This window comes from Thamnophis sirtalis, unplaced genomic scaffold, assembly GCF_051295495.1.
Source record: "Thamnophis sirtalis isolate CommonGarterSnake01/CBP01778 unplaced genomic scaffold, rThaSir2_p1.2 scaffold_14, whole genome shotgun sequence".
NCBI classification, from domain to species: domain Eukaryota; kingdom Metazoa; phylum Chordata; class Lepidosauria; order Squamata; family Natricidae; genus Thamnophis; species Thamnophis sirtalis.
The window spans coordinates 1,626,478-1,695,948 of record NW_028261394.1 but is presented as its reverse complement, the minus strand read 5'-3'; the positions used below and the strand labels follow the sequence as shown (position 1 = coordinate 1,695,948).

General features: G+C 47.7%; 1 protein-coding gene across 1 annotated transcript; it reads right to left on the bottom strand.

Moving 5' to 3' along the window:
* Window positions 1-16,332: 16,332 nt before the first annotated feature.
* Window positions 16,333-60,645, bottom strand: PEMT (phosphatidylethanolamine N-methyltransferase). Its single transcript, XM_087728611.1, has 6 exons — window positions 60,516-60,645; window positions 57,385-57,492; window positions 46,523-46,638; window positions 40,539-40,684; window positions 32,078-32,189; window positions 16,333-16,836 (listed from the first exon to the last, which is right to left on the bottom strand). The coding sequence occupies exons 1-6, from the start codon at window positions 60,567-60,569 to the stop codon at window positions 16,788-16,790; spliced, it is 585 nt and encodes a 194-aa protein (XP_087584737.1). The 5' UTR covers window positions 60,570-60,645; the 3' UTR covers window positions 16,333-16,787.
* Between the last annotated feature and the right edge of the window lie 8,826 nt (window positions 60,646-69,471).

Genomic DNA, 69,471 nt, shown 5'->3' with positions numbered 1-69,471 from the left:
ATTGCATCGTTAATAATTAAGGGGTGAAATGAGCTTCCTCAAGGCCCCAAATTAGCTTCTCTTGGAAGGAGACAAAATACGGACTTTTCAGACCAGAGGAAGAAGGACAAGCAAGGTTCGGCTTGTTCGGAGACCAAGGGATGCGGTGTGCGCATTCGGTAGTGACGAAGACCTCCAGGCTGCAAGGGATGAAGCTCCTTGGGGTCCCACTGGCCGGTTCCACCACAAATCCGCGAAGCCCTTCTGCGCGGAGACATAAGCGCGAAGACTTATTCGCGCCGTTCTAAGCGCTAAGGAAAAACACGACCCTATCGCGATGACATAATCGCGGAGTGCAAAATCGCGCATTCCCAAGCACTCGCTACCCTAACCCTAACCCTAACCCTAACCCTAAACCTAACCCTAAACCTAACCCTAAACCTAACCCTAAAACAAACCCCTAAACCTAATCCTAACGCTTACCTTAAATGAAGTCGGCTTTCTGCCGCGGCGCCGTTTTAAAGCGCCCTTATGTTGCCGCGCTGTTGTCGCGGCGGTGATGACGCGCGGTGATGACGTCGCAGCTTTAGCGCCGCGATTTTATCGCTGCGATTTTGACCAGCGCGGTTTTGTCGTGCCACGCCACTGGCCAGGGGCCCAGAGGAGTCCCTCCCTCCCTTTTGACTGTGTTCCTAGCCTCCCCCCCCCTCCAACATGTCTCCCTCATGTTCATCCTTCTCTCCTCTGCTTGGTTACACAGGCGACGCAATCAATGTTCCAGCCTGATCCTCGGTTGAAATTATCACCCCCTGGTTAGCTGGCAGCGACGCTGGTTCTTCGGAACACGGTGTTTAGAAAGAGGAGCCCGCTGTGTTTCAAGATCCTGGGTGGGGGGAGAGAGAGAAAAGCAGGGCTGGTTTTTGTTCCCTCTGGTGGTGCAGACTGAAGCATTAGCATGTTGTGTGCAGCTGTACCCAGAAAGCGAGTGCCATTCTGACACCTCGGACTGGCTTTAAAAGAGGGCAGGATTAGGAGGCAAATGTCAGCCGTAACCAGAGACAGTCTGCACTCTGCACACCTTGCTGTGAAATATAGGCCACTGGAGAACAGGGAGCCCAGCTGTTGCGCTCCAAAACACCAAAGCAGATGTTCTGGTCTCAACATTGGCTTGGCTTCAAGAAGAGATCGGACAACCATTTGTTCGGAATCATACTGGGTCACCTGAGCTAATGGACTAGAAGACCTCCAAGCCCTCCTCTTATTCTGTGTTCGATGTCCCAAGCTTTTTCCCTTCCAACATGAAAATCCTGATTTGTGAACATACCTGGGGAATTGTGCGTTGTGGTGTCCTCTAAGACCACATGATGACTTGGCTGAAAATTATTCAGCCTATTTCACACCTCAGGGTAACCCTCAGGGTGCTTAAGCCATCATGGTTTATGGCACAACCAACTTATAGCAATAGCAATAGCAGTTAGACTTATATACCACTTCATAGGGCTTTCAGCCCCCTCTAAGCGGTTTACAGAGTCAGCATATCGCCCCCACAGTCTGGGTCCTCATTTTACCCACCTCGGAAGGATGGAAGGCTGAGTCAACCTTGAGCCAGTGAGATTAGAACCGCCGAACTGCAGATAGCTGAAGTTCAGAGAGCTGAATTAGCCTGCAGTGCAGCATTTAACCACTCCGGACCTCGGCTCTTTTTCTGCTGGTCACCCAATGTACCAAGACACCAGCAATGTTTACAAATGGCCGCCCTAAGGCCAGAGAAACCACATTATCTGACTGATTCATGGATCCAAGCATTAAAGATGACAACAGGAGTTGAGATTTTGCGAATGTGTGCAGGTTTGGCTCCCCGCAAGAGGGATTGTAAACCCCAACACAACTCTGTTTAAGAGCAAAGTTTTTATTTTGGTTTTAAAAGCAAACGGTAGCTCCTTCGAATCATTCCCAGCCTAAGAGAAGGAAGTTCATGCTTTGTAATAAATGGTTCTTTGTTTAGCAAGTGAGTTAAGCCAAATGGTTTGCTACCTTTCTAAAGAGCGGCTTCAACGGTTAGGTGGGTAGCATATAAGTTTAATGAATAAATTAGGATTTTTTTTCTTTTTTTAAAAAAGCACCAAGTTGGGTTTTGTTGCAAAGGAAGATCTAATCTGCCCAAAATTTGGCAAGAAAACTACCAATCTCAGAGAGCATCAAAGACCCCATAGCCATCCTCCTCCTTCTCTCCACTCCCTTCTAACACTGATGATGTTGCCTAGTTGGGCCATGAAACATCCGCAAGAAAACCACCAAGTTGAGAGAGCATTAAGGACCCTACAGTCCTCCTCCTCCTCCTTTTCCCCTCCTCCTCCTATCCTTTTCCTCTTCCCCCTCCTCCTCACTCTTCCTCTTCTCCTTCTCCATCCACAAACCCACTCCATTCTAGCACTGATGATGTTCCCTAGTTGGGTCATGAAACGTCTGCAAAAAAACCACCAAGCTCAGAGAGCATTAAAGACCCTACAGTCCTCCTCCTCCTCCTTTTCCCCTTCTCCTCCTATCCTTTTCCTCTCCTCTCCTCCTATTCCTCCTTTTCCTCCTCCTCCTCTCCTTCTCCATCTACAAACCCACTCCTTTCTAGCACTGATGATGTTCCCTAGTTGGGTCATGAAATGTCTGCAAGAAAACCACCAAGTTCAGAGAGCATTAAGGACCCCACAGTCACACTCCCACTCCTCCTCCTCCTCCTCCTCCTCCTCCTCCTCCTCCTCCTCCTCCTCCTCCTCCTCCCCAAGTCCCTCTTCCTTCTAGCACTGATGATGTTACCTAGTTGGGTCATGAAACGTCCGGAAGAAAAACCCCCAAGTTCAAAGAGCACCAAGGAGCCCTCATTTCAACCCTGAACTATACAAACCTTCTCCTTAATTGAAACCGAATCACGAATTTTAGCCTAGGGAGCGAATCCATCGTTAACTGATTCAAATCGGAAACCGTTTCCCCTTCTTCCGTGGGCATTCCGCTGTTTGTTTATTTCCTGTGAGCTGGATCGCTGCCTCTCTCCCCACGTGGATCCGTTTATTTGCTTGGCGTGAGAAATGTTTGCTCGCCCTGAACCGAAACGAACATCTGGGGGGTGGGGGGGGTGGGAAGGACTCCGAAGGGCGAGCATTTCCAGGTAACTCTTAGTTCATGTGGAAAAGCAAACACGGACCCAGGTTCAGAAAGAGCCAGGCAAATATTAACGCTGATTGGACCAGATGGAGAGATGGAGGGGGGAAAGGAAAAAAAGAGAGAGAGAGAAATTGCAGGCCTTTCGGCCAATGGCAGAAATGTTTTGCAACGTCTCCCAAACAGGAAGAAAACACTGATGGGAGTTATTAGCAAAACACTTATATCGCTATCACAGGCAGGAAGCAGCGTAGAGGGGGAACAGATCCTGCATTCTGCAAACAAAGGGTGTGATTGCCTCTCTGGGAGCAATTGCAGCTCCCTTATTTAATGGTTTGTTTGTTTGTCAAACATGTGCAAGATAAGACGGGTAGGTATGAACCTAAACTTCCGATTGGTCTCCGGACACGCTTCAAGGTGCTAGTCGTTACTTTTAAAGCCCTTCATGGTTTAGGACCTGTGTCAGCCTCTGCTTTGCTGTTGCTTCGGCTGCCATGAAACGGGGAGGGAGGGCATGGTATTTGGGAGGGGTTACTCATTGTGCTGGAGGAAGGTTCTGGAGCTCAGCCGCCTGTTGGACTACGCATGCGTAGGAGATTCCCGCCAGGACTAACGGCACCGACATTCCATCTTCGTGATGCCTTTTGAAGTTATCTCACACCTGACACTTGGGAGAATTATGATTGGACTGTAACTGTGATGCCAAGGGGTAGAGAATGGGCTATTCTATATATCAATCGCTTTCGCGCCTAAATAATCAGACTTCGCTTCGCAATGCCTTTAATCATTTATAATTAGTAAAAGTACACTTGATTTCTACTCATGGAGTCTCGTGGTCTTCTTTCCTAATTATCTAATGGAGAGGATCTGACAACCTGGCTACCTGAGAGACCGCCTCCTGCCACTTACCTCCCAACGACCAACAAGATCGCACAGGTTGGGCCTCCTCCGGGTGCCGTCAACCGGACAATGCCGGCTGGCGGCCCCCCGGTGGGAGGGCCTTCTCTGTTGCTGCGCCGGCCCTGTGGAACGATCTACCTGCAGAGATCCGGACCCTTCCCACTCTCCCGGCCTTCCGTAAAGCCGCCAAGACCTGGCTGTTCCGGCAGGCCTGGGGCTGTTGATTGCTATCCAGCCCTGCTTAGATGGAACGGGCGATGTGAATTTTAATACTGTATTTTCTATTTTTTATTTCTATTTTTTAATTTTAAATGTTTCTTGTCTGTTGTGAGCCGCCCAGAGTCCCTATGGGAGTGGGCGGCATACAAATCCTAATAAACTTGAAACAAGAACAAAGGAAGTAAATTCAGATCAATGGGGACAGTTGGACAGGGACGGAAGGCATGTAGGTGCATTTATGCACATCCTCTTTACGGACCTCTTAAGAATGGGGTGAGGTCCATGGTAGACAGTTTAAGGTTGAAGCTATGGGGGGGGGTTTGAGGATGTAACAACGGAGTCAGGTGGAGCATTCCGGGCGTTGACCCCTCTGTGGCTGAAGTCGTATTTTCTGCAATCGAGTTTGGGGAGATGGAGTTTGTATCGATTGCTTGCGCGTGTGTTATTGCGGTGGAAGCTGAAGTGGTCGTTGACAGTAGGACGTTGTAGCAGACAATTTTGTGTACTACGCTTAGGTCAAACCGCAGACGGAGCCTCGTCAGGAGACACCAAGAGGACGTGAAGGGGAGCAGCGTGGATCTGGCCCCTGACTCTTCTCCAAATTTGGGGGGGGGGTATACATCCCCACCCCCCACCCAGGAGTGGCTTTACAGATTCAGTAAAGCTGCAGTACAGCTAATCCTCGCACTCACAACCGTTCCTTGAGTGACTATTTGAAACAAGGTGCTGGGAAAAGAAAGTGACTTGAGACTGGTCCTCAGACTTACGACCGTTGCAGCATCCCCAGGGTCACCTGACCAAAACCCAGACTCTTGGCAACACTTGGCTTCATATTTATGATGTTTGCAGCATCCCCGTGTGTGTGTGTGTCTGTGTGTGTGTGAGAGAGAGAGAGAGAGAGAGAAGAAGAAGAAGGAGAAGGAGGAGGATGAGGAGAAGGAGAAGAAGAAGAAGAAAAAGAAGAAGAAGGAGAAGGATGAGAAGGAGAAGAAGGAGAAGGAGAAGAGGGAAGGAGGGAGAGAGAGAGAGAGAAGAAGAAGAAAAAGAAGAAGAAGGAGAAGGATGGGGAGAAGGAGGAGAAGGAGGAGAAGGAGAAGGAGAAGAGGGAGGGAGGGAGAGAGAGAGAGAGAGAAAAGAAGAAGAAGAAGAAGAAGAAGAAAGAAGAAAGAAGAAGGAGAAGGAGAAGGAGAGGGAAGGAGAGAGAGAGGAGATCCCATTTTGCGACCTCCTCACAAGCGAAGCCAACGGAGGAAACAGACTCGCTTAATGACCGTGTTTCTAGTTCCACGACTGCAGGGATTCACTGAACAAATATGGCAAAAAAAGTCATAAAACGGGGGGGGGGACTCACTTAACATATTTCCCACTTAGCAATAAATATTTGGGGGCTCAATAGGACTCCCTGTATTTACAATAGTTTTTGCCTCCCGTGGCTTTGGCCACCCGCGCGGAGGGCCTTGTCCCCAGAATCTTCCTTTGGGCCCCAGCTGCGTTCTTCCAGCCCCCCCAGTTCACCATCTCGCATTTCCCCCAAGCCCACCGTTCTTGTGAAGGAGCCAGCCAGCCCTGGTTCAGTGCCTGCAGCTGGGGATGAATCAGGGGGAAACCAGCCTTTTCCACCTGCCGATTAGCCAAGGCAAGTTGGATCTGACACACCGACTATCCAGGCCCCCAATTAATCTGCCCCCCCACCATGCAGAAATTCAAACACAACCATCTCTTTAAATCAACAACAAACAGGGCTCAAAGCAGCTTTGCCTGGGGGGCTTTTAAGCCTGCTGCTCTTCCCTCCCGCCGAGCCTTCATTCATAAATGTCATCGAGCTGCTTAATTAAGTCCCTGGAGAATTTTATGTTGCTACACACACACACACACTCTTTCTCTCTCCCCCCCACTTTTTTTAAAGGATTATTTGCAGGGGACGCACCTGCGTTGAGGAGACCACAGAGAGGAGGACAACTGGGACATCCAGAAGTTGGGGCGCAGAGGCAGAAATGTGGGCAAAGCTGTAAGATAGTTCAATGGAAAGGGGGCACCCCCTGCATTGGGTAGAGCTCATACCACCCTGTTGTGACTCAGCAGAAGTTTGACTCAGCAGAAGTTTGCTGTGAGTTGAGTCGGGATGCAGGAATAACAATGCAGCTGGGGCTCGTTAGTGTGGTCTTCTGGAGATAAAAGGACTGATGGTGCCACGCCCTAATTGCAGAGGTCAACGTTCATTCGTGGTTCATCGTGCATCGGTCGTGGTTTGTTTGTGAGAGGCACTTGGATAAGTGATTTGCTTTCTGTAACCCTGATTCAAAGAGACACTTGGAGAAGTGCTTTGCTTTCTTTCTGTAAACCTGGTGTTGCCGTAAGAGATCTTTGTTTTTGCATTCTGTTATCTTCTTGCCCGAGACTTTATTTATGTTTAATTTTGGGCTCGCAGTCAGCAGAAGCCAGGACTGATAAAGTTATTTCCTTTTAAGTCTGTCTGCCTGTCGTCTTTGAACGAGCGAAGAAGGGGGGCACAGAACACCACCCCTATTCGGTTCAGCCGGCAAGCTGATTGCAAATGATGCTTTGCAGGCAGGGCCAGGGGTTCGGTTTATTTATTTATTTAGTTTGTCATTCATGTACAAGATTACAGGAATAAGAATAAACAGGAATCAGAACGCAGGAAATGGGTGCAAATCAATGGGGACAGTCGGACAGGGACGGAAGGCACACTGGTGCGCTTATGCAGGCCCCCTTTACGGACCTCTTAGGAATGGGGTGAGGTCCACGGTGGACAGTTTAGGGTTGAAGCTATGGGGGGGGGGGTTGAGGATGTAACAACGGAGTCGGGTAGAGCATTCCGGGCGTTGACCCCTCTGTTGCTGAAGTCGTATTTTCTGCAATCGAGTTTGGAGCAGTTTCCCTTGAGTTTCCACCTATTATGTGCTCATGTATTATTACGGTTGAAGCTGAAGCAGTCGTTGACAGGTAAGACATTGTAGCAGATAATTTTGTGTACTACACTTAGGTTTCTAGTCCTCAGCATCCTAGTTGGAATCCCAGAACCTGGGATATTTGCATTTCCGAGTTCCTGGGGGGGGGGTCGCAATTGTTACCTGCCTTCCCTCTTGTTTTGGTTTGTGTGTGTGTAAAAAGAAACCTCCCACAAACATTGCAGCTGCCTTCAGGCTAATTCTCCTCCTTTATTTACCTACAACGAACTGGCGGAAAATGACACTGGCATTGTCTGCTGCCAACAGTTGGCAATGCCATCTTGGGGAGTTTCTGGAAGCTGTTAAAAAGGGGGGGCAATAAATCTTGTGGGTTTTGTCCTGCTTTAGGTGAGGAAGTGCTTCCCACGTTTGATCTGAATCTCCTGCCAGGCCAAATTAATAGCAATAGCAGTTAGACTTATATACCGCTTCATAGGGCTTTCAGCCCTCTCTAAGCGGTTTACAGAGTCAGCATATATTGCCCCCAACAACAATCCGGGTCCTCATTTTACCCAGATAGATAGATAGATAGATGATAGATAGAGATAGGATAGATAGATAGATAGAAATAGATAGATGATAGATGATAGATAGATAGATAGATGATAGATGATAGATAGATAGATAGATAGATAGATAGAAAGATAGATGATAGATAGATAGATAGATAGATAGATGATAGATAGATAGATGATAGATAGATAGATAGATAGATAGATAGAAAGATAGATAGATGATAGATAGATAGATAGATGATAGATAGATAGATAGATAGATGATAGATGATAGATAGATAGATAGATAGAAAGATAGATAGATGATAGATAGATAGATAGATAGATAGATAGATAGATAGATAGAAAGATAGATGATAGATAGATAGATAGATAGATAGATAGATAGAAAGATAGATAGATAGAAAGATAGATAGATGATAGATAGATAGATAGATGATAGATAGATAGATAGATGATAGATAGATAGATAGATAGATGATAGATAGATAGATAGATAGATAGATAGATAGAAAGATAGATAGATGATAGATAGATAGATGATAGATAGATAGATAGATAGATGATAGATAGATAGATAGATAGATAGATAGATAGATAGATAGATAGATAGAAAGATAGATAGATGATAGATAGATAGATGATAGATAGATGATAGATAGATAGATAGATAGATGATAGATAGATAGATAGATAGATAGATAGATAGATAGATAGATAGACAGACAGACAGACAGACAGAGATATAGAGATAGATAGATAGATAGATAGCAATAGCAGTTAGACTTCTATACCGCTTCATAGGGCTTTCAGCCCTCTCTAAGTGGTTTACAGAGTCAGCATATCGCCCCCAACAACAATCCGGGTCCTCATTTTACCCACCTCGGAAGGATGGAAGGCTGAGTCAACCCTGAGCCGGTGAGATTTGAACAGCCAAACTGCAGAACTGCAGTCAGCTGAAGTAGCCTGCAGTGCTGCATTTAACCACTGCGCCACCTCGGCTCTTTAAAGTTCCCCAAGATTATTTTGTTAGAAGTGAAGGGAAAGTACAAGTCAGGTGATCACTTAAAAAAAAAAAGCCATTAATAAGTTCAGCGTTGGACTTTTTGAAGGAAGAACGAACAAGCGTTGTTGGAAATCATGTCAAAACACTCTCACACTTTGAAGGAAATAACGCTGGCGGAATCAATGTTCTTTCCCTGGGCTGAATCCAATTATGAGAAATGGGACTTTACAAACCAGCCATCGACGGACACATATGACATTCATAACATCTGCAGACGATGGAAGAGAGACAACCAAGCAGCCAAAAGGGGGACAGAAAGACCCCAGCATCTCCCCACTACCCATATCAGCAAAGATTAACTCTAAGGGTAGCATCAGACCAGTGGTGGGTTTCAAAAATTGTTCGAACCTACTCTGTGGGTGTGGCCTCCTTTGTGGGAGTGGCTTGCCACCCATGTGGCCGGATGGGAGTGGCTTGTCGCCCATGTGACCGGATATGAAGATGCCGACGACACTTGTCAGAACCACCTTAAATCACCTGACACACAGCACTGACATGCATAAGAATAGGATGTCAACTTGTTTTTTTAAAAGGTATCTTTGGTTTGCGTTAAAACAACTTCAACACACGCAATGTTCTGATTGCACCACAAACGCAGTAGTCATCCTTACCTTTCACAGAGGCACTGAGTTTTAGAAATAGGAGCATGATAGTGCAGAATAATCATATCCAAGGATCAGACCAATCACCCACATCAAGGAACTGCCAAACACGCCAACAGCAAACAGCTCAACCAAAGAATCACTAAGATCATTGGCCCCAACATTGACAGGGGAAGCCACCAGAATATAAACCGACAGCAAACATCCCTCCTTACAAGCACTGATTAAAGGAACATCTGCATGGAAACCAAGCGTGCTCAGAGAGCACCAAACCAGACTTTCATTTGCACAAACGCAACTTAGTAGGCGTGAAGACGTGTATTCACGAGACTTTGCTAGCAACGAATCTGGCAGTTGAGTTTCTTTGTGGGCAAAACATCACACTGTGGGTTTTGAGGTCTCCTAAGAATAGTCAGGGGACGCAGTGGCTCAGTGGCTAAGACGCTGAGCTTGTCAAATGAAAGGTCGGGAGTTTGACAGTTCGAATCCCCAGCGCCGCGTAACGGAGTGAGCTCCCGTGACTTGTCCCAGCTTCTGCCAACCTAGCAGTTCGAAAGCACGTTAAAAATGCAAGTAGAAAAATAGGAACCACCTTTGGTGGGAAGGGAACAACATTCTATGCGCCTTCAGCTTTGAGTCATGCCGGCCACATGACCACGGAGACGTCTTTGGACAGCGCTGGCTCTTCGGCTTTGAAAGCAGATGAGCACCGCCCCCTAGAGTCAGGAACGACTAGCACATATGTGCGAGGGGAACCTTTACCTTTAAGAATAGTCAAGAGAAGACAAGCAAGGATATAGTCTTTCTGGATATTCTTCCAGTTACACAAAGAAAGAGGAACTAAGATTTGCAGGGAGAAAGTATTATTGGAATGGTGAAACTACACAAACCATCCTTCCTTTCAGGCAGGGCAGCCCAGCGGATGTTGACGTTTTCTCTGCTCAAAGGGTTACGTTCTCTTCCGAGGAGCACAAAGCTTAAGTGCTGACGCTCTCAAGGGAAGACGGAGCAAGGATTTTCAGCAAGGATCAGGTCTGCCCAAGAATAATGAAGCTGAAACTAGTCTGGACTGCTTCAGTTGGTAGAGCAATTATCAACCAATTTTTTTTTTTTTTAGCACCTAGGCAACATTTAGAAAACTTCAGACAAGTTTCTATCCTCTTCTGGTTATGCACTCCACGAACAGCTTGACATTGATGTTAATTAGAGAGATCGGCCCCCTTCATAGTTTTTTTTTAAAGCATCATTATGGCCATTCCCTCGCACCTTCTAATGTTTATCCTGCCCTCGTCCAAAGGACCATCAGCGAGGTCTGCATTGAATCATAGCTGCTGCATGCAAAACAATTGACTGAGTCGTGTTGTTCTCACAATATACTTCTCCCTGATAACTTAACTGAGTTTATTCAATTAGCCCAATTTTCTGGGTTCACACACAGCCCCCCCTTCACCGAATTAGCCCATTTCCTGAGTTCACACAGTACAATTCAGCAAAGGAGCCAGATTTCTAGGACATTTCTGTCCTAATCTCCCGTAAAATAGTTCATCTTGTGCTTTACACAATGCCTGTTGGCATCTCCAATTCTTAGAAACAGATTCTGGTCTGTGCAGAGGCAACGGCCGCCACAATTCCATCATGTTAATATGCCCTATTTGCTCAATTTTAGGCTTCGGCATATCTAAACTCGAGCATTAAAACTGGCACAGCCGATAGGACAATGGGGTGATATAACCAATAAAGCACTTCTGCCATCCATGTTTAGAAGAAAAGATGGCATTATTTGGAAACTAATTAGAACAACTGCTGCTATGTTTTTGTTTTTCCTAGAAAAAGGAGGAAAAACCTGTTCCTTTTGCTTCTGGAAATTGTTCTCTAGACAGAAACTCTCAAGGAACAAGGTACTTTTCAGGACAATGGGATTGGCTGGTGCAGATCAGCCGACCAGAGCCCCAGGTGACTCACAGGAAGGTGATTCTGCTCAACTTACCTGTCTTGGGCTTATGAAATGGAGAGAGAAGGGGAGGAGTCCACTTTGCCCATCCTTTTAGATCAGGGTTCTTGGCCACTTTTAACACGTGGACTTCAACTCCCAGAATTCCCCAGTAAGTCTTATAGTGGCCAACAGCCCAGGTTCAGACAAGACACTTGAGCTGCACCATGTTTTGATGGAGATAAGAGGTAGGGTGGGCAAGAGCCGAGGTGGCGCAGTGGTTAGGGTGCAGTACTGCAGCCCACTTCAGCTGACTGTTATCTGCAGTTCAGCGGTTCTAATCTCACCGGCTCAAGGTTGACTCAGCCTTCCATCCTTCCGAGGTGGGTGAAATGAGGACCCAGACTGTGGAGGCGATATATGCTGACTCTGTAAACCGCTTAGAGAGGGCTGAAAGCCCCATGAAGCGGTATAGAAGTCTAACTGCTATTGCTATGCTAGCAAGGGAACAGATTAACAGAGTCGGAAGGGACCTTCTAGGTCATCTAGTCCAACCCCCAGCCCAAGCAGGAGACCCTTCACCATTTCTGACAGACGGCAGTTCAGGCTCTTCTTGAAAGCCTCCAGGGATGAAGCTCCCACAACTTCCAAAGGCAACGTCTGTTCCATGGGTTGATTGTTCTCACTGACAGAAAAATTCCTCCTTATTTCCAGGTTGAATCTCTCCTTGTTCAGTTTCCACCCATTCTTCCTTGTCTGGCTTTTGGGTGCTTTGGAGAATAGCTTGACCCCCCTCCTCTCTGTGACAGCCCCTCAAATATTGGAAGATGCTCTCCTGTCTCCCCTGATCCTTCTCTTCATTAGACTAGCCAGGCCCAGTTCTTGCAACCGTTCATCGTATGTTTCAGCCTCCAGGCCTTTGATCATCTTAGATAGATTCAGATTAACAGAGTTGGAAGGGACCTTGTAGGTCATCTAGTCTAACCCCCTGCCCAAGCAGGAGACCCTGCACCATTTCTGACAGATGGCAGTTCAGGCTCTTCTTGAAAGCCTCCAGGGATGAAGCTCCCACAACTTCCAAAGGCAACTTCTGTTCCATGGGTTGATTGTTTCTCCCTGTCAGAAAATTTCTCCTTATTTTCAGGTTGAATCTCTCCTGGATCAGTTTCTATCCATTCTTCCTTGTCTGGCGTTCAGGGGCTTTGGAAAATAGGTTGTCCCCTCCACTCTGTGGAAGCCCCACTCAGATATTGGAAGATGCTATAATGTCTCCTCTGGTCCTTCGCTTCCTTAGACTAGCCATGCCCAGTTCCCGTTAACTATTCTTCATTATGTTTTAGTCTCCAGTCCCCTAATCATCCTGGCTGCTCTTCTCTGCACTAAGGGTTCTCAACATCTTTTTTTTTTATAGTGTGGTGACCAAAACTGGATGCAGAATTCTGAAACCAACTGTCAGCCTCTGCTTTGCTGCTGCTTCGGCTGCCATTGAAACGGGGAGGGGGGGGCATGGTATTTGGGAGGGGATTACTAATTGTGCTGGAGGAAGATTCTGGAGTTTTGCTGCCTGTCTTACTGCGCATGCGGAGGAGGTTTCCCGCCAGGACTAACGGCACCGACATTCCATCTTGGTGATGCCTTTCGAAGTTATCTTGCACCTGACACTTGGGAGAATTATGATTGGACTGTGACTGGGATGCCAAGGGGTGGGGAATGGGTTATTCTATATATCATTTGCTTTCGCGCCTAAATAATCAGTCTTCGCTTTGCTACGCTTCTGATCATTTATAATTAGTAAAAGTACACTTGATTTCTATCAATGGAGTCTCGTGGTTTTCTTTCCTAATTATTCAATGGAGGAGTGCTGACACTGAGCTTCCTGCAGTTGAGCCAAAATAGGATTTCTTTGTGGTTTAAGGTTGAGCATAACGTTGTAGGACTAAGAATTATTCTCCATTCCAAACAGATTTAGGGACGACTTTCATTTATAAAACAGAGTTTATAGAGCTTCCCTGTTTTGTAATATTAGTGGGTTGGCATTTATATCTGACATGGACAATATATTTTGTTCTGGGCAATAGGCTGCCTTTTGCCTGTGGCTGGTTTACTAGTGGCAGGAGGAAAATGGAAAGAGATGCTATTTGCATTTAAATGGGGGAACAAAAAACGACCCGATTCCTCTCCATTCGTGCATAAAATACAGTAGAATTTGGGATCATCTTTTGGAGAGTATCAAGTCCTCTCTGAAATTTTAGGGGCGCCAAATTTCACACTGCCAGTTTACAAGCCAGAGACAGAGGGGGGGAAAAATTAGGTTAGATTGTACAATTGGTGGCTGCAGAGTCCAAGGACGAATGTTTAAAAACGGAGAAGCCATTCTTGCAAACAAAATGTGAATCATGCTTCTTTTAAAGCTGGGGCAGAGAGAGTATAAAACAAGAAAAAAAAATAGAGATAAAACTGGGACTGTCTTTGTAAACAGTTCAAGAAAGACAACAGGTTTTGTTTCCTTCCAGAAAATTCCTCTTCATGATAAAAGAACAAATTTAAACCCGTTACTGTAACTCAGATTGACAGTCTGGTAACCGTTGCCTGAATAATGCAGCGTATTCCTGCTCGTTCGGTTGTTATGGGTACAGCATACACGAGAAGGGGCTGCAGAAAAGGACTCTAAATATAAATATTCCTTTGCAGGAAAGAGCATTATGAATAATAGGGATCAGGAAGTAAGACAGGCAGCAGACAGTATATGTATCCAGCCGGAAGAAGGAATGCATATCAATAAACTTCCTTTGAGATGGTTCTCTTTTGAAATTTATTTTGAAATGGTATCTTGTCTGCAGGCACTTCAGTTACAACTATTATGGACATAGTGAAATATAAGGGCATAAAATCCATCTGACATACCACCCAAAATGTACTGTGTCTCATAGCGAGTCCAACGTGATGGTTAAGCCACTTCTTCTTCAGCTCCTGCTGGGCCAGAGAACTCAAACTTGGGAAGGACAGGACATCAGGTGTGTGTGTGTGTGAGAGAGAGAGAGAGAGACAGAGACAGAGACAGAGAGAGACAGAGACAGAGAGACAGACACACAGAGAGAGACAGAGAGAGAGACAGAGAGAGAGACAGAGAGAGAGAGACAGAGAGAGAGACAGAGAGAGAGACAGATGGAGAGATAGAGAAACAGACGGAGAGACAGAGAGAGAGACAAAGAGAGACAGAGAGAGAGACAGAGAAAGAGAAAGAGAGAGAGAGAGAGACAGAGAGACAGACACAGAGAGAGGGAGATGAGAGACAGAGAGAGACACAGAGAGAGACAGAGAGAGACGGAGAGACAGAGAGAGACAGAGACAGAGAGAGAGACAAAGAGCGACAGAGAGAGAGATAGAGAGACAGAGAAAGAGAGAGAGACAGAGAGAGACAGAGACAGAGAGACAGACACAGAGAGAGAGAGATGAGAGACAGAGAGAGACAGAGAGAGAGACAGAGAGAGAGACAGACGGAGAGACAGAGACAGAGAGAGAGAGAGAGAGAGAGAGAGAGAGAGAGAGAGAGAGAGAGAGAGAGAGAGAGAGAGAAGGATATGGAAGGAATTTATATAATTCTCAGAAGCCAGGATCTGGAGATTGTTTGGGAAAATGTGAAAACAATGGGAGGTGGAAGGCATTTACAACGTTTTCGTGATAGCTGGGAGAAAATGATAGTAATGGAAAACAAAGAGAAAGGAATTTATAGCCCCCTAGGACATAAGAAGGAAACCTTGTGAAAGTGCTCACTTCACCTGATGGCTTTCCATTCTTTGATCTCCAAAGGATTTCAGAGATTCCACCAGGTTCTCTACCACTGATCACTTCTTGAGGCGGAGACAAACGGAGCATTTGTCATGGGTGAAGAATCTAGGCCATCTCTTGCTGACCTACATCTCTTAGCATCCATTCATCAGATGTTCACTTCATTGAAGAACAAGCTGCCTTTGGAGCCTCAGGAGAAGTTTGAGGAGATGAACATCACGGAGGAGGGTCAAAAATGTGTGGCGAAACTCTCGCGCTCTTCAAAGGATGAAAAAATGCTGCTGTTTTTTGTTCCTTTTCCAGAAATGATAACTCGAGATTAACCAACCGTACCACTGAATCTGACCCATTCCTACCTCTCTGAGTAAAACTCAGCACTTAAAGCAACATTCTGGGGCTTATGGATACGCTTCCAAGATCTAACATTGTCTGGAACACCACGAAAACTAAACTAGAGTTGCTTTGGCTGCAAAAGTCCACCAACGTTGTTGACAAAACACACCATTGGCGGTGAGGTCCAGAAGCTAAGAAGGTGCTTTAAGAAGTTAAGATATCACAGCACATAGAGAAAAGGTAGCGATAAATGGGGCGTATCTGAAACCCCAACACTGAAAAAGTCATTTCGAAGGGGTGCACTATTTCAGCTGAGGGACAATGGAGAAGATACAATGCAAACATGCTGTTTTTTTTTAACCAAATTCTGGATAACTTGGATTTCAATCTTCTTCCTGACATGACTGGTTTATCCAGAGAGAATCTCCCATTTTTGTTTAAAGAGCAAAATTTGCCACAAACCATATTCCCTTCCAGCGTTGATGATGTTACCTAGTTGGGTCACGAAACGTCGGCAAGAAAACCACCAAGCTCAGAGAGCACCAAGAACACCTCAAGCTTAAGCAGGTCAGATCGTGACCCAAGGAGATGCCTTCCTCAAAACACGCTAACCTTGATTTGTGACCAACATGGTTAAGGTTTGTTTATGGCTTTGCATATCAGACCTTTGGTGATTTTAAGATCTTTAGGCATGGCCCCAATCCAGAAAATGGAAGAATCGCATTCCCAGTTGTAGGTCTGTTGCGTGAATACAGATCCTGCACATTCACAGGGAGTCCATGCCTCCCGGCTGAAGCATCCAATCCCTTCCCCCCTCCCCCCCAAATATTATGCACCCCAGTGGCTTTGTTTCTCCTGTCAAGGAATGTACACACTCTGTGCTTTTTCATACTTTCAATCTCTCTCTTTGTACGTGTCCCACACACGGTTCCAGTTAGATAAACCACTCGGGGGTCTCCTGCCTGGGCCGCCTTTCTGATGCTCTCCAGCCTATAATCAAAACATCCAGAACTGCGCAGCTAATGGAAAGAGCTGAAAGCCGAAGGGAAGCAAACATCGGCATTCAAAAGCCCCCTTGCTGGGCCTGTGTGTTTGCGAAGTCTTTCCTTTCAGAGTTGGGCTGTCGGTCAAACAAACAAAACAAAAATAAGAATGGGGCCTGTTGGGTGTGTTTGTGTATTTGTTGAGGAGTTTGAGGAATGCGACAGGAGCCAGGCTGAAGTCCTCTCATCCTATCCAATTGTCCCATCTGGGAGACCCCAGCAGGCCAGGCAATATGTGGCCAACCAATCCCAGCGTTGGGGGAGGCCTTCGTCAACTGGTGCGGTGGCCTTATTTACACTTCGGTGCTTTCTTGCGGTAGATTTCTTCGGTGAAAGGCCTAGGAGAGGGAGAGGGGAGATGAGGGGGGGGTGAGGGAACGGGGCACCGGGGTTTGGTGGGAAGGGGGAGCAAGGAAAAAAAAAGTGGTGAATATTCAGAGGTCCTACTGCCCTCGCCTTCTCTCTCTCATCTCACCTTGGTCAATGTTCTCAACCGTAGCAACTTTAAGCTGTGTGGACTTCAACTCCCGGAATTCCCCAGTTGAAATCCAGACAGCGTCAAGTTGTTGAGAAAAACTGGCTTTTTTCCCTGGGCAAAGAGGTCATCGTAACTGAAAAAGGTTGATATGAGCCGGGGTGGCGCAGTGGTTAGAGTGCAGCACTGCAGGCTACTTCAGCTGACTGCAGTTCTGCAGTTCGACAGTTCTAATCTCACCGGCTCAAGGTTGACTCAGCCTTTCATCCTTCCAAGGTGGGTAAAATGAGGACCCGGATTGTTGTTGGGGGCGATATGCTGACTCTGTAAACCGCTTAGAGAGGGCTGAAAGCCCTATGAAGCGGTATATAACTGCTATTGCTATTGCTAAATGGCTGCCCAGTCTGTTCTTAAAAACTTCCAGTGATGGAGCATCGACAATTTCTGAAGGCAAGCTCAGAAATTATCCACGGGTTAATTGTCCTCAGTGTTGGGGAGTTTCTCCTTAATTCCAAGTTGCTTCTCTCCTTGATTAGTATTCCACTATTGAGCAATGTCGTGAGATTCCTTTGATCAGTGAGAAGTTATTGATCAATTGAGCTTCATCAAAAGACAGAAGCAGAACTCATAGTGGAACTAAACCCAAGTTCTGGGTTGAACAGGGTTGAACGCCCCCTATAGCATCATAGAACGTAAACACTAAACCATACAATGGACCCAGCCTGTCCCACTCTTCAGGCTGATTGGCATTTAGCCGGCATGCAAGGAAAGACTCAGAGTGTGGCCATCTCACAGGCCCCGCGTGTGGCTCAGAAGAATCCATGGGTAAACCTCCCCTTCCTTTTATGAATCACTTCTGAATGAATGACCTGGAAATATCCATAACTGCCGGCATATGATTAACACAGCCGGAGAGCCTTATTCTAGGGACGTGTGGGGGTAAATTCATCAACACGTCAATAAAACTTGCAAAGCAGAAGGTTTTCTTGGGGAAAGTTGGACCGCACATTATTATACACGTTATAAATGTTCTCGCTGGTGGGTTGTTCCCCATCAGGAGCTTCAACTGACCAAACGAAACATCAGCTCCAGGTTGGCCCACCTGTTGACCAAACTCTGAAAAAAACAACCTCAGGTGTTGGCATGGGAATGGCCTCGATTCTCCACGCTTGTAGAATCCCTCAGTCTCACTGACCCAAAACAGGTTTATCATTTGAAGGGAGGAAAATCCGAAGATGGATCTGGACCTATTGAGCTGGTGGGCCTGATAGGGCAGGTTAAGAATGACTTTCTTCTCACCTGGTTGAATCAGAATCAGAATAGAGCTGGGAGGGACCTTGGAGGTCTTCTAGTCCAACCCTCTACTCAAGCAGGAGACCCTAGACCATTTCAATCAATCAATCAATCAATCAGAATAGAACTGGAAGGGACTTTGGAGGTCTTCTAATCCAACCCTCTACTCAAGCAGGAGACCCTAGACCATTTCAATCAATCAATCTATCAGAATAGAGCTGGAAGGGACCTAGGAGGTCTTCTAGTCCAACCCTCTACTCAAGCAAGAGACCCTAGACCATTTCAATCAATCAATCTATCAGAATAGAGCTGGAAGGGACCTAGGAGGTCTTCTAGTCCAACCCTCTACTCAAGCAGGAGACCCTATACCATTTCAATCAATCAATCAGAATAGAACTGGAAGGGACCTTGGAGGTCTTCTAATCCAACCCTCTACTCAAGCAGGAGACCCTAGACCATTTCAATCAATCAATCAGAATAGAACTGAAAGGGACTTTGGAGGTCTTCTAGTCCAACCCCCTGCTCAAGCAGGAGACCCTAGACCATTTCAATCAATCAATCAATCAATCAATCAGAATAGAGCTGGAAGGGACCTTGGAGGTCTTCTAGTCCAACCCTCTACTCAAGCAGGAGACCCTATACCATTTCAATCAATCAATCAATCAATCAATCAATCAATCAGAATAGAGCTGGAAGGGACCTTGGGGTTCTTCTAGTCCAACCCCCTGCTCAAGCAGGAGACCCTACACCATTTCAGACAAATGGCTGTCCAGTCCCTTCTTGAAAACCTCCAGTGATGGAGCACCCACAACTTCTGGAGGCAAGTTGTTCCACAGATTAACTCTCCTCACTGTTAGGAAGTTTCTCCTCAACTCCAGGTTGCATCTCTCCTCGATTAGTTCCTATCCATGGTTTCTTGTCCTGCCTTCTGGTGCTTCTGAGAATAGGTTGTCCCCCTCTTCTTAGGGGCAGCCCCTCAAATACTGGACGATGGCTATCACGCCCCCCTTAGTCCTTCTTTTCCCTAGACTAGCCAAACCCAAACTGTTCATATGTTTTAGCCTGGAGGCCTTCAAACATCTTAGTTGCTCTTCTCTGCACTTTTTCCAAAGTCTTAACATCTCCACATTGCTACGGGGTGACCAAAACTGGATGCAGGATTCCAGGTGTGGTCACCACATCCAAAAGAGTATTCTGGAGAGCAGGAGATGGCAACCTCTTTTCTAAGTAAGATGTTCCCCACTACGACTTGTATCAACCCCAACCTCCATGTATGTCCAAGGATGACTATGAGGGAAATATGCCAGTGAAAACATCCGGAGGACAATCCTAGATTTGATGACCACGGTAGATAACACCAAACCACCTCTCTGAATCATAGCCCACCTTTATATTAAGTCCGCTGGGAAAACCACAGAAAGTAGGTTAACTGAAGGCAGGGAGGATGGAGGGGTGAGGAAAGACACGGCCCCCTTTCTCAACACAATTCCCTCAAATGAAATCATGCCTCATTATTTTTTTTTCCACCCCGTATGGAGGCCACTCACCCTTCGTTACAGCAGAGCAATTGCCTAGCACAGAGCACCTCCACGGTCAGGATGAGACCCACTGGGCTGGAGCTCCTGATTGAAAGAGGCAGAACAAAAGTTGGGAAGGGGAGAGAAGGGTGAATCAGCAAGAGAGACACCGAAGTCATCCGGTTCCCCCCACTTTTTCCCGACAATACCCGAGGCTGGGAACTTGCCCGTCCACAGGAAAACTAGGTCACCTGGTCAAAAAAAGTTTGCAGAAAAAGAACAACATTGTAAAAAAAACAATAATATTTATCCTGACCTAATTGAGTCATAACTCCATTAAGTCTTGGGAGGTGGGAGGATGGGAGGGTGTCAGTGGCTTTGGCTATATTAAATAATGTGATTTGGCTCAGTGGAGGTGGAGCTACGAGGACAAAGCTGGGAGATTATGACGGCTCCGGAGAAGTTGCTTATGCAACATGGGGAGGGGGAGGAGAATGGCTACAACGGAGCAGAAATCTCCTCCAAATCCAGGGCAACAATGTAGGCCAGAGTCAGAACAGGAATGGATGGGTCTCCAAGGAAGACCACCACCCCCAATAGGGTCTTGGGCCAACACATTTTTCTTTCATAAGAAGCAGTCCTCCTGGCAACGTTCTTCCAAAATTGGTTTATCAATAGCAATAGCATTAGACTTATCTACCGCTTCATAGGGCTTTCAGCCCTCTCTAAGCGGTTTACAGAGTCAGCATATTGCCCCCAACAACAATCCGGCGTCCTCATTTTACCACCTCGGAAGGATGAAAGGCTGAGTCAACCTTGAGCCGGTGAGATTTGAACCGCTGAACTGCAGATAGCAGTCAGCTGAAGTGGCCTGCAGTACTGCACTCTACCCACTGCGCCACCTTGGCTCCTTATCATCCAACTTCTGAAGCTTTCTAGGCCTCGATTTCTCTATGATGGAAAATGATCATCAGTGGGTGGAACGATGGGTTGGCTGATTAAGAGCCAAGGTGGCGCAGTGGTTAAATGCAGCACTGCAGGCTACTGCTAGATCAGCAGGTCAGGGGTTCAAATCTCACCGGCTCAGGGTTGATTCAGCCTTCCATCCTTCCGAGGTGGGTAAAATGAGGACCCAGATTGTTGGGGGCAATATGCTGACTCTCTGTAAACCGCTTAGAGAGGCCTGAAAGCCCTATGAAGCGGTATATATGTCTACTGCTATTGCTATTACTGCTATTGATTATTTAGGGAAGACCAGAAAATTTGCAGCTCAGGGATGGACTGTGAGGTTCTTGGTGTTCTCTGAGCTGGGCTGCTTTCTCGCAGATGTTTCATGACCCAACTAGGTAGCATCATCAGTACCAAAAAGAAGTGGGATCTGCAGAGAGGAGGAGGAGGAGGACTATGGGGTCCTTGGTGCTCCCTTAGCTTGGTTTTCTTCCTTGCAGATGTGAAACATTTTCTTGCAGACGTGAAACATCTTCAAGAGAACAACCAAGCTCCGAGAAAACCAAGGATCCCACATTTAGGGGGCAACTGGGTAGTTTCCAGATGTTGCTTGACTGGCAGTGCTGAGATAATACAAACAATGCTGGGGGAACTTCTAGAGGGCCACCACGTCCTCCGATTCAACTTTAGACCTGTAAACCTCTCAGGTCTGGCTTTCAAATGAGATGTGTTTAGAAATTAACTTTTCAAAGTACTACTCCCTTTCAAAGAAAATGTCATTTCACCCTGCTTACCACCCTACTTTTGACAAGAGGAGCCGAGGTGGCACAGTGGTTAGAGTGCAGTATTGCAGCCACTTCAGCTGACTGCTTAGCTGCAGTTTGGCGGTTCAAATCTCACCGGCTCAAGGTTGACTCAGCCTTCCATCCTTCCAAGGTGGGTGAAATGAGGACCCGGATTGTTGTTGGGGGCAATAATGCTGACTCTGTAAACCGCTTAGAGAGGGCTGAAAGCTCTATGAAGCGGTATATAAGTCTAACTGCTATTGCTATTGCTATTGCTATGATCCTTGCCAGAACAGGAGCCGGCCTCCGCCCCTCCCCCCCTCTGGTCTCTTTTCCAAGACAGGTCCCTGCTCCCTTAGCAATGAAGGAGAAGAGCAGGCGCATCTCTTCAACTTGGCCTTCTAAATGCCCAGCCGTGATTTCCTTTTTCATCTGGCGTTTAATGAGTAATGCTGGTTTAATTATTTATGCTTAAGAGGCTACATGGCTGTCTTCTACGTTGCCTTGGGGGGGGTCTTTCAAAAAGTTGGCCCCGGAATATCTTAAGTTAGGCTAACGTTGTCCGAGGAATTCTCAAGCGATCTCTTTTGGATCCTCTCCAGGAGAAATGTCAAAAATCATCCCAAAAGTGCTTTCTTCAAGATTTTCTGGCTTTTCATTTTTGTAAAACAATTTTTTAAAAAAATCTCATACCTACATTTACAAGTATACATTCTCACAGCTGCTATTCACATTGTGCTTTAACACTTTTACGCATTCATTTTTCCATATACAAAATTAAAACATATAATCGGGATTGCTTTGCTTACCATCCCATACACCACAACCCTACTTTCCTTTCCTCCCTCCCTCCCTTCTTCTCTACTTCCTTCTTTCCTCCTCTCCTTTCCCTTTCCTTCTTCCCCTTCCTCTCCCCTCCTCCTCCTCTTCCCCTTCATTCCCTCTCTCCTCCTCTTCCTATCCCTCCCTAACTTTCTGGCTTTTCTTTGGGGAGGTTTCGCTTCTCATCCAAGAAGCTTCTTCAGAGCTCCAAGAATCTTGGATGAGAAGTGAAACCTCTTCAAAGAAAATCCAGAAGATCCAGATGCCTCTTCAAAGAAGCACCTTTGGGACAACCATGACCTGTAGGACGGAGAACCTCCATAGGATCGAAAGTACCACTAAATCTACTCACTCCATCTAACCTCCACAGAGGCTTCTGCTCAGGGGCAGGGCACCCAACAGATCGTTTAATTCCCAAAATTGCCACTTAGATAGGATTTGTAGAAACTTGTGGGAAAGTGGTTTAAGTTTTTGATGCGTTATTATTCAATTTGACACCCTGGAGCTGGCAGTCAAATTGGGCACCAAGCAATTTCCCAAGACAAACTTTTGACAACATTGGAAAACTGTTTTGATTTCACCTCCACCTAATCTGCTCCTTTCTTCAGCCAAGACTAACTCATGATGTTGTTTCTGCCTTAATCCCTCTTAGAAATGTGTAGGGAGGAAACCTTCTACTGTTTGCCCCCCCCCCCACTAACCTAACGTTGACTTTAGCTGTAGAAGAAATAGGTCACCGACCAAAGGAATAATGAATGGGCATGATTAAGCAGATGCTAAAGAGGGCTCGGTGAGTGGCAGACCTTCTGATGGAAAGTGGGGTACCGTGTCCAGTCTCACAGGTGCCACACTGGGAAACGCTGAGAGAGAGAGGAGAGAGAGAGAGAGAGAGAGAGAGAGAGAGAGGGAGAGGGAGAGGGGGAGGGAGGGAGAGAGAGAGAGAGAGAGAGGGAAGGAGGGAGGGGGGAGGGGGAGAGAGAGAGAGGGAGGGAGGAAGGGAGAGAGGGAGGGAGGGAGAGAGAGGGAGGGAGGGAGAGAGAGAGGGAAGGAGGGAGAGAGAGAGGGAGAGAGAGAGGGAGGAGGGGAGGGAGGGGGAGAGAGAGGGAGGGGAGGGAGAGAGGGAGGGAGGGAGAGAGAGAGGGAGGATAGGAGAGAGGGAGGGAGGGAGAGAGGGAGAGAGCAAGAGAGGGGGAGAGAGAGGGAGGGAGAGGGAGGGAGAGAGAGAGGGATGGAGGGAGGGAGAGAGGGGGAGAGAGAGGGAGAGAGAGAGAGGGAGAGAGAGAGGGAGAGAGGGAGGGAGGGAGGGAGAGAGAGAGGGAGGGAGGGAGAGAGAGAGGGAGAGAGAGGGAGAGTGGGAGAGAGAGGGAGAGAGGGAGGGAGAGAGAGAGAGGGAGAGAGGGGGGATAGGGGGGGGAGAGAGAGGGCGGGAGGGAGAGAGAGAGAACATTTAAACACTAGGGAGTGGAGATCAGATGGGCCAACTCTATTGAGCCAAAACCAGAATCGGTCAACAACTCATCTAAACAATGCTGAGGATTGAAGATTCATTTCCTGGTTCCTCTGTCGGATTCACCCACGGGGATCCGCCTCTCCAAGAAATGAAACATCAAGGGGATGTTTCAACATCAACATCAACATCAAGGATGGCCTCATTCCACTGCCCAGTTATGAAAGCAGGCCAGAAGAAAAGGGGGTCACCAAGCATCTATTGAGGATCCTGTAATGGAGAAGATGCCCCAGCTGTGAGACTTTCATAACCGCTGGAGAGGAACAGCAGGACCATAAAGCTGAGGGCTGCGGAAACAAAGAACCGCTGGAAACCGCTGGGCCTTCCAGTTGAGAAGGAGAAAGAGTGCAAAAAGATGGGTTCCATTAAGACGTCCTTCTCTTCAGCAGCCTGTGGAATTCTATAATTATGGCTTCTAAATGCTTTCCCAACATACGCGGCAGATCAGAATCTATTCTAGCTTTGAGTTGGCTTCATTCATTGCAATCCAGCCGGCAGGTTTAAGCTCCAGCCAGGCTTTGCAAGAGGGTTGAAACTAAACCATTGTGGGTTCTCTAACCCTGGAGATTATTAAGAAGAGTCCATGGTCTGAAATTGTATAGAGCCTCCTGCTTCAGCAAGAGGTTGGACTAGAAGACCTCCAAGGTCCCTTCCAAAGATGTGGTTTGGTGCTATCTACCCTGGTCATCAAATCTAGGATTGTCCTCCGGATGTTTCCACTGGCATATTTCCCTCATAGTCATCCTTGGACATACACGGAGGTTGGGGTTGATACAAGTCGTAGTGGGGAACATCTTACTTAGAAAAGAGGTTGCCATCTCCTGCTCTCCAGAATACTCTTTTGGAATGTGGTGACCACACCTGGAATCCTGCATCCAGTTTTGGTCACCCCGTAGCAATGTGGAGATGTTAAGACTTTGGAAAAAGTGCAGAGAAGAGCAACTAAGATGTTTGAAGGCCTGCAGGCTAAAACATATGAACAGTTTGGGTTTGGCTAGTCTAGGGAAAAGAAGGACTAAGGGGGACGTGATAGCAGTCGTCCAGCCTTTGAGGGGCTGCCCCAAAGAAGAGGGGGACAACCTATTCTCAGAAGCACCAGAAGGCAGGACAAGAAACCATGGATAGGAACTAATCGAGGAGAGATGCAACCTGGAGTTGAGGAGAAACTTCCTAACAGTGAGGAGAGTTAATCTGTGGAACAACTTGCCTCTAGACGTTGTGGGTGCTCCATCACTGGAGGTTTTCAAGAAGAGACTGGACAGCCATTTGTCTGAAATGGTGTAGGGTCTCCTGCTTGAGCAGGGGGCTGGACTAGGAGACCTCCAAGGTCCCTTTCAGTTCTATTCTGATTGATTGATTGATTGATTGATTGATTGAAAAAGTATAGGGTCTCCTGCTTGAGTAGAGGGTTGGACTAGAAGACCTCCTAGGTCCCTTCCAGCTCTATTCTGATTGATTGATTGATTGATTGATTGAAATGGTATAAGATCTCCTGCTTGAGCAGGGGGCTGGACTAGGAGACCTCCAAGGTCCCTTTCAGTTCTATTCTGATTGATTGATTGATTGATTGATTGAAATGGTATAGGGTCCCCTGCTTGAGTAGAGGGTTGGACTAGAAGACCTCCTAGGTCCCTTCCAGCTCTATTCTGATTGATTGATTGAAATGGTATAGGGTCCCCTGCTTGAGCAGGGGGCTGGACTAGAAGACCTCCTAGGTCCCTTCCAGCTCTATTCTGATTGATTGATTGATTGATTGACATGGTCTAGGGTCTCCTGCTTGAGCAGAGGGTTGGACTAGAAGACCTCCTAGGTCCCTTCCAGCTCTATTCTGATTGATTGATTGATTGATTGACATGGTCTAGGGTCTCCTGCTTGAGCAGAGGGTTGGACTAGAAGACCTCCAAGGTCCCTTCCAGCTCTATTCTGATTGATTGATTGATTGCAATGGTATAGGGTCTCCTGCTTGAGCAGAGGGTTGGACTAGAAGACCTCCAAGGTCCCTTCCAGCTCTATTCTGATTCTGAACTCCCTTATTTTGGTAAACGTAGAGTATTATCCAGTTTTTGTTTCCCCAGCAAAAGAGAGACTTTCTATCTCTCACGCACAAAGAGCTTCTAGGAAGCCTGTTGGAACCTCAAACTGACCTCATCCCTGGATGGAGATGAAGTCACCGAGATGTTGCAGTGGAATTAGAGTTTGACTCCAGGAAGATGATTTAAGGAGGGAGCAAAGAGCCACTCCTCCCTCCTTCTAAACAGTTTGCATTTTGGGAGGGCAGCCTAAACCGATTTGGGGGACCTGATGGAGCTACATCTTGAGGGGGAAGATGGAAGGAAAGAAAGTGGAAGAGAAAATTAAAATAGCCTCAGTTAAACTTCTGGAATACGGCTCCGTAATAGATTTGCGTCATTAGTCCTTAATCACGTTTCTCCCCACAGGCGAGCTCATTTTCAGACCCCTTAATAAACATGGATTTTCTTCTCCTTCAAGGGGAAAAAAAATTGGTTGTCAACAGGAAGGCTGCGTAAAAGAGGACGCTCACACTTTCCTACGGGGCCAAGAGGAGAAGGAAATACTCAAAGCTTCTCCATTTTTCTTGCTCCAGTTTCTTCTTCCTCCTCCTCCTCCTCCTCCTCCTCCTCCTCCTCCTCCTCCTCCTCCTCCTCCTCCTCCAGTCAGTGTCTCACTGATCAAAGGCCAGGGAGATCTCACTAACATGGCTCAACACCAGTCTAACTAATCAAGGAGAGAAGCAAACTGGAATTCAGGAGAAACTTCCTAAGAGTGAGGAGAGTTAATCTGTGGAACAACTTGCCTCCAGAAGTTGTGGATGCTCCATCACTGGATGTTTTTAAGAAGAGACTGGACAGTCACCTGTCTGAGATGGTATAGGTTCTCAAGCTTGAGCAGGGGGCTGGACTAGAAGACCTCCAAGGTCCCTTCCAGCTCTATTCTATTCTAAAACCTTCGAACAACCAGCAAATAGGTAAAATGCAGAAAGGGGTGAACCATAATAGATGGCTGAGGAGCACCTGGCTTCCAAAAAAACCTTGCTTGAAGACTGGGGGACTCTACAGTTTTTGGAGATTCTTGGCTCAGCCCCATCCTGAGGTCCTCCAGATATACGATCCAGATTTCTGCCCGTTGTACCGGGAGCATGCGGGTAGCTCTAATCGCACCCCAATCCATTTGGGGTTCCCAGTCTGGAGGAGCAAACTTGCCATCAATCTCATGAGTGTGTCTTCTTTTAAGAAATGGAATTACAGAAACCCAGTTCCTCTGAGGGTTTTTTTTCCCAATCTAAAGCTCACTCAATGTGTCACCTGCCTATAATCTTTCCTTATCTTCATCTATGCCAATCCACGGGGAAATCTAAGCATTTCGGAGCCCACTTTTCCTCAATTCACTTCTTTTCGGACTTTTCTTTGGCTGCAATTTTGTTTTCTCCCGTCCTTGGAAAACTTCATTGCAGAACTTTTAACTTGACTTTTAAAGAATTGCACTCGGATTTGCAGATTTTATTTGGCAAATAGAAGTTAGAATGCCAACCAAATGAGTCTAGGCATCTTTTCCCTCAATTCCCGGGGCCTACAGCTCAGATGCTGTTTATTTAGTTGACCAGGAACAAACAAATTTTAGATTATTTCTTTGACCAGACTTTCCAAAAACAGGCAGATGGGTTTAAAAAAACGGCGGCTGCTTTCTACGTCTTAGCTCATGCACTGTTTTGTGTATCACGCCCAACAATAATCACACAACCAGTAGCCATTTTAAAAAAAAACCCTAAGCATCGCGTTTCTTAAATGCATTTATTTTTTTTCCGCCCTGGTAGAACTGTTTCAAAGTGGGAAACGCTTGGTGCATATAATCCCATTGTCGGGTCTAATTTACTCCTAAGTTTGCAACATTTATGAAGGGGAAAATGCTTATTGCTGGGCTTTTTAATACCAGTCCGGGTGTGTTTAGTGAAAGGCCAGGAAATATGATCTGCTCCCTGGGTCCTTTTTCATGAGGTCATAGCAAAAAAATTGTTCTCATGAAGTGGAAGGAAATAGCCTTGGGGCTCGATGTCATGGAGACAGCGATGAGGTAGCTACTGAGAGGAGAGAGTGTGGCTTTTATAACACAATCACAGCGTTTCACTCGGAATCAGCAGAGGGAAGGGCGAGGGATGGCGAGAGCCACCCGTTTCGCTGGTTTGAAAATTTTCACTGCTTTAACGTTCTCTTTGCAAACCCAATTCAGGCTTGGGGAATGCTTCGAAAACCCCACAAGTTCTCCAAATAGGACAGTCTGCTCACCGTAAGCCTGATCCAAAGGGCACCAGCATTGGGGAAAGAATGCCCAGAAATGCCACAGACGGTGGGAAAATCTTTGCCAAGGCTGATGGAGGCTTTAAAGGGAGGAGGTGTAATCCAGAGAAGAATTAGACTTGGGGGTCAGCTCCTGTGCCCCTCATGTGATGCCAGGGTGGGATTTTCTGCAGGAAGAAGGAAAACGTGGTTCCCGAAATATATTTCGCCCTTTCTAGGTCTGGATTCGAACCAAGATATGCTACTGCAGAGTTGGTTGGAAGCTGGCAATGCCAGACAGATTTAGCCTGATGGTGCTGGAATAATAGGGGCTAACATCTCTTCTGAGGCCCCTTCGAGTCTCAGTCTCTCTCTCTCTCTCTCTCTCTCTCTCTCTCCCTCCCTCCATCTCTCTCTGTGTCTGTGTCTGTCTCTCTGTCTCTCTCTGTCTCTCTCTGTCTCTCTCTCTCTGTCTCTCTCTCTCTCTGTGTCTGTCTCTGTCTCTCTCTCTCTGTGCCTGTGTCTGTCTCTCTCTCTCTGTCTCTCTCTGTCTCTGTCTCTGTCTCTCTTTCTCTCTCTCTGTCTCCCTCTGTCTCTCTCTCTCTCTCTGTCTGTCTGTCTCTGTCTCTGTCTCTCTCTCTGTCTCTCTGTCTCTGTTTCTTTGTCTCTCTGTGTGTCTGTCTCTGTCTCTCTGTCTGTGTGTGTGTGTGTGTGTAAGAGAGAGAGAGACAGAGAGAGAACAATTGGCCCTATTTGCATTTGCAAGGGGGTTTGGGGGGAATTGAGGGGAACGGAATGCCTCTAGCAGACCGTTCCATCTCCCCAAACTGCTCTGAAAAGCTCTCCCCCAAAATTGGGTGTGTGTGTGTGTGTGGCCTACCCCCCCTGCCAACCCCTCCAGCCAGGCCCAGCCTGATGGGCACCTTGAGGGCCCAGAATTTGCAGGCTCCCCTCCTACCAACTGCACACACTCCCCTGCATGCCCACGGTTTCCTTTCTTTCTTTTTCAATCGCAAGAGGGACGCTTGTCCCTCCAATGGCCACCCAAGGACAGGGAGAAAGAAGAATGCTGTGCCTTCAAAGCAAAGTCAGAGCAAAGAGGGGTCTTGAGAACGGGACGCCACAAGGATGCGACACGCCAGCGCCCGAGGAGAGCTGCAGGCTTGCAGGCCGAGCTGTGATATCCTCCGAGGCCGTTTTCTGGCCATCACTCAACTTCTGAAGTGGCCGTTAAGTGCGCCTAAATGCCTCTCCTTGAGAGGCCGAGAAAATCTCTCCGTCTTCCTCTCTGATGCTTTCTTGGCTCGGGGATTGTTTTCCATCCCCACTTTATGGAGAGCCATCCAGGCTCCGCTGCCAGCTCATCGCAGCTCTCGTTTTAGTGGCCAATTAAAGCGGCAGAGATGTGCCTGAGCAAAAATTTAGTGCGTCATTCAAGCTGGAGCGCTCAAGCCCCACCGCTTATCCTGGTTTACTCCCTCTCCTCCGAGGGACACACGGCCTCGCCCGAGCCTGGCTTGGCGAGGAGGGTGGACTCACTGAAGTCAGGCGGATATCTAGAGATCCCCTCCTCTACCCAATCTGAGAGCACCTCCTACCATCCCACAGATTCCCCTAGGATGGGAATTGGCTTTGGGCCACGGGTGCAATTCATTTTTTTGGGGGGGGGTTACTGTTTCTGTGGGCGTGGCTTGGTGGGCGTGGCAGGGGAAGGACACTGCAAAGCCCCCATCCCCTCCCCACTCTGGGACCAGCCAGGGGTGGCTTTTACCGGTTCTCCAAACTACTCAAAATGTCCACTACTGGTTCTCCAGAACCTGTCCGAGCCTGCTGGATTTCACCCCCCGCTTTGGGCCCATTTCTGCTCTGCCTACCCAACTATAGCAATAGCAATAGCATTTAGACTTATATACCGCTTCATAGGGCTTTCAGCCCTCTCTAAGCGGTTTACAGAGTCAGCATATCGCCCCCAACAACAATCCGGGTCCTCATTTCACCCACCTCAGAAGGATGGAAGGCTGAGTCAACCCTGAACCGGTGAGATTTGAACAGCCGAACTGCAGAATTGCAGTTAGCTAAAGTAGCCTGCAGTGCTGCACTCTAACCACTGCGCCACCTCGGCTCTACTGGCAGCTTCCACCCAGGGGGCAAAGTTTGGGTGTTAGGGAGGAAGAGAGGACAACAGAGGGATAGGATCGAGATCATGTGAGCTGTTGGTACCGCTTTATAAGAATATAATAACAGCGTTGGAAGGGACCTTGGAGGTCATCTAATCCAACCCCTTGCTCAGGCAGGAAACCCTACACCACTTCAGACAAATGGCTCTCCAACATCTTCTTAAAAACTTCCAGTGTTGGAGCATTCGCAACTTCTGGAGGCAAGTCGTTCCATTGATTAATTGTTCTCACTATCAGGAAATTTCTCCTCAGTTCTAAGTGGCTTCTCTCCTTGATTAGTTTCCACCCATTGCTTCTTGTTTTACCCTCAGGGGCTTTGGGGAATAGCTTGGCTCCCTCTTCTTTGTGGCAACCCCTGAGATATTGGAAGACTGCTATCATGTCTCCCCTGGTCCTTCTTAAACTAGACATCCCCAGTTCCTGCAACCATTCTTCATATGTTTTAGCCTCCAGTCCCCTAAAGGTTTGGAATACGGCATCCAGTTTTGGTCACCACAATTTAAAAAAAGATGCTGAGACTCTAGAAAGAGTGCAAAGAAGAGCAACAAAGATGATTAGGGGACTGGAGGCTAAAACATGCGAAGAACGGCTGCAGGAATTGAGTGTCTAGTTTAACGAAAAAAGAACTAGGGATGACAAGATAACATCTTCCAGTATTTGAAGGCCTGCCACCAAGAAGAGGAGGTCAAGCTATTCTCCGACGCACCTGGAGGCAGGACAAGAAGCAACAGATGGAAACTCATCAAGGAGAGAAGCAACTTGGAACTAAGCAGAAATTTCCTGACGAGGACAATTAGCCAGTGGAACAGCTTCTCACCAGAGGTTGTGGATACTCCAACACTGGAGGTTTTTAAAAAGGGACTGGACAGCATAAATACCATCAACATAGAATGGAGTTTGCTCAGAAGCGGAAATACACCAATGAGAGGAAGAGAGGGAAACAGAGTAGAGAAGAAAGATAGGAAGAGAGGGATAGGAGAGAGGGTAAGGGGGGAAGATGAGGAGGATAAGGAGGAGTGGAATGAAGAGAGAGGAGAAGGAGAAAGGGAGGGGAAGTAGAGTAGGAAAGGATGATGGAGGGAAGAAAGGATGTAGAAGAGTGGGAAACAGAGGAGAGAAGAAAGATAGGAAGAGGGGGATAGGAGAGAGGGTAAGGGGGGAAGATGAGGAGGATAAGGAGGAGTGGAATGAAGAGAGAGGAGAAGGAGAAAGGAAGGGGAAGTAGAGTAGGAAAGGAGGATGGAGGGAAGAAAGGAGGTAGGAGAGAGGCAGAAGAAAGAGGTATATGGAGAGCAGAAGAGCTAATAATGGGTTTTTATCTTTCTGGGCGTTGATGGCAAGAGGAAGTGATGTAATTGCTACTTAATACAATAGGATATTGGCTATGTAATAGTATACATGTGATTGTATGTTATGAAAATGGAAAATAAAAAAGTATATTTTAAAAAGGAACTGGAGAGGCATTTTTCTGAACTTGAGCAGGGAGTTGGACTAGAAGACCTTCAAGTCCCTTCCAACTCTGTTATTCCGTTAAGATTTACACCTGTATTGTGATTTGGGGTGTTTTACAGGGAAAGCCATCATCTCCTCAAAGCAGAAAAGTCAAATATTTCATGTCAATGCAGGGAGCAAGCAGTGAATCTTTTATGGCTGTGGGTTGCAAACCCACCCCCCAAATAAATGAAATGAAACCTCACTTTTTTCCAGGGTCCCAACCCCTTTATCCTGGCGAAGAAGCAGGGGAGAAAGAAGAGAGGACTTACATGAGGGACCATCCGAGATAGATGGAGGTGCTACCCCAGTACATCGGATTCTCCGTGACACTGAAGGGGAAGGAAGTCACCTTCGTCTCCATAAGAATCCCAAAATAGTCTCCTGGAAAGGAAAGAGGACAAACCGTTGAGACAATCAAGGAATCGCTTCGCTGGATCCGATTAGAGGCCTCTTCCCACGGCAACCAGTTTGAGTGGCATTGATGGGTCCAACAAACACCAAAGATCTGGAGAAGGTTGACCACGGAGGTCCACCATCACAATGCAACTGCAAAAGTCCTTTCCCATCCCTGCTATTTGGGCCCTTCGTCCAAATTTTGCCCAAACCTTATGATTCTTGATGAATGTATCTTGTCCTTTTATGTACACAGAGAGCAGAAGCAACAAAGAGAAATTCCTTGTGTGTCCAATTACACTTGGACAATGAAGAATTCTATCCTGCAGCACTGCAGGCTACTTCAGCTGACTGCAGTTCTGCAGTTCGGCTGTTCAAATCTCACCGGCTCAGGGTTGACTCAGCCTTCCATCCTTCCGAGGTGGGTGAAATGAGGACCCGGATTGTTGTTGGGGGCAATATGCTGACTCTGTAAGCCACTTAGAGAGGGCTGAAAGCCCTATGAAGCGCTATATAAGTCTAAGTGCTATTGCTATTGCTAGAGTGCTGTACTGCAGCCACTTCAGCTGACTGTTATCTGCAGTTCAGCGGTTCAAATCTCACCGGCTCAAGGTTGACTCAGCCTTCCATCCTTCCGAGGTGGGTGAAATGAGGACCCAGACTGGGGGGGGCGATATGCTGACTCTGTAAACCGCTTAGAGAGGGCTGAAAGCCCTATGAAGCGGTATATAAGTCTAACTGCTATTGCTAACTGCTATTGCTATTGCTATCCTATCCTATCCTACTCTATTCCATTATTTCTATTCTATTCTAATTTTCTATTTCTATTATTTCTATTTCTATTTCTATTTCTATTTCTATTATTTCTATTTCTATTTCTATTTCTATTTCTATTTCTATTTCTATTTCTATTTCTATTTCTAATTCTAATTCTAATTCTAATTCTAATTCTAATTCTAATTCTAATTCTATGTTATGGTATTCGCAAGTTGTTTGCAACCAAAACAATAAAGGAAGATGCTTAGAAGTAACTTTGTGTGTCTCCCTTGTATTTTGGGGGTTTTATTTGGAGTTTGGCACAAACTTACAAATTGGACATGACTCAGCCAGCTGCAGAAATTGTCAGGCAAGGCTGAACAATCATACCGGTGGATAAAACTTTTTTTTTTGTCATCTCATTACCCCACTGAGCTGCCTTTGGCAATCAAGGGAGGCAGCGGGGGAGAGAGAGAGAAATTCCAGAGCTCCAGAATGGCTTTTTGACAGGGTAGGAAGCTGTGGAAATTGCCAATCTGACCCAGGTACCGATTACTAATAAATTATTGCACTCTGCTCACTGGTGCTTGAAACACGTTGTTACCAGCAATTAAGGGCCCCGGTTTTATAAAGAAGTGTCAACTACAGTTCAAGGGAAGGGGGCCAGGAGAGAAATAAATTGGTTTCCATTTGATATGACTCATGCTAAGAGCCATAACTTTAAAAAGAAACGTCCCCCCCTCCCCAGTTTTTTTTTAAAAGCAATTTAGAAGCTGTGACACTCACTTTGCCCTGCAGAAGTAATTCAGTTGCATTCCTGTATACTTATTTTTTTTCCCAAAAGTGAGGCATTTTGTTTTCCACGGGCCCAGATTTTTTGGAAAAGGTGGCTTGATAAGACTCTTGGATTCTCTTCTCCCCCCCTTCTCTGCCACCCCCAGCTCCAGGTCTGGAGCTTCTTCACCCCATGAAGCAAGGTGGAAGCAAAAACTAGGATCTAATGCTTGCTAGAAACAAATCAGAGCTGAGGGACATGGAGCCTCTCTCTCTCTCTGTCTCTCTCTCTCTCTGTCTCTCTCTCTGTCTCTCTCTCTGTCTCTCTCTCTGTCTCTCTCTGTCTCTCTCTCTGTCTGTCTGTCTCTCTCTCTCTCTGTCTCTCTCTCTCTCTGTCTCTCTCTCTCTGACCCTCTGACTCTCTCTCCCTCTCTCTGCCTCTCTCTGTCTCTCTCTCTGTCTGTCTGTCTGTCTGTCTCTCTCTCTGTCTGTCTGTCTCTCTCTCTCTGTCTCTCTGTCTCTCTCTCCGTCTCTCTCTCTGCCTCTCTCTCTCTCTCTGCCTCTCTCTCTCTGTCTCTCTCTCTCTGTCTCTCTCTCCCTCTCTCTGACTCTCTCTGCCTCTCTCTCTCCCTCTCTCTGCCTCTCTCTTTCTCTCTCTGTCTCTGTCTGTCTCTCTGTCTGTCTGTCTATCACTCTCCGTCTCTCTCTCTCTCTCTGACTCTCTCTCTCTCTCTCTTCTTATATACAGAATACCAGAATTGGAAAGGACCTTGGAGGTCTACTAGTCCAACCCCCTGCCTAGGCAGGAAACCCTACACCACTTGTGTTTCCTACACTATGTGTCAGGGTTCCAAATAGCATCCAAAATTAAATCAGGGTCCGAGGCAAAGGATTCCTCAAACTCCCAATTGATGAAGAGAGCCATGTTGGCACATCTGGGAAACCCCGAATCTGAAGGCTTCCCGGTTTTCCCCACCCAGTTGAAAGTTCAAGATCTTGCCCCCCACACCCACAGGTCCATCCCATGGTCCAATCTCCCACTGCCATACTGGCAGTTCCACCCATCCAGTTCCGGTCAGGTGCAGAGGTGCAGAGACAAAGGATGACCTTGGCTTTCTAGAAAGAATGTTGTTATGGCTACCTATCATCTAACTACGTACACACACCCCTCCCATTTTCCCACAAAAGAAAATGCACAGTAGAATAATAGAAAGTGTGATAGGCCAAAGACCCAAAAGAAAAGATGGCTGCAGGCCTGACACCGTATTGGATGACAGAGGGTGCGTGAACGTATGATCCCATCAGAACCATGATAGCTTGGCTAGTTTCTAAAAGGGTTGGATCAATTCATGAAGTCCTGGGGATCATCAGCTTTGAGGTCACAGAGATGGCCTTTGAAGGTGGGCTTCCTTGGGCAGTAGGGTGGTCAACCGTTGGGGAAAGGGCTACTGGACTAGTGGTTCTCAGTGGTGCTGGCTGCCAGCTTGGCTGGCTTCCAAAGATGAGTTGGGCCAATTCATGGAGATCCTGGGGATCGGCCGATCTTAGCCTTGATGGCAGGAGAATGGCTCCTGAAGGCCACTGCTGAGAGCCTGGTGGGCCTCCTTGTGCAGCTGGTTGACCACTACTGGATGAGATGGGCCAGAGTTCCAATCCAGCAAGGCACCGCTTACATTCTTCTATTTTTAGCATGACATCCAACCGAGGAGAAGTCTTCAGGACGTCTTCCTCCAAAATTGCAATCCTTCTGGACAGAAGAATTGAGACTGAGGCAGAAGACAACAATCCTTCCAAGCTGGACTCCACTTGACTAAGTCATGCCTTTAAAGGGAGGGAGGGAGGGGGGGATTTGGGTAGTTGTTGTTTCTTTCCTGAATGGGATGGATTGAAGTCTCCAGCTGCTTCAAACCAGTCCTGAGGAATGTTGGAAGATCACATGGTCTGAATGGTGGGAGGTGAAAGAAGGAGGGTCATCTTTAAAAGAGAAAAAGCCGTAGGAAGTTTTTAATCCCTCCAAGGGTTGGAACCAAGTGGGACAAAGGCATTTTGCTCCCGAGGGAGTCAACATCATTCCTGTTTTATCATGGGAAAATGGCTCTCCTAACCACACAATGTTACATCTTCCTACACAAACACACGTTTTGGGAATGGCTGCTTCACCCCCAGCGAATTGCAAATCTTGCATCTCTCCTTTCCGCCTCCCAATTCCAGTAAAAACCCAACAACAGGTGCCTCTTTCGAAGTTGTATAGCGAGGAATACAAAAAGCCAAGGAAATAAAGTTAGCATGGATTTGTGTTTGTGTTATATGTGCTGGAGATGTTCTTTTGTCCTCTTTCTGTTCTCTCTGCGCCCCCCCCCCCTCAATTCCAAATTGCGCACAGCTGTGTTGGTCCATCTGGAGGAAGAGACAGATGGGAAATTACTTTTCCCCTTTCATGGGAGGGCAAATCAAAAAGCCGCAAGAGGAAGCTTGTGAGTTTGTCGAAAACTCATCGCAAAGCAGCAAGATATAAAAAGGGGGGAGGGGTAGAGATATCTGGATGGGATTAAAAAAAGGTGGAGAATCTTATTAGTTATTTATTTATTTATTTATTTATTTGTTTGTTTGTTTGTTTGTTTGTTTGTTTGTTTATTTATTTGTCTTGTATGCTGCCCACTCCCGAAGGACTCCGGGCGGCTCACAATAGACAAGGGAAGGGGGATAAATAGGCAAAGACAACACTTTAAAAAACGCAACATTCACAGTTTCCGTGGTGCTGGATGTTTCGCAAGCCCCCCGGCCTGCTGGAGCAGCCAGGACTTGGTGGCTTTGCGGAAGGCCGGGAGGGTAGTAAGGGTCCGGATCTCTACGGGGAGGTCGTTCCAGAGGGCTGGAGCTGCAACAGAGAAGGCTCTCCCCCGGGGAGTCGCCAGCCGGCATTGGCTGGCAGATGGAATCCGGAGGAGACCTAACCTGTGAGATCTAATCGGTCTGAGGGAGGTAATCGGCAGGAGGCGGTCTCTCAGGTACCCAGGTCCGATGCCATGTAGGGCTTTATAGGTAACGACCAACACCTTGAAGCGGGTCCGGAGACTAATGGGTAGCCAGTGCAGCTCGCGGAGGATAGGTGTGACGTGGGTGTATCTGGGTGCACCTACAATCGCTCGCGCGGCTGCGTTCTGGACTAACTGAAGTCTTCGGACACTCTTCAAGGGCAGCCCCATGTAGAGCACGTTACAGTAATCTTGCAATAAGAATCTTGCAATAAGAAGCAAAGCCGTAAAGCCACCAAGACTTGGCTGTTCCGGCAGGCCTGGGGCTGTTGATCAATGTCCAGCCCCACCTACACTGAATGGATGATGTGCAATTTTGATTATGCACTTTTATTTTAAAATTTTAAATGTTTTTTTATCTGTCTGTAAGCCGCCCAGAGTCCCTAGGGAGTGGGCGGCAGACAAATTTTATTAAGTTGGAAATTGCAATGGGTCAACAAGTGGACATGGCAGAGACGGAAGAATCAAGAGAGAAATTGTTTCTGCTGAAGAAAATAAATTTATTTTCCCCCACCGGGAAATGGGGCCATTTCATCCCCCTTGGAGGTGAATGGTAAATCCATACCAAACAATGGGTTGATTCCTTCTTGGTGGGTGAGATCCTGATCCAGAATGAACCGATAAAGGTCCAGGGTTGGGAAAGAGAAGCAGTGGCTGACCATTCTGAGGGACACAGTTAGATGGCCTCAAGGGTTCTCAAGTAAGCATTGCCTCACTGGAACTTCCTACCGCAGAATGTCATGGAGGGACGTCACTTGGATGCCTTGACAGAAGACAAGTGGGATGCAGAGCAGTTGGCCCTTAACAGACACTCCTGGAGAGAAGATAGGGCCTTCCAGATCTAAGAGATTCTGGTCTGGTCCAGATCAAGAGCAAGGGTCTCCAACCTTGGCAACTTTAAGACTTGTGGTCCACAAGTCTTAAAGTTGCCAAGGTTGAAGACCCCTGTCCCAGAGGCCTTCCTTGTGGGACCAAAACAGTGGCTCTACTAAGCCCATCTTCTTCAGTCTTGGAAACTTTAAGAATGAATGGACTCCAACTCCCAGAATTCCCCAGCCAGCATGCATGGACCTCAACCCTTCAGTCAACATGCATGGCCCAAATCTCCAGCTGGCTAGAGAATTCCAGGAGTTGAAGTTCATGGATGCTGGCTGAGGAATTCTGGGAATTGAAGCCCACACCACTTAAAGTGGCCAAGGTTAAGAAGCCCCGAATTATTGGGCTGTGGTCCGAGGCAGCTGTCCTGGTCTCTCAAGAGGAAATGATGGGCACTATACAAAGCATTCTCCTCCTCTGTTAAATCCCCTCTCTAACCGATACCGGAAATGGGTTAGGTCACCATGACATAAACCTTATTGCTGGACTGAATTCCTAGGATAATGGACACGACTTGAAGAGACCTGCATTCACAAGATACGGCTTCTGTTCTCGCCACATCAAAGAGCACAATCTTTTGGGAAATCAAGTAAGCAAAAATTGAGGGACAGCGATGCCCCTCGCCCCGGGATTCTAGGGACACCTATGCCCCCGCTGTCCACTCTGGCCTGGATCTTGGATTAAAATGTCGGTCAAGCAGTTTTCTGGCTGCTTACATATTCACATACGCAGACACAATGGAAGAAAATGGGCCAGCTGAGTACGAGTCCTCGGCTGCGGAGAATCTGCCCCTACTGTGAAGGAAATGGGAAGGACACCTAGCTGTTCTTTAGCGAGAGTGATCACTCAGTGCCAATCTAAACCCGTAGCCTACATTGGAAAATAACCATCTGGCTATTTAAACACGCCGTCCCGAATGTTTGTATTATGTTCTTCCCCCTGTTATGTTATTTTATTTTATTTGTACTTGTAAGCCGCCCTGAGTCCCCCCGCCCCGGGATTGGGCGGCATATAAACCCATTAAATTGACAAATTGCGGAATGAGACAGAGCCAACTCTTCAGCCTATCAATCGCAAAACAAAATGGGGAGGGGGGAATGATTTTTGGGTGGCCAGGGTGGTGTACTCCCCACTGGGTGAGGCAAAGCTCCACGCACCTCTGGGTGGATGCTGAAAAGCTAAGCAGAAAGTATTTGGAGAAGAGACCGCCAGCAGATGTGCTCAGGTAGGACTAGACTGGGAATGGAAGATCTAGCCAGCACAAACTCTAATGAAGGGGGATGAAGGCATTTCCTGGTGAGTTCTTGGGAGGGTTTTTTTGCACACTGCAGAGAGAGGCTCTTTTCCCAGCTTTGCCACTTGAAAATGGATGGATGTCAATAGCAATAGCAGTTAGACTTATATACCGCTTCTAGGGCTTTCAGCCCTCTCTAGCGGTTTACAGAGTCAGCATATCGCCCCCAACAACAATTTGGGTCCTCATTTTACCCACCTCGGAAGGATGGAAGGCTGAGTCAACCTTGAGCCGGTGAGATTTGAACAGCCGAACTGCAGAACTGCACTCAGCTGAAGTAGCCTGCAGTGCTGCATTTAACCACTGTGCCACCTCAACTCCCAGAATTATCCAGTCAGCACACTGGAGAGTTATAAGATGACTGTACTTCAACTCCCAGAATTCCTCAGCCAATAGACTGGAAACTTTACGATGGGTAAAGTTGGTGGAGATGTGGTTTTTCTCACTGGTAATTCCTTGATTAGAGTATTGCTTTCTGCTTTATTGTTTGTCTGGTGTTAATCCATGCTTATCAGGGTATTGGCTGCTGGAAAGGTTGTGTCCTAGTCTTTCTTTCCCTGGCCCGGCTCGGAATTTCGGGAGTCAGAAGTCCACCCATCTTCAAGTTGTTACAGCTGAGAAGCACTGGACTAGAAGATCTTTGGTGTCCCCTCCCCCTCTACAATTCTAAAAGTCACCTCCGTATCATTGAGAAAATGATGTGAATACATCTATGAACTCAGTCATGTCCCACTGAACAATCTTGGACTGACTTCCCAAAACCTCCCACTTCAATATTATATATTGGGGCAGAAAGAGAAAAAAGAAAGAGGGATCAACAGTGGTGTATCCACAGCCACCCAGGACAAAGGATCTGCTTTGATATCTTGGATTTAGCAATAGCAGTTAGACTTATATACCGCTTCATAGGGCTTTCAGCCCTCTCTAAGCGGTTTACAGAGTCAGCATATCGCCCCCAACAACAATCCGGGTCCTCATTTTACCCACCTCGGAAGGATGGAAGGCTGAGTCAACCCTGAGCCGGTGAGATTTGAACAGCCGAACTGCAGAACTGCAGTCAGCTGAAGTAGCCTGCAATGCTGCATTTAACCACTGCGCCACCTCGGCTCTTTCATCCTGCCTTGTAGAGGTCCCCGTGGTCAATTAGCTTTGACTTGGGGCAACTTGGAGAACGTTATCTGTCTGCCTGTATCCACCTAGGTCAGGGGGCCTCCAATCTTGGCAACTTTAAGACTTGTGGACTCCAATTCCTAGAATTCTGGGAGTTGAAGTCCACAGGTCTTAAAAGTTGACAAGATTTGAAGACCCCTGACCTAGGAGAACCTTAGCAATAGCAATAGCAATTAGACTTATCTACCGCTTCATAGGGCTTTCAGCCCTCTCTAAGCGGTTTACAGAGTCAGCATGTCGCCCCCAACAATCTGGGTCCTCATTTCACCCACCTCGGAAAGATGGAAGGCTGAGTCAGCCCTGAGCTGGTGAGATTTGAACCGCCGAACTGCAGAACTGCAGTCAGCTGAAGTGGCCTGCAGTGCTGCATTTAACCACTGCGGCCACCTTGCTGGAGAACGTTGACATCAAGCTACAATCAGGTGACCTTACCTAAAAACGTTCCAATGAACCCCAGGGCGAGGAAGCTGGAGGTCACCAACAGGATGCCCACTGCTATGAGGGTCACGCTGGCATAGTACCCCAAAAGGCAATCCAGCAGTGGCAACTTGGGATGGCTCTTCATCGCTTCTCCGAAGCTGCAAGAGATGGAAAAGAAAGATGGGTTGACGTGACAACAGAAGCCTTCCTCGTTGGGCGTTGCAGGCGGAAGAAAGGAGACTCGGTTAATTACGATCGCTTCACGTGGCTAAACTTTTACTGAAGGACTTTTTAGCAAGATAAAAACAATGGGAATGTTAGAAAGGAAGCAAAGAAAGTAAGATAGAAGCGTGAATAAGTAAGAAAGAAGATAGAACTAGAAAAGAAGATGAAGATGAAAGAAAGAAAGAAAGAAAGAAAGAAAGAAAGAGGAAGGACTGAAGGAAGGAAGGGAAGGAAGGAAGGAAGGAAGGAAGGAAGGAAGGAAGGAAGGGAGGGTGGATTTCCAATCTTTTTAATAGCAGGTATAAAATATTACCTTTTCTCTCTAAGCTTACATAGTAATTTCCTCCTTCCCATAAGCGATCTTTTCTAATCTTCAAACCCATATTTCATTTTTCTCTTTTTTTTCCAGCAAAAAAGTCCAGAAGAAGCATTTTTTTAGAATGAGCATTTTTGCCCTGGCAAACAGAAAACTCAATTTCCTGCCTTGCTTTTAGTTTGCTAAGTGCAAATGTCTTGTTTTCTTTCTGTCTCTCTCTCTCTCTCTCCCTCTCCAAACGCAGCAGACTGATACTAATACCAAACTCAGGTGCTCCGTGCCGCACTTATCCCATCCCTGGAAGGAAAACAAATATTGGATGACAGAACACGTGAGGTGGATGATTTGTAGTGGGGAAGGGGGTGGGGGATCCTTCTGGCAAGATGAGAAGCAAACAGCCCCAAGCCCACCCCAAGGAACAGGTAGGAGCCGCCTCTGGGGTTTCCCACTGTGAAAAACTTCCAGCCCAGGAGGAAACCTTGCAGAGTTGAATTCGATGTCATTATAAACAGGGCTCGCGTTTAATACTCAGCAGTCAGCAGAAGTCTTTCATAATGATTTTCCTATTTCTGATTCTTACTGTTTAGAAAAGTCTGTTGTTATGGAAATGGCTGGTATGTATTGTTATACGAAAGTAAAAAGGTGAGCTTTCACGTTAATATTTTATTCTACTGCACCAAAAGGAGTTGGAAGGCCATGCTTCCTCTGCCCTTTTCCTCCTCTCTTATTGTCATTTTTTATTTTCTTTGCTTTTTCGTTTTTCTTTGCATTTCTGCATTTTATATTTTGATAAATACAGTTATTTTTTGAAACAATCATGCCTTCCTTATTTCTTTCGCTAACTGTATCCGTCAGAGCTACCGACCATCGCTTCATTTTTCTTGGCCTCCCAACCTATTTCACTTGACGTCCGAAACGAATATAGGATAAAGGAGAAAAACGACACTATGAGATCCCTTGGCTTTTTAAGTAGATAAACTACAACGTGGCATTTGAAGAGAAGGCATCTTTCCTAGTGCCCCAATTCTGCCAACACATACCAGCTTCAGGAGCTGGTTCCTCTTTCCTTCCCATCCCTTCGAACCGGCCCCTTGGCTGGTTAATCGATGATGGCAGAGTTGATTGAATGACAGCTTGAAAACAGCGATGGAGGATTGGGACACCTGGCCAGGTCTGCCATCTTCCTTTCGCTGTGAACCCCCCCCCCCCATGCTTGCTCATGGTTCAACTCTTCTGCAAACAAGGAAGGGCCTTCCATTAGCCACCCAAGTCGAGATGCCTGTGTTTTCATGCCAGCCGAAAGTGTTTGCTCAATGGGCCACTTTCTCCCGCAGGCAAGATTGATGGTTTCCTAAACAGAGTTTTGTTTGCCTAACAAGTGAACTCACCTGCACTATTGATAAATAAACCTTTCAGGCGTTCATATCTCTGGCCAACGCTGGTTTCCTAAGTTAACGTCATCGGTTTGGCATCTGGAGTCAATCGGGTTCATGGCAGCTGTTACAATCCTTCTCGGAGAGATGGATCGATCAACCGGGGTCCATTGTTAATATAAACCCACTTTACAGACAGCTGTCTCCCTCTGCTGACTTCATGCCCGTTAAATCAGAGGGAGGGGGGGGGGCTGCTTGGAAGAAACCCATGTGCTTAGCATTAGCAAAAACAAACGATGCAATTTTAAGGGTGCCCATTTTTGGTAACAGGATAAAAAGCACCGCAACCAAACAGCCACATTTAAAATCTTGCAAGTGGCATTCCTCTTTTGATGCTCTGGTCGATCAAACTCCTGCTGAGGAGAGATCTAACAGTTCCTGTTATCTGTAGCCCGATTAAATTCAACTTAAGACTACTGTACTGTGCAACTTGAGGGGCTGCCCTTGGATACGGTTCAGCATCTCCTTTTGGGAGAAGAGCCACTGTCCTCAGACATGGCTCCCAGTCAGTTAAATCCTGTGTCCTTAAGGGGGACTGAGAAACCTGCCTGCTCCATTGTTACCTGCCCTCTATCCTTGCACACCTGAGAAAGGTCTTTCCAGGTGGGAAAGAGTTTCAAGAATGGGATTTCCTCCCCCCCCCCCACCACACACGAAAGAACAGCCTATCTTGAAAACCTGTGGTGTCCCCTTCAGGGTGTCTTTCAGCCTATCTAATGTTCAGTTGATGTGTCATGTGATAGATAGATAAATAGCTAGATAAATAGATAAATAGATAGATAGCTGGATGGGTGGGTGGGTGGGTGGGTAGATAGGATAGGATAGATCAGTGTTTCTCAACCTTGGCAACTTGAAGATGTCTGGACTTCAACTCCCAGAATTCCCCAGCCAGCATTCGCTGGCTGGGGAATTCTGGGAGTTGAAGTCCAGACATCTTCAAGTTGCCAAGGTTGAGAAACACTGGGATAGATGAAAGAGAGGCAGAGAGAGTGAGGAAGAGGGAGAAACAGAGATAGGAGAGAGGGAGAAAGAGGGAGAGAAAGAGGAGAACTAAAGGTAGGAGAGAGGGAGGGAGGGAGAGAGGAGAGAAATAGAGGGAGGAGAGAGGGAGAAGGAGAGGGAGGGAGAGACAGAGGGGGGATAGATGATAGATGAGTAGATAGAGAAATAGAGGGAGGTTCTTGAGTGCAGGTTCCCTTCCTTGGGCCATTATTCTTCTTAGAAATGACCTAATGAAGCAGCCAATCCTTGACTGACCCTTTGGAGCCGAGGTGGCGCAGTGGTTAAATGCAGCACTGCAGGCTACTTCAGCGGACTGCAGTTCTGCAGTTCGGCTGTTCAAATCTCACCAGGCTCAGGGTTGACTCAGCCTTCCATCCTTCCGAGGTGGGTGAAATGAGGACCCAGACTGTGGGGGCAATAATGCTGACTCTGTAAACTGCTTAGAGAGGGCTGAAAGCCCTATGAAGCGGTAGATAAGTCTAACTCCTATTGCTATAATGGAGTTTTGGAGCTCGGCTAGGCTTTGCCTGGGGCTGAGGGACACGACTCTTGAAAAGCTTCGCTGGAAAACTCGCCATCTTCATTCCAAGGAACTCCAGCTAAAGGGATGGATTTTTTGTGTGTGTGTGTGCCATGCAGTTGGACTTCTGCTTCTTGGAGTTCAGGGAAAGAATTCTGTCCTTCAACAGAACAACATTTACCGGTATTCCTCGACTTACGACCAGAATGCAGCCTGCCCATTAGGGGAATAAAACAGGTCACCCGGCTCGATTTTACAATGGCCTTTTTTTGGGGGTAGCTCTCATGAAAGCAAACAGGGTAACCATTAGCAGACCAACTGCTCCCCGTGGGCCGGTTTAGAGAGAGGGGGGGGCTGCAATTTGTTTTCAACTAGAAGTTTTTTTTTAAATGGTTTCTGTGCCCATCATTTCTCTGGCTCGTGAGTGATGCCTAAGGAAGATTGCAAAAAAACCCACAACAACACCAAAAAACCTTCAACCAATAGCAATAGCAATAGCAATAGCAGTAGACTTATATACCGCTTCATAGGGCTTTCAGGCCTCTCTAAGCGGTTTACAGAGAGTCAGCATATTGCCCCCAACAATCTGGGTCCTCATTTTACCCACCTCGGAAGGATGGAAGGCTGAGTCAACCCTGAGCCGGTGAGATTTGAACCGCTGAACTGCTGATCTAGCAGTAGCCTGCAGTGCTGCATTTAACCACGCAGAACAAGCTTAATGCCGAGATTCCCTTTGCCGTCCCCAGCCTCAGGACTGGAAAGCTGGAGTCCGTCTCCTTTTTCCTTGGTCCCATGGAATATTCATGACCCCAGAGGGTGTGAGGACGGGGGTGGGGAGGAAAGAGAGGATTTAGATTCAGCCGGTCCACACTCTGGATTTAATTCTGATTCCCGCTCAGCCTTGGATCCAGGGCAGAGCGACCAAACCTCTGGAGCTGTTGTGGATACGGAGGGAAAGTCAACCCGTCTTCTTAGATTACCTTCCTTGCAACGAGAACATCTAAGGACACATTATCATAATGTACAGTACATCATTCATGCGGGATTATTTGAGAGCAGAGTGGGGGAGGAAAAGGCATTATCTTGCCTTATCCGAAGATAAGAGAGTTGAAATGACCTGAGAATTAAATGCACAGATAATCCCTCCCTTTTTCTGTAAACACGAAGATTTGCTAAACCTTGAAAACGAAACTGGGCGGATGCCGTGTTTTCATCTCTTTCTTGAAAATGGGGAAAGGGGGGGGGGGAAAGATGCTGGAACTGAGATAATTCCTTGGGCTACCTAGTGATGAGGTAGACCCACAAGGGATAGGAATAATAGGGGGGGGGGTGATTTGCCCCAACTTGGCCCCAATCTAAACTTGGCAAAGAGCCTCGGAGAGTCCCGAATCAATGAAGCAAACTCATTGTCTCCTGCAAACTCCACTCCCCTTTCGCTCCTCTTTTAGTTCCTCTGGGAGGGGCCATTCACCGTCAACCTGTGGCCTTACTCCCAAGTCGGCCCCTGTTCTTTAGCTGTTCCCTTCGTCTGGCAACTCTGTGCATGAGCACACTGGGAACAGGCTCCAGCTGTTCTTCTGCCCCACTGATGTCTGACTCTGAAGGCAGCTGATAACAGGCATACGGCCCTGTCCCCCTCTCTGCCTCCGACACAGAGCCCTCCTCAGAGCCTTCCCCAGACTCCAGGACTGGCCCAGATCCCTCCCCAGCCTCCTTGCCGTCTGAATCTGCTGCCAGATTTGCTGGCCACTGGCAAGACACAACACAGCCCAGGAAATGTGATTCCTTTCCTCCAGCAAAGAGGCAAAGCAATTTGGCTTGAAGAAAAATCTGCCTCTGTGAAATCTTTCCTCTTCTCTCTCGCTTTCCAAAGAGAGCAGAAGGCTTCTGCACACAAAACCTGTGTCAGCTTTTCCGGGGGACGGCCGGATGTCAGCTTCTGCTTTGCTGTCGCTTCAGCTGCCATGAAACGGGGAGGGAGGGCATGGTATTTGGGAGGGGTTACTCATTTGCTGGAGGAAGGTTCTGGAGTTCACCGACTGATCGGACTACGCATGCGTGGGTGTTTCCCGCCAGGACTAACGGCACCAACATTCCATCTTCGTGATGCCTTTTGAAGTTATCTCACACCTGACACTTGGAAGAATTATGATTGGACTGGGACTATGATGCCCGGGGGTGGGGAATGGGCTATTCTATATATCAATCGCTTTCGCGCCTAAATAATCAGACTTCGCTACGCTTTGCCTTTAATCATTCTTAATTAGTAAAAGTACACTTGATTTCCACACATGGAGTCTTGTGGTCGTTCTTTCCTAATTAATTAATGGAGAGGAGCTGACAACCTGCTTCCTTTACAAGTGAATGCATGGAACTCTCCTTCAACCTTTCCAAGTTTGGGGGAGGAAGCCCCCTCCCCTCCCAGCCTTTTGAAGGAGGCGCTTCCCTCCAACTTTCGCCAGAGAAAGGCCTCTCCAACACCCCCAAAGGTGAGACTCACCAGTGACTCCGCAGAAAATTCAGCAAGATGATGACAGCTCCCAGGAAGTAGCAGGCTACGTAAGGAGAACGGAAGACGCGTGTGAGGGACCGGCTGCTGTGCTCCCATCTTCCGACCTGTACAGGGAAAAAAAAATGTTTTTTTTTTAAATTTAAAAAAAGGGGCCAAAGAACCAGCTGGCCGAATGACCACATAAAACGAAGCCCTTTTGCAACCTCTAAGGTCTCTACGAGGAACAGGAAGCTTGGAAGGATCCCAAATGGGGACTTGTCATCTTCTGACAGGAAACGCGGCCTCATCGGTGGATTAGTAATTCTGTTAATCAATAGTCCCTCCATTCGGCCTGGAGCTTAATTTTGATTGATAGGCCTCCCTTCATTGACTCCAAAGGCTGATTCAGAGTTTCCAGAGCCTTTTCCCAAAGACGCTGGGCAAGAGACGGACAGCTGCGTCATTGTCCGACGACAAACATCGGCGGATCCGTTTGTCTCGTCAGTTTCATAAAAATGTTGAAAAAAGGAGGTATATAAAGATCGAACTCCGCAGGGTGCAGGTTGACCTGCAACAGTTGGTTTAGGGACCGTTGCAAGAGTACTGGAAAAGGGACTTATGACCGTTTCTCACACTAACGGCCGTTGCAGCAGCCCCGCGATCAAAGTTCAGACGCTTGGAAGCTGACTCGTATTTATGACGGTCGGAGTGTCCCAGGGTTACGTGATCCCAGGGTTACGTGAGCCGAGGTGGCGCAGTGGTTAGGGGTGCAGTACTGCAGGCCACTTCAGCTGACTGCAGTTCTGCAGTTCGGCGGTTCAAATCTCACCGGCTCAGGGTTGACTCAGCCTTCCATCCTTCCGAGGTGGGTAAAATGAGGACCTGGATTGTTGTTGGGGGCAATATGCTGACTCTGTAAACCGCTTAGAGAGGGCTGAAAGCCCTATGAAGCGGTATACAAGTCTAACTGCTATTGCTATTGCTATTGCTATTGCTATTGCTATTGCTATCTATCCATCCATCCACCCACCCACCCACCCACCCACCCACCCACCCACCCACCCACCCACCCACCCACCCACCCATCCATCCATCCATCCATCTATCTATCTATCTATCTATCTATCTATCTATCTATCTATCTATCTATCTATCGGATTGTTGGGGGCAATATGCTGACTCTGTAAACAGCTTAGAGAGGGCTGAAAGCCCTATGAAGCGGAATATAAGTCTAACTGCTATTGCTATGGCTATCCCTTTTTGTGACCTTTTGACAGGCAAACTCAATGGGGAAACCAGATTCATTTAGTGACTGTAGGACAAACTTAACAACGGAAGGGTTTCGCTTATCAACGGTGGCAAGAAAGGTCGTAAAAATGGAGCAAAACTCACTGAACAACTCTCTGGTTTAGCCACAGAACTGCTGGGGTCAATTGTGGTCATAGGTCAAGGACTGTACTGGCCAGAGGATTGGGTCAAGCCTTGTCCCTCTGGCCTCTGATGGGGCGTTTGCATTTTTAACAGTGCCAAAACTCCAACACAAGTGCGGACAGTCAAGGCTCTGGTTCCCCAGTTGCCATGGATGGCTGTGGAAGTTGGGCCATAAGGAAGGCTGAGCGCCAAAGGATGGAGGCCTTTGAACTCTGGTGCTAGAGAAGACTCCTGCATTGAGTCCCTTGGACTGCAAGGCCATCCGACCGGTCAGTCCTGGAGGAGATCCACCCTGGCTGCTCTTTAGAAGGCCGGATCCTGAAGAGGAAACTCAAAGACTTTGGCCACCTGATGAGAAGGAAGAAGGACTCCCTGGAGAAGAGCCTCATGCTGGGAAGGATGGAGGGCAAAAGAAGAAGGACTACAAGTCCATCCAACCGGTCAGTTCTAGAGGAGATCCACCCTGACTGCTCTTTAAAAGGCCAGATCCTGAAGAGGAAACTCAAAGACTTTGGCCACCTGATGAGAAGGAGGAAGGATTCCCTGGAGAAGAGCCTCATGCTGGGAACGATGGAGGGCAAAAGAAGAAGAAGGGGACGGCAGAGAAGGAGGTGGCTGGATGGAGTCCCTGAAGCAGCCGGCCTGACCTTCAATGGACTCTGGGGGATGGGAGAGGACAGGAAGTCCTGGAGGGATGTTGTCCATGAGGTGGAGATAGGTCGGACATGACTTTGCAACTAACAACAAAACTCAGGTGCATTTCTGCTCGGCTAACCCAGATGCTCCCCACTGCCATTCTTGGCCAACCTGCCAACTAGTATCAGCTGGACAGGCTGGAGAGCCACCCACCAGCCTGGTCATTCATCCATATGGAGTGTTTGTTCCCAGGCAGAGATATACGGTTTCTCTCATGCAGCTGGAGAGGGTTTTTCCCCCCAAGGCCTTGCATTTTAATGGAGACCAACCTGGCTCCGCTTCTAGTTTATGGTGTTCCATTTTTATCCCCGGCTTTTCCGCAAATATACATCAGGGAGCAGGGCTTTTCTTTCTGATAAGAGTCCTTAGGTGCCCCCAGGTACCACTTCTGTCGGGGACAATGCGATCTTAGCAACTGTGATGCTCCTGGAGAGGCTGGCATATTGTTTCATGATGGATGCGCCCAGAGAAAGAAAGAAAGAAAGAAAGAAAGAAAGAAAGAAAGAAAGAAAGAGGAGAGGAGAGGAGAGGAGAGGAGAGGAGAGGAGAGGAGAGAAGGAAGGAAGGAAGGAAGGAAGGAAGAAAGAAAGAGAAGAAAGAAAGAAAGAAAGAAAGAAAGAAAGAAAGAAAGAAAGAAAGAAAGAAAGAAAGAAAGAAAGAAAGAAAGAAAGAAAGAAAGAAAGAAAGAAAGAAAGAGAAAGAGATCGTTCCTGTGGAACGATCTACCCCCAGAGATCCGGACCTTTCCCACTCTCTCGGCCTTCCGAAGGGCCACAAAAACCGGGCTATTCCGGCAGGCCTGGGGCTGTTGACCTCATAGATGAGGTTCCAGCCCCACCTAGATTGAGTGTATGATGTGTTGCTTTTTAATCTGTTTTTCTCTTTCCTTATTTTTAACTTTTTATCTTTTTCAGTCCTGTATTTTGCAAGGCGCCCAGAGTCCTTCGGGATTGGGCGGCATATAAATTCATTAAATTTACAATTTACAATTTAGAAAGGAAGGAGGGAGGGAGGGAGAGGAAGGAAGGAAGGAAGGAAGGAAGGAAGGAAGAGGGAAGAGAGGGGAGAGAAAGGAAGGGAAGAGAAAAGCAGGCAAAAAGAGAGAGGGAAGGGAAGGATTTCCCCCCCCAGAATGAAGGACTCTCCGGAGCAAATCCTATTTGTGAACGCTTGCCAATTTCAATGCAAGCAGCGACAATGATGCCAACATGCCCCAAAGTTGGCAAATGACCCTCTGCCACCCTCCCCCCAGCCTTGCCCCATGGCCAGCATGAGAAGAGGGGGAGGGAAAGGGGGGGGGAAATGATTTTTAATCCTAGCAGAAACCACAAAGGAAGGAGAGAAAAGGATGGGAAGAACGACTGCAGAGGAGGAGGAGAGGATGAAAGGGAGGGAGAGGGGGGGGAGGGAGAACACCCTGCTAATTACTTTGTACAAGTCAGCAATTAAGTGGAGCCTATTTGCATGCAAAGCCTAATGAGCCTCTTTAGGAGCTGCCCTACGTGTGGCTGGATGGCGCTTGGAACATCCAAAGGTGTCTGCACAGTGAGGGAAGGAGGCTGGGCGGCTGTCCATGACCCCCCCCCTCTTTCTTCCCCACCCCCCTCAATTAGCCCCACAAGATCATTAGGGGCTCAAAGGAGACTCAGCCTTGCTGCTAACGGTTGGCCAAGTTCATGCCATGCCTGGATGCCTGGCGTGGGCTTTCCCTGGGGAGAAAAGGAGGCCGGGTGAGTTTTCTCCCACGTCCAATTTTTTTCTCTTTTTGCTAGAATTAAAGCCCCACCCGCAAAAAGGCCTTTGCAGGATTGGCAAAGGGGGCAGTTGGGGGGGTCTTGTGAATATGAGGACGTTTTCCGAAAGGGAAGCTCATCAGCCGAAGGTTGGGATAAGATTCTGCTTCCCAACAGGGGCCATGTTTTAACTTTAAAAAAAGGAAAAGACAAAGAATAGAATAGAATAGAATAGAATAGAATAACAGAGTTGGAAGGGACCTTGGAGGTCTTCTAGTCCAACCCACCGCTTAGGCAGGATACCCTACACTACTTCAGACAAATGGCTACCCAACATCTTTTAAAGACTTCCAGTGTTGGGGCATTCAGAACTTCTGGAGGCAACTTCTGTTCCACTGATTAATTGTTCTCACTGTCAGGAAATTTCTCCTCGGTTCTAAGTTGCTTCTCTTCTTGATTAGTTTCCACCCATTGCTTCTTGTTCTGCCCTCAGGTGCTTTGGAGAATAGTTTGACACCCTCTTCTTTGGGGCAGTCCCTGAGATATTGGAAGGCTGCTATCATGTCTCCCCTGGTCCTTCTTTTCAATAGACTAGCCATGCCCAGTTCCTGCAACCATTCTTCCTATGTTTTAGCCTCCAGTCCCCTAATCCTCTTTGTTGCTCTTCTCTGCACTCTCTTTCCAGAGTCTCCACATCTTTTCTACATCCTGACAGCCAAGACTGGATGCAGTCAATTGCAAAAAGCAATTCTCTTTGCTCTTCTTGGTACAGATTTATAGCCCAGAGTTTTATAGCAATAGCAATAGCAGTTAGACTTATATACCGCTTCATAGAGCTTTCAGCCCTCTCTAAGCAGTTTACAGAGTCAGCATATCGCCCCCAACAATCTGGGTCCTCATTTCACCCACCTCGGAAGGATGGAAGGCTGAGTCAACCCTGAGCAGGTGAGATTTGAACAGCCGAACTGCAGAACTGCAGTCAGCTGAAGTAGCCTGCAGTACTGCATTTAACCACTGCACCACCTTGGCCTTTTATACCCAAGCTCTGCTGGCTGGAGAATTCTGGGAGTTGAAGTCCACAAGTCTTAAAGTTGCCACGTTTGGGGACTCCCGCTTTAGTGTTCAGGCAGTTGAACAAAACTCTCCACCGGAGGGATTGGGGAATTTCATTGATAGACAGAAATAAAAAATAGTCCTCGTTTAGCGCCTGCCTCCCTTAGTGACCATTCGAAGGGACGATGGAGTGTGCGTGTGGAAAAAAATCACCTTCCAACCAGTCTTTGCGTTGGTGATCTTTGTAGAGCAAAAATAAAAAGTCGAAGGAAGATTATAAGCGGCCTCAAAGTTCCATTTAACTTAGTGTTTAACTTAGTGCTTCACGACCCGGTCGCCACAGCGGTCACTAAACGGGGACCGTCTGTAACGTCTGCTTTTCAGAGGCAGCCAGACTCCCTCTGAGATTCAGAGAAAAAGGAAACATACAAAGGCTGGAGAGGGAGATGGGACTTCTGCCAAGTCAGGTCACCGCTATTAAAGAGATGGATTCCTTATCAGGGGATTTGATCGGGGGAGGCTTTCAAAGGGGGGGGGATTTAATCTTCGGGGAGGGCAAAAGGCAGCCAGGAGCTTCGCAGCCTCATGAAACCCAGGACGATGTATTGACTGCAGGGTTTAAACTCTCCTTGCCTCCATAATAAGGGAGCCATTTCCCCTAATTGCTTTCCTCTGGCAGACGAAGGTGTTATGAATCGGGAAGCCGATAAGGTATAAGGCTGCCAAAGACACCCGGGTTGCAGCTGGGCCAGCCGCCCGCTCTCTCCTGCCCCCCTTCAGCAAGGCAAGAGAGGCCCAACGTGACCTCTGATCCATCTCCCCCCCCTCTCTTTCTCTCTCTCTCTCCCTCCCTCTTTCCATCTTTCTCTGTCTTTCTCTTTCCATATCTCTCTGTGTCTGTCTTTCTCTCTCTCCCTCTTGCCATCTCTTTCTCTCTCTCTCTTTCCATCTTTCTCTCTCTCCCTTTCCATCTCTTTCTCTCTCTTTCCATCTCTTTCTCTCTCTCTCTCTTTCCATCTCTCTCCCTCTTTCCATCTCTCTGCCTTTCTCTCTCTCTCCCTCTTGCCATCTTTCTCTCTCTTTCTCTTTCCATATCTCTCTATGTCTGTCTTTCTCTCTCTCCCTCTTTCCATCTCTTTCTCTCTCTCTCTCTTTCCATCTCTCTCTCTCTTTCCATCTTTCTCTCTCTCCCTTTCCATCTCTTTCTCTCTCTTTCCATCTCTTTCTCTCTCTCTCTTTCCATCTCTCTCTGCCTTTCTCTCTCTCCCTCTTTCCATCTTTCTCTCTCTTTCTCTTTCCATATCTCTTTGTCTCTCTCTCTCTTTCCCTCTTTCCATCTTTCTCTCTCTTTCTCTTTCCATATCTCTCTGTGTCTGTCTTTCTCTCTTTCTCTCTTTCCATCTCTTTCTGTCTCTCTCTTTCCATCTCTCTCCCTCTTTCCATCTCTCTCTGCCTTTCTCTCTCTCTCTTTCCATCTTTTTTCTCTCTCTCTCCATCTTTCTCTCTCCCTCTTTCCATCTCTTTCTCTCTCTTTCCATCTCTCTCTCCCTCTTTCCATCTTTCTCTCTCTTTCCATCTCTTTCTCTCTCTCTTTCCATCTCCCTCTCTCTCCCTCTTTCCATCTCTCTCTGCCTTTCTCTCTCTCCCTCTTTCCATCTCTTTCTCTTTCCATATCTCTCTGTGTCTGTCTTTCTCTCTCTCCTTTCCATCTCTCTGTCTCTCCACCTCTTTCTCTCTCTCTCCCCGCACAACCACAATCCCCAAAGCTTGTTCGTAAACCACACCTCTAAAGCCTGGGTTTTAACCACAATGGCTGCATTTCGGCCACCTTTTGAAAATGTCCCCCGGATGACCCTCTATGGGGATTCTCAACCATCCAGGTCACAAAGTTCTCCCAAAGGTGTTTTTTTTCCCCAAAAGGCAACAGGACTTGGGTTCCCCCCCCCCACCCTTGAAATCATTTCGCTTCTCATCCAAGAAGCATCTGCAGTTCTGCACCTCGATTGCTTGGTCCAAGCAGAACGGAAGAAGCTCCTTGGATGAGAAGCGAAATGTTTTCAAAGAGAAAACCCAAGAAAGTCCCGTTCTCCTTTTGGAGAAGCCCGTTTGAGTGTCCTCCTCGGGACGATGAATTGCGGTTCTACCTCTTGAGTTCCCTCCTTGGAAGAGGTTCTCGAGGGAGAAGGGTTTTGTTGCAAAGGCCGGTTCTTCCCAAGAGGAAAAGGACTCTTCTCTTTATTTTTCTCTTTTTTTTATCTGTGCATAATATTTTTATTTCCGTTTCATTCTATACAATCACATGTTTACTGTGCATAACCAGGGCATATAACATTGAGTAATAACCACAACCCTCACTTATATAGAAAATGCCCCCTACAATACAGACCCAATATACCACCTTGACCCACCATACACCCTCTTTCAACCCCCTCCAACTTTCATTCTTCCTTCTCACATACCCCTCTACACCTACTTCCCCTCCCCCTCTATCTAACCCTAACCCTATCCCTCCCTCTCTTAATCCATTCCCTCCCTTCCTTCTCCTCCTCCTCTCTCTCACCCTCTCCACCCTCCTTCTTCTTTCACTCAGCTCCTCCCTTCGGTATACTTCTATTACCTTCCAATATATTCGGTTTGTTCTGTTTTGACACTAACATTAAAAAGCCACAGTATACAAGTGCAATCATGTACCTTAAAGTTTAACACATATTATGTTTCCCCCCTCCCCCTAGATCCCCCCTCCCCCTAGATCCCCACCTCCCTTCCCTCCCCCCCCCCCCCGACTTCCCAGAGCCCATACATGGTATAACTTTTTAACAATCACAGTCTAGAATATCTCTACATTGATCTCAGCTTCCTACTGTTACCCAAATTTTAAACAGTTTGAGTTCTTACTGATGCTAAGCATAAGCTATCTGGAGTTTCTTAATCCCATGTTTACTTTGTATATAATCAATCAATTTTTTCCAGTCTCGTTTATATCTCTCGTTTGAATGTTCTTTGAGATATGCTGAAATTTTTGCCATTTCGGCTAAGTTTATAACTTTTAAAGTCCATTCTTGAATTGTAGGCAAATCTTTCTTCTTCCAATATTGCGCCACCAAGCTGTTTTTACTAGGTATATGTATTGACTTTACGGCAGCAGAGACTAATTTGGTTCTGTACTTAATAACGGCAGCAGGACTCTTCTCTTCCAAGCCCTTGGGAAAAATGCCCCCCCCCCTCAAGTCATCCCTTGCAGGCAGAAACCCACCAGGGAGGGGGGGCTGGAGTTAAGTTCCAAAGTTTGAGAGATAAATCAGAAGGGAGGGAAAAACCAAGCAAGGGAAGCAGGTTTTGTCTCTTCATCAATTGCGCCTCTTCTTCCCCCAAATCCACCGAGATGCCTCCCCGGACTACCCATACCATCATTCCCTGCATTGTCATTGGCTGGGAAGGATGGATGGATTCTGGCTGGGTGTCATGCAGTAGGATGCTCCTTTACCACCCCCTGCTGGCTATTGGAGGAAAGGAGAGACCAACATGAATGGTGAGCAGACAGGAAGGGAAGGAGACGGATGATGGATCCAAGCTAAAGATCCACTGAACTTAGCAACTCTTCTCCAAGGAGATCCACCAATCATAGGCCTAGAGAAACTCCCAGCGCTCATCTCTCGTGTCTCTGGAGGTTCTCCATCCTCCAGGTCACGGTTGTCCCAAAGGGGCTTTTTCAGGAGGCAACGGGAGTTTCTTGTTTTAGCTTCGAAGACGTCTCACTTCTCATCCAAGAAGCTTCTTCAGAACTTCTTCTTCAAGGTCTCTGGAGGTCCTCAGTCCTCAGGTCATGGTTGTCCCAAAGGGGATTTTTCAGAAGGCAACTAGACTTCCTTTTTTTTCCTTTTGAAGGCATTTTGCACACACACACACACACACACACACTTACTTCACTCCTTGCAAATAGGATATGGAACCTGGGAAGGGGGGGTGTTTCCGCTGAACCCCCAAAATGACACATCGTTCCTGTTACAGACAGACAGACAGACACACACACACACACACACACACCATCTTTCTGGTTCTCTGACCCAGTTCCCAGAGACTTTGTGTAATTTAGCAGTAGCAATAGCAATAGCAGTTAGACTTATATACCGCTTCATAGGGCTTTCAGCCCTCTCTAAGCGGTTTACAGAGTCAGCAAATTGCCCCCAACAACAATCTGGGTCCTCATTTCAGATAGATAGATAGATAGATAGATAGATAGATAGATAGATAGATGGATGGATGGATGGATGGATGGATGGATGGATGGATGGATGGATGGATGGATAGATGATACATAGATGGATAGATAGATAAGATAGATAGATAAGATTAGATAGATAGAGATAGAGATAGAGATAGAGATAGAGATAGAGATAGAGATAGATAGATAGATAGATAGATAGATGATAGATAGATAGATAGATAGATAGATAGATAGATAGATAGATAGATAGATAGATGATAGATAGCAATAGCAGTTAGACTTATATACCGCTTCATAGGGCTTTCAGCCCTCTCTAAGTGGTTTACAGAGTCAGCCTATCGCCCCCACAGTCTGGATCCTCATTTCACCCACCTCGGAAGGATGGAAGGCTGAGTCAACCTTGAGCCGGTGAGATTAGAACCGCCGAATTGCAGATAACAGTCAGCTGAAGTGGCCTGCAGTACTGCACCCCTAACCACTGCGCCACCTCGGCTTTAGCTGTTCCTACCATATATATACATATTTGTCCTGCCTTCCTTGCCAGGTGTGTCACTTCGCAGCCAGCAGGACGGCCCAGCATGGGCGACCAATGTTTTCTGGCCTCAAAAGGAGGATTCCCATGGCCCCCGTTCCCCTGGGGGGGGGCAAAAAAAACCATTTTTTGCTCATTTCTGCTCTCCCCAGCCCCCAGGAGCTCTCTGAGAGCCTCCATAAGGCGTTTTGGGGAAGGGGGTGAGGCTTCAGGAGGCAAAAAAAATGCTGTATTCAGTGTATAAGACGCACCCAGATTTTCAGCCTCTTTTTTTTTTAGGGGAAAAAGGTGCATCTTATACTCTGAAAAATACGGTACTTGAAGGGTTGCCAGCTTTTTGCTTTCTGAGAACACATCTGACTGCAGAAGGAGCTCTCCTTGGTCCTGAAAATTCCCCTTCCCTCCTTGGGCAGCCTCTGCTCTGAGACAGCTTTCAACCTGCTGCCCTCCAGATGGGCAGGAATGGTCACTTTCTAACCAACTTGAGAGGATGCAGCCAGATTTAAAGAAAAAAACGGTAAGAAGACCCAGGATCCAAATTTCTTTCTTTTTTTTTTTTAATTTTATTTTCATTCCATTCTATACAAACACAGCCCTCACTTATATAGAAAATGCCCTCTACAATACAAACCCAATATACCTCCTTGGCCCACCATACACCCTCTTTCAACCCCCTCCAACTTTCATTCTTCCTTCTCACATACCCCTCTACTACCTACTTCCCCCCCCCCTCTATCACTCCCTCTCTTAATCCATTCCCTCCCTTCCTTCTCTTCCTCCTCTCTCTCATCCTCTCCACCCTCCTTCTTCTTTCACTCAACTCCTCCCTTCGGTGTACTTCTATTGCCTTCCAATATATTCAGCTTGTTCTATTTTAACACTAAGATTAAAAAGCCACAGTATACAAGTGGAATCATGTACTTTAGAATTTAACACATATTGTATTTCCCCCCCTCCCCCCAGAACCCCACCTCCCTTCCCTCCCCCCGACTTCCCAGAGCCCGTACACGGTATAGCATTTTAACAATCACAGTCTAAAATATCTCAACATTGAGCTCAGCTTCTTACTGTTACCCAAATTTTAAACAGTTTAAGTTATTACTAATGTTAAACATAAAAGGATCCAAATTTCTATTGGAAGATCATTCTGACGTCCTCCTTGGGCCTCATAGGTTGAAAACTACCCGTGTTTGGTACCTACCAGATTCCAGAACAAGGGGTTGAAAGCGATGGAGAGGACAGCCGCGATAAAGCTGGGATCGGTCACCTTCACGTAATCGGAAAGCAGCGTCATAGCCGAGAGGTCGACCTGGGGGGGGGAGACATTGAGGGTCAGTTGGCTCTCAGCCAGCAGAAGCCCCTCCGCTGGGCCGGCGGTTCAAAGGAGATTCCAAACCAGGGTTTGCATTCACAGTCATCTAAACCCTAAATCACGGACTGCATTCAGACATGCCTGTGGCACTTCCCTCTTCCCCCAGACTCTTAAACTGCAGCCAACATCAAGGTCACTGAAAGGGACATGGCAAAAGTCAAGGGATTCGAACCCACTTGGATCCTTGGCTAGCAATCCAGGCAGATTGTGGAAAGGTATTCCTTGACTTACGACCACAATTGAGCCTCAAATTTCTGTTGCTAAGTGAGACGCTGGTTAGGTGAGCTTCGTCCCCATGTTACGGCTGTACTTGCCAGTCGTTAAGCGAATCACTGCACCTGCTCAATTAGTCACATGGTCGTTAAGCGAATCAGGCTTTCCCATTGTCAGAAGGTCTCTGGGGAGCCTTAAGAACCGTGGTAAAATGGTTGTAAAATCAGATCCAGTCGTGCGATGTCTCATTTTATGGCCACTTTGCCTAGCGACCAAAATGCGGGTCTCAATTGTGGTTGTAAATCAAGGATTTACCTGCGCTTCCACACATCCTGGGTTCATGCACCATAGCAACCCCGGATTGTTTAAACCATGGTTTGTTGAACCACCCTGAAATTGGAGGGGTAAAAATGAGAAAACTAAGATCATGGCATCCGGCCCTCTCAACTCCTGACAAATAGATGGGGAAGAAATGGAGGTAGTGACAGATTTTATTTTTCCTGGGCTCCAAGATCACTGCAGATGGGGACGGCAGCCAAGAAATCAAAAGGCGCTTGCTCCTGGGGGGGAAAGCTGTGGCAAATCTAGACAGCATCCTAAAAAGCAGAGACCTCACCCTGCCAATCAAAAGTGCGTCCAGTCAAGGCTACGGTTTCCCCAGTTGCAATGGATGGCTGTGGAAGTTGGGCCATAAGGAAGGCTGAGCGCCAAAGAATGGAGGCCTTTGAACTCTGGGGCTGGAGAAGACTCCTGCATTGAGTCCCTTGGACTGCAAGGCCATCCAACCGGTCAGTCCTGGAGGAGATCCACCCTGGCTGCTCTTTAGAAGGCCAGATCCTGAAGAGGAAACACAAATGCTTTGGCCACCTGATGAGAAGGAAGGAAGGACTCCCTGGAAAAGAGCCTCATGCTGGGAACGATGGAGGGCAAAAGAAGAAGGACTGCAAGGCCATCCAACCGGTCAGTCCTGGAGGAGATCCACCCTGGCTGCTCTTTAGAAGGCCAGATTCTGAAGAGGAAACTCAAAGACTTTGGCCACCTGATGAGAAGGAAGAAGGACTCCCTGGAGAAGAGCCTCATGCTGGGAAGGATGGAGGGCAGAAGAAGAAGGACTGCAAGGCCATCCAACTGGTCAGTCCTGGAGGAGATCAGCCCTGATTGCTCTTTAGAAGGCCAGATCCTGAGGAGGAAACTCAAAAGACTTTGGCCACCTAATGAGAAGGAAGGAAGGACTCCTTGGAGAAGAGCCTCATGCTGGGAAGGATGGAGGGCAGAAGAAGAAGGACTACAAGGCCATCCAACTGGTCAGTCCTGGAGGAGATCCACCCTGGCTGCTCTTTAGAAGGCCAGATCCTGAAGGAAACTCAAGTACTTTAGCCACCTAAGGAGAAGGAAGGACTCCCTGGAGAAGAGCCTCATGCTGGGAACGATGGAGGGCAAAGTAGAAGGACTACAAGGCCATCCAACCGGTCAGTCCTGGAGAAGATCCACCCTGGCTGCTCTTTAGAAGGCCAGATCCTGAAGAGGAAACTCAAAGACTTTGGCCACCTAATGAGAAGGAAGAAGGACTCCCTGGAGAAGAGCCTCATGCTGGGAACGATGGAGGGCAAAAGAAGAAGAAAGGGACGGCAGAGAAGGAGGAGGCTGGATGGAGTCACCAAAGCAGTTGGTGTGAGCTTCAATGGACTCCAGAGGATGTCAGAGGACAGGAAGGCCTGGGAGGGACGTTGTCCATGGGGTCGTGATGGGTCGGACACGACTTCGCAACCAACAACAATAAAAACCAGCATCTGAATTTTGATTCCCTGACTGTGGAGAAGGCTGTAATGGCTGTAAGGGTGGAAAACGGCCATAAGTCACTTTGGGGGGGGGGGGGGGAGGCGTTGTAACTTGGAACCGACAATAAGCAAGCTGTTGTAAGTCAAGGACTACATTTACGCCACGTCTACCTGCGAGATTCTCCAGGTCAGGCTAATAATTAAGTGTATTATTTATCTTCCACTGGCTTTTCAATCTGCCAGTTCCCATCTGATCCAGACTATTGAACAAATAACAAGAACCCCACCCCCACCCCCACCCTGAAAAGAAAAAAAACCCCAACCTTCCTTTGATCTCGGTCAGAGTTTCTGGAAAGCCAACAAATATTTGGCCGATTTTTCTGATGTGGCAACTTCATTATTTACTTTCTGTCTCTTGCGCCTAAAACCCAAAGTTTGCTCAACTTTTTTGGCCACTTGGAAGCGGGGGCGAGGGGGGGGGGGAGATCTCGGGGCTTCCTTGAGTGGGGAGGGGTCAAGAAGACAATTCTGGACGTCAAATGAGTGTGTGTGTGTGTGTGTGAGGGGGGGGGAACAACCGAAGGGAGGGGCCGCCCCTAAACCCAGGGAGACTTTTTTTTACATTGTGGCAATAGCAAAAAATAAATTAATAACATCCTTTCGAAACAAACCGGATCAACCAAAGCCGAGCCACGCAGCGGATTCGGTGCCGGTTTTTGTTTTTGTTTTGCTTTGTATTCACACACACCCAGCCTCCCCCCCGCCCCCAGGAAAAGCCCCCCCCCCGCTCCGGCCTCGCTTCTTCTCCGCAGACCCCCTGCTCATCCTGGGAGTCGCGCAAGCACCAGGCTGGCTTCCCCCTCCACCCCGGGGGGTGGGGGTGGTTTGCAAGGCATGGACCCCCGCCCCGGTTTTTCATCACACACACCCGTCACACACCCGTTGCACAGATGGGAAACGCGCCTGTACCTTGCTATAATCTACATTGTTGAGTCCTCCGCAGCATTCCAAGGGAAAGGGCATGAAATCCCCCCTCCCCTCCCCTTAGGAGCCGGCGTAGCAACGCCTGGTTCCCCTGAGGTCCCTCCCCGCCCCCAGACCAGCAACCCACCCCTCCCTCCGCCCCATGGAAGCGATGCCCCTCCACGAAACGCTGCTCTGACTTCCGGACTACTCATTGCAAGGGGGGGGGGAATTAAATGTCCCGCAAAGGAGGCTGGGAAGTTGAGTCCGCATCACACACACACACACACACACACAGACACACATACACAGAGAACACCATTGAAGGTCTGAGCTCTGTGCGGAGTCTAGTAGGAACTACAAACCCCAGAAGGCTGCGCGAGGCAGGCTGCCCGAGCACGCGGGGCGGGGGTGGGGGAGAGAGAGATTTCTTTAACGGATGAACAGAGTTGGAAGGGACCTTGCAGGTCATCTAGTCCAACCCCCTGTCCCGTGCAGGAGACCCTACATCTGCTCGTTCTTAGGATCAAACTAAGCACCTCCACCTTTTCGAAGCGCCTTCGAAGGTTTGGAGTCCTTTCACATCCATTCCGGCTTTCTGCAAGGAGGCTTCACACATGCTCTGGAGCCCGGAGCTCGCATAAACTGAAGCAGTTGTGGGAAACGCTTGCAATCCGTTTTTTCCCTTGTTGTTTTCCACGCTTTGCTCTTCGGCGATCTCGGCTGGTTGCTGTTTCATAAGGTCACCTCCCTGACACGTAACTTGCAGGGCACCGTTTCCCGCATCCACTTAGTGACAGCCGAAACCTGACCTGCGAAAGCACCACTAGCACCATTCACACATATCCCGCTTACAGAAAGGCCGAATGACTCCATTCATACAACTTTGATAGCTCAAAGGTTTAGCGTGTGGCACAAATCCAGACCTTTTGAACCCTAATTTCTAACTGCAGGCAATCCCAAACAGGAAGACGAGTTAGTAACCTGGTTAGGGGGGGGGGGCAACACAGTCAAGGATTTGAAGAATACCAGAGAGTGGAGCCCCTTCACCCTTCAAGGGGTCCCTTTTAAAACGTGTGAATTGGGTGCCTGAGAGACACACCCCGGCCAATGTGGCAACCTTACAATGGCTCAATCCACCACATCATCCTTGTGCATTTCCACAAAAAACTCTTGAGCCGGATTCATTCAACTAACTAAGCTCCCTTTCTCCCCCTTCCACAAAACCCAAAGTTAAAATTAACTTATGATTAGCAAATCTCGCTGCTGGCACTGACCTTCCTGGGGTTATTCCGCTGTGGGGATGTGGCAGCCTGGCAGGGAGAGAGAGAGAGAGAAAGAGGCCAGAGTTTCAGTCTATCTCTACTTTAAGGGCAGGGTTAGACTTTGCCCCACAGGTTTCCAAAGTGGGGAAACAGTCTGGTGCCTGGCACATTGGCAGAGCGGGCCAAGTTTTCGTTACCGGCCACCGGAGGGGCTTATGCCAACGGGAAGAATGAGAGGGGGAACTTGGCATGGCTAAAAAAGGGAGGCAGGCAGGCCGGCCTGTTATCTTACCACTGGACGTTCCTCGTTCGGTTGCGTTTCCTTGGCCAGGCTTAACTCGCCAGAGGGTTACAGAGATGAACTGGAGAGGGTCACGGAGTTGGAAGGGACCTTAGAGGTCTTCTAGTCCAACCCTCCCCCTGCTCAGGAGGAAGCCCTATAATACCATTGCAGACAAATATCAACCAAGGGAAGCCTTCAAGAGAGGCGCCAACAAGCTGGAGACCATCTTCTCGGATTATGACCCAGGGATTAGAACCCAGGACCCAGAAAATTGGGTTCCTCTGAGGCACCTTGGTTCAGTTAGCTGTGGCTGGCTCCTGGCCTCTGCCAGGCGGGTTCTGCTCCTTTAGCACCACGGCCTCTCCAGTCGGTGGGCGTGCGAGGGGAGCACTGCAAGCTTGGGTGTGCGGGAGGCCTATTTTTAGCCTGCACCTGTTCCTCCATATAGACAGACGCTGGTAAAAATAGCCTCATTGACAGAAGCGGGAAGCTGCGCCGACAGGCTCCAGACAGCGCCCGGTGCCTTTGGGCGCACAGTTTAATTTATGCGCCATAAATCTACGCTGGACAGAAAGGTGCTTTCGACCCCAACTGCTGAATCAGGCAAACTGGAGGCTTCTATTTGCAAAGGAGAGAGGTCGGGGGGGGGGAGGAAGATGGGGAGGGGGTGGGGGCCCAGCAGTGATTTTTCAGCCTGGCAACCTAGCCGAGGTGGAGGGAGGAGCATGGAGGAGAGGTTGTGCAAAGTGTGTTTAGTCTGATTTTTTTCCCTTGCTTCGGTGGAAGGTGTGAGCCCAGAGAGCAGGACTGTGATTTATAGACCGGGCGAGATATGAATCCCTCCCAATTTCAGGCTTATCCAACAAACCATGGTTTAAACAAATCCAGGATTGCAGAGGTGGCATTCGGCAGGTTCCAACCAGTTCTGGAGAACCAGTAGTGGAAATTTTTGAGTAGTCCGGAGAACCGGTAAATGCCACCTCTGGCTGGCCGCGCCCCCTTCTATTCTCTGCCTCCCGAGTCCCAGCAGATCGGGAGGGAATGGGGATTTTGCAGTATCCTTCCCCTGCCACGCCCACCAAGCCACGCCATGCCCACAGAACAGGTAGTAAAAAAAAATATTGAATCCTGAAATATAGAGGAGAACTAGGTTATTATAAGGTATGGAATGAAGGCTATAAATGGTTAGAGGACAGGTGTAAAGCTTAAGGAAAGATTAAAGAGCCAAGGTGGCGCAGTGGTTAAATGCAGCACTGCAGGCTACTGCTAGATCAGCAGGTCAGCGGTTCAAATCTCACCGGCTCAGGGTTGACTCAGCCTTCCATCCTTCCGAGGTGGGTAAAATGAGGACCCAGATTGTTGGGGGCAATATGCTGACTCTCTGTAAACCGCTTAGAGAGGCCTGAAAGGCCTATGAAGCGGTATATAAGTCTACTGCTATTGCTATTGCTAAACGAAGAAGATGCAGGAGTTAGAAATTAGTAATAAATATGTATCAATGGAAACGACATCCAATGAATGACTGTAACTCAAGAAATGAATCTATTTCTATGTATAAAAACACTGGAATTACCTGTAAAGAGAATGGCATATAGGGGAGGGGGAGGGGAATGCCCATATAATGGATGTATACTGAATATGGAAATGTTGTATATTGGGCTTGACGAGGGGTGTTAGATTTTAATGTAATGTGATTGCACATGTATACTGTCTTCTCTTATTTTTTCTTTAAAACTAAGATATTTTAAGTATATTGATATGGAAGCATAAATACCATCAACATAGAATGGAGTTTGCTCAGAAGCTGAAATACACCAATGAGAGGAAGAGTGGGAAACAGAGGAGAGAAGAAAGACGGGAAGAGAGGGATAGGAGAGAGGGTAAGGGGGGAAGATGAGGAGGATAAGGAGGAGTGGAATGAAGAGAGAGGAGAAGGAGAAAGGAAGGGGAAGTAGAGAAGAAAAGGATGGAGGGACGAAAGGAGGTAGAAGAGTGGGAAGCAGAGGAGAGAAGAAAGATGGGAAGAGAGGGATAGGAGAGAGGGTAAGGGGGGAAGATGAGGAGGATAAGGAGGAGTGGAATGAAGAGAGGAGAAGGAGAAAGGAAGGGGAAGTAGAGTAGAAAAGGATGATGGAGGGAAGAAAGGAGGTAGGAGAGAGGCAGAAGAAAGAGGTGTATGGAGAGCAGAAGAGCCAATAGTGGGTTTTTATCTTTCTGGGCGTTGATGACAAGAGGAACTGATGTAATTACTACTTAATACAATAGGATATTGGCTATGTAATAGTATACATGTGATTATATGTTATGAAAATGGAAAATAAAAAAGTATATTTCTGAAAAAAAAAGGAAATGTTGCATAGAAGGAAACTATTAACGTTGTTTCTTTTTTGTTTTGTTTTTTTTAAAATGTGTAATAAACATTATTTAACACAAAATTGAATCCCACCACTGCAGGGCTGATATAGTGCATGAACACAGGATGAGTGGTAGTGCAGGTGAACCTGATTTTACCCTTTTTATCACTGTTGGGAAGTGAATCACACACACACACACACACACACACACACACACACACACCTAGATAACCTGCACAGGCCCAACGAGTCCCACCATCTCTGCTTCTTTGCCTTCATCGTTCAGGAAATGGCTCCCCTCCTCCTCATGGCCTCCTCCGGCCAGCTCTGGAAGGAGAGACGGCCTGGTTTCTGCCTCCAGCCCCCTTTCCCTGCTCTCATTTCCTGCTCGTTCCAGCTGAAGCCTCAGCCCCCCCCCTTTGCCCTTGGCTCCCACGCGCCCGGATTCTGCTCCAAAGCCTAACCTCGGCTGCCCTCTAGCGCTCCACAAACGCACTCCAGTCCAGAGCCTGAAGCCCACGGGTGGAATAACAGAATAACAGGGTTGGGAGGGGTAATAGCAATAGCAGTAGACTTATATACCGCTTCATAGGCCTTTCAGGCCTCTCTAAGCGGTTTACAGAGAGTCAGCATATTGCCCCCAACAATCTGGGTCCTTATTTCACCCACCTCGGAAGGATGGAAGGCTGAGTCAACCTTTGAGCCAGTGAGATTAGAACCGCTGACCTGCTGATCTAGCAGTAGCCTGCAGTGCTGCATTTAACCACTGCGCCACCTTGGCTCCTTGGGTCTTGGAGGTCTTCTAGTCCACCACCAGCCCTGCTCGAGCGGGAGATATTATCCCATTGTGGACAAAGAGGCGTTCAATCTCTTCTTGAAAACCTCCAGCGATGGAGCATTCGCAACTTCTGGAGGCAACTTCTGTTCCGCTGGTTAATTGTTCTCATTGTCAGGAAATTCCTCCTTAGTTCTAGACTGCTTCTCTCCTTGATTAATTTCCACCCATTGCTGCTGCTTCTACCCTCAGGTGCTTTGGAGAATAGTTTGACTCCCTCTTCTTTGGGGCAACCCCTCAAAGACTGGAATACTGCTATCATGTCACCCCTAGTTCTTTCTTCTTCTCCTCCTCCTCCTTCTCCTTCTTCTTCTTCTCCTCCTCCTCCTCCTTCTCCTTCTTCTTCTTCTTCTTCTCCTTCTCCTTCTTCTCCTCCTTCTCCTTCTCCTTCTTCTTCTTCTTCTCCTCCACCTTCTCCTTCTCCTCCTCCTTCTTCTTCTTCTTCTCCTCCTCCTCCTTCTTCTCCTTCTTCTTCTCCTTCTTCTTCTTCTTCTCCTCCTCCTCCTCCTTCTCCTTCTCCTTCTTCTCCTCCTTCTCCTTCTCCTTCTCCTTCTCCTTCTCCTTCTCCTTCTTCTTCTTCTTCTCCTCCTTCTCCTTCTCCTTCTTTTCTCTCTCTCTCTCTCCTTTTTTCCTTTCTCTCTCTCTCCTTCTTTCTCAACCTCTTCCTCTCTTCTCTTCCATGTTTTCCTCATCCTCAAGAAGAGGTATCTTGAGTCATTTGTGATGAGGGCCAGCCCATCGATTCACCCACTTGTGGGTCATATTCAGACCGCTGGGACTACAACTCCCAGCACCCCTCAAACCCCAAGGGCATCGGATTGGCAGAGCCAAGCTAAAGCTCCACTGACCCATTCACGGTTAACTTGGTTAACTCTGCTTGCCTTCCTCCCCTCCCCCTCTAATCCATTAAGGTCCTTAAGTGACGGCTAATAAAATGTAATTGTGTTTTAAAATAATTCAATACATTACACTAATTTATCCCAATTAAGCTTCAGCAACTTGGTGCAGATCGACTTCATGCAGGAGTGGGGGAACTCTCTCTTCCACTATTTTTTCCAAGTGATTGACAGTGGGGGAGGGAGGGAGGGCCACCGCCCTTATTTTTTATACGGCCCCCTTAGCTATTGTTCTTAAAGGAATCTAGTAGGGCAGAAGGTGAACAGGGGAATCCAGATATGAGATCTGTAGCATTTGCAAAGACTGGACAGTCCTTTGTCCAGAATGGGGTAGGGTCTCCTGCTTGAGCAGTGGGTTGGACTGGAAGACCTCCAAGAAGAGCAACCAAGAGGATGAGGGAGGGGACTGGAGGCTAAAACATACGATGGACGGTTGCAGGAGCTGGGCCTGGCTAGTCTATAGCAATAGCAATAGCAGTTAGACTTATATACCGCTTCATAAGGCTTTCAGCCCTCTCCAAGCGGTTTACAGAGTCAGCATATCACCCCCAACAACAATCCGGGTCCTCATTTCACCCACCTCGGAAGGATGGAAGGCTGAGTCAACCCTGAGCTGGTGAGATTTGAACAGCTGAACTGCCGAACCAGCAGTCAGCTGAAGTAGCCTGCAGTACTGCACTCTAACCACTGCGCCACCTCATCACCTTCTAGGGAAGAGAAGGACCAGGGGAGACAGGAGAGCAGCCTTCCAATATTTGAGGGGGCTGCCATAGAGAAGAGGAAGGGGGTCAAGCTATTCTCCAAAGCCCCCGAAGGCCAGACAAGGAACAATGGATGGAAACTGAACAAGGAGAGATTCAACCTGGAAATAAGGAGGAATTTTCTGACAGTGAGAAAAATCAACCCATGGAACAGAATTTCCCTTTGGAAGTTGTGGGAGCTTCATCCCTGGAGGCTTTCAAGAAGAGATTGGACTGCCATTTGTTGGAGATGGTGTAGGGTCTCCTGCTTGGGCGGGGGGTTGGACTGGATGGCCTACAGGATCCCTTCCAACTCTGATAATCTGAATTAGTCTCTCCCAACCCTGTTATTCTATTACTTTATTAATGGCCCTCCCTATTTACGTCACGTTGGTCCGTTACCCGTGACCAAGTAGAACCATGGTCAAACTGGTGGCTGGTTGGACATGTAGTTCTAACCCCTTTGGAGCCCAACAAGTGAGAGGAGGTTAACCTTGGCAGATTCTTCAACCTACCAGGGTGTTTCACCTCCAGAGCAAATTTATCTCCAGGTTGCATCCTGGTGCTTCATCTCCACCCCATCAATGCTTCATCTCCACTAGACCGATTAGATCCCACAGATTAGGCCTCCTCCGAATCCCATCCGCCGGCCAGTGTCGACTGGCGACTACCCGGAGGAGGGCCTTCTCTGTGGCTGCTCCGACCCTCTGGAACGAACTCCCCGTGGAGATTCGAACCCTCACCACCCTCCAGGCCTTCCGCAAAGCCCTTAAAACCTGGCTGTTCCGACAGGCCTGGGGCTAAAGAGCTTCTGCCCCCCTCCTCGAATGGTATGACTGTTGTGTGCTTTTAAATTATGCATTGTTATGTGTCATTTTTTAATTTTTTGTCTGTATCCCCCTTCCCTGGTTTGAGTTGTGAGCCGCCCTGAGTCCCCTTCGGGGGGAAAGGGCGACATAGAAATATAATAAACAACAACAACAACAATCTCCAAGGTTGCTCGGCAGAACCTCAAAGTCCTCTTTTCAAAATCCTCTTTTCAGAGTTCCAAACACTTCTCTGTCTCTTTCCCGAATCTGGTCACGGAAGAGGAATCCTGGATGTTCCCATGCTGTCCTCTTCCTGACTCTCACCACCTAAAAAAGAGCTGTCCCACCTTGGAAACTTCAAGGCTTGTGGACTTCAACTCCCAGAACTCCTCCGACAGCAGAGCAGCAGAGCTGGCTGGGGAATTCTGGGAGCTGAAGTCCACGAGTCTCGAAGTTGCAAGGTTTAAGACCGCCCTGTGCTGAAGGCCAGCTGTGGGTGATTGGCAGATTGGGCCAAGTTCTCACCCGCTGGTTGGGCTTGGGCTACCCACGAAGGCATGAAGCCTGTGGCTCTGTATGTTCCATGAATGTGACACTTCACGGCTATTCCTGTTCAGAGTAACAGCCTCCTCTTCTCGTGCTTCGTTTGGCAGATCTGATCCACAGCCTTCGGTGGAGAAATTGTGCCAACGCTGGCATTCATGTGGCTTTTGGAGGGCACGGAGCAGCCACAAAACCTCTTTCTGAGCCTCGACGTTGCCGTGTCCTGAGCATCTTTAAGCGGAGACAGCCCAGAAGAAGCTCTTGCGTGTCCAGTTCCGAGGCCTACCTATGCCCAGCCTCTTTCTCGGCCCCACAGCTGGCTTTTTTTTTTGGGGGGGGGAGCAGTTGCAAAGATGGGAGAGGAGATCAGGAGGAGGAGGCGTCGGCCTCTGCGGCTTGGCGCAAGACTAGCCCTCCCTTTTTCCCCGCTTCACTTATCAGCCACGGCTTAGCCGACCGAAAGCATGGGGCGGAAAGTGTTTTATCTCCTTGGCCAAACCACAGCATCCCTAAAGCGGTTCTGATTTGCTGTTACTATGGCGACACGGCTGGGTTTATCAGGGGCTGAATTTGTAGTTGTTTAAGTGCTGAGCAAAAGGGATGTAGGAGGGACTGGCTCCCAGCAGTTGCCGGGGAAGGGAAGAGAGCCAGCTTCTCTCACAAAACCCTGCGCTGGGCCTCGGCCCCAAAGGATGCCTAGGAAGCCCCCCCCCCGCCCCCAAAATACCATAAGAACAAAGGGGGCTAGGAATGGGGGACCCAGAGAGTTGCGGAGCGTCAGAGGACTGTAGATTCCCCCCCCCACACCGATCGCAATTGAAAGGGTCTTGCAGCCCATCTTCACAGGCTGTTCTTCTCCAAGGATGTTGGGCAGTGGTTGGGCACAGCGGAGGCCCCGATATCCGGGAGGATCAGATTCGGAAAGGCTGTACTAATGAGATACTCCGACTCCAGAAGTCACTCCTTGAGGTCTTTGGCTGTTGATTTTCCCTGCCTTTTAATCTTCAGGGCAGGGTATCCAGGTGAGCGAGGAGGAAAAGCTGCGTAAAGCTGAAGAGCAAAGTGAGGCACGGTGGAATGACAGAATAACAGGATTGGGAGGGACCTTGGAGGTCTTCTAGTCCAACCCCCTGCTCGGGCAGGAATGGAGAGCAGGAATGGCATTGGCCAAGCAATCAAAAAAGGCTGCCAACATGAGAAAGTTTGATCTCATTGTGGAAGTTTGAAAGAATAGCAA

What these genes read in the sequence shown, in the direction of transcription:
- PEMT (XM_087728611.1), bottom strand. Translation starts at nt 60,569, where the DNA reads ATGCCCTTTCCCTTGGAATGCTGCGGAGGACTCAACAATGTAGATTAT. An exon ending in ACAATGTAGATTATAGCAAG is followed by an intron (nt 57,493 to 60,515) that starts GTACAGGCGCGT and finishes TCCCCCCCCCAG; the next exon opens with GTCGACCTCTCGGCTATGAC. An exon ending in AATTTTCTGCGGAGTCACTG is followed by an intron (nt 40,685 to 46,522) that starts GTGAGTCTCACC and finishes CATCTCTTGCAG; the next exon opens with CTTCGGAGAAGCGATGAAGA.